Source organism: Callithrix jacchus, chromosome 1, assembly GCF_049354715.1.
Source record: "Callithrix jacchus isolate 240 chromosome 1, calJac240_pri, whole genome shotgun sequence".
In the NCBI taxonomy this organism is placed as follows: domain Eukaryota; kingdom Metazoa; phylum Chordata; class Mammalia; order Primates; family Cebidae; genus Callithrix; species Callithrix jacchus.
Window position 1 is genome coordinate 152,510,847 of NC_133502.1, and position 72,089 is coordinate 152,582,935.

At 37.2% G+C, this 72,089-nt stretch overlaps 1 protein-coding gene across 1 annotated transcript; it reads left to right on the forward strand.

Moving 5' to 3' along the window:
- The first annotated feature begins 22,048 nt into the window (after positions 1 to 22,048).
- Positions 22,049 to 24,195, forward strand: LOC100399250 (uncharacterized). Its single transcript, XM_009000578.3, is given in 3 exon segments — positions 22,049 to 23,938; positions 23,940 to 24,104; positions 24,106 to 24,195. Coding segments are annotated over 3 exon segments (2,145 nt in total).
- Positions 24,196 to 72,089: the final 47,894 nt, after the last annotated feature.

The window sequence follows — 72,089 nt, forward strand, 5'->3', positions numbered from 1 at the left end:
AAATGGGTGAATGTTTGGCTAGAACCTTTTATAATTTGTGATTTTATAATAAAGGAAGGATGTTATTCTGTTGTCAACATTTGCCTTAATGGTAAAGAAGCACTTAGGGCATAAATTCAAGGTGTAGGATTTCTTTAAAGTAATATTTGTATATTTACATATTGAAAAACTATAGACATTAGGTTTTGACATTAGAATATGTATATATTTTAAAATATTAAAACATAATAAATATTTATTAAATACGATTTTTTAGATTAAAATTGGACATCAGATCCTTAGGCAATTACATTTAGATTGGTATTTATTATTAAAAGAACCCCTTTCCCAATGCACTATAATCATTATTTTATATATCTAATGGTGGTGGCAGGGAGCATGTTGACAGTTACTGGGGACCTTGGGAGGTTGAGTCATAGGATAGATATAAGGACAAATATTCTTTCAAGCATCCCAGTCCTCTAAGGTGAAATAGAGTTGGACACTTTGAGTAAGCCATTAGAGGTCACAGAAAGTTTGGAAATCTGTTCTGCGTGGTTCCATTAGGACTGAGTAGGAAGACAGGTTTGTAGATATACTTCTGAGACTATTGCTGTGGGATTCATGTGACGGTAACACCTAAAGGTGCTACATAGCAAACCTTGGATATACTTTATGATGAGAGATTTCATTTCAGCACTGGCTACAAGCTGGAAATTGCTCTTCCTGCTTCAAAGTACTTAAAGCCATCTCCCCATTATACATGAGAAAGGACTGCTATGCCAGAGATGACCAGTAGTTAGGACAATGGTTGATGGCCTCTACAGAACATGTTGGAGGAAAGCAAATCTCTTTAACAGTCAACTTGTAAATGCTCAGAATGAAAGAAAACAATATAAAAAACAAGAAAACACTACTGTAAGCAAGAACACAGGAACAAGACTAAGACTAAGAACTCACTTTTATGGGCTTAGAAACAACGCAAATTATATTGAACAAAGTAAGTTATTGATTCCTCATATACTGTATTCAACACAAAACAAATTAGTGAAAGTATCTCTTTTATTTTGCATTTATATCAACTGCATTGGTCACCGTTATTTTAGACTGCAGTTTTTGTCTTGCTTTTATGTTGGAATTTGGATCTGTGTCATCTTACATTTGTATCATTAATATACCAATTAAAATATGTAATATGAGGACTTTTAAGAAATTGTTTGGTTTTGCTTTCTTGTTTCAATAATTTGCAATAGAAAATAAACAGTGTTCACCAACCCCAGTAACTGTACCACTAGTTCAGAAGTTCTCTCTGCTTAGCTAACAGCTATCAACTTTTTAGAGTTAATCCTAAATTAAAATTTTCCTATAATCAGAGTCTATTACTAGTATCTTTTTGAAAAATAAAACAAATGGAGATAAGAAATATAAAAATAATTTTTATTTTTTAATAATTTATTTTGTTTATAGATTCAAGGGTTTATTTGCCCAGGATTGTTACATGGATTTATCGAATAATGGTGAGGTTTGGACTTCATTCTACCAAAAAGGTAATTTTTCAACCCTCAGCAGCACTTCCTACCCTCCTCACTTTTGGAATCTCCAGTGTCTGTTATTTCCCTCTGTATTTCTGTGTGTCCATTTTTTAGCTCTCACTTATAAATAAGAACATGTGGCATTTGATTTTTTGGCTCTGAGTTATTTCACTATGGGTAATGGCCTCTGCTTCCATACATGTTGCTGCAAAAGACATGATTTCATTGTTTTTCATGGCTATGTAGTATTTCACTGTGTGTGTGTGTGTGTGTGTGTGTGTGTGTGTGTGTATCTATCTATATATATACCAATTTCTTTATCTGATCGTACATTGATGGACACTTAGGTGGATTCCATGTCTTTGCAATTGTGAACGGTGTAGTGATATACATATGAATGCAGTGTATTTTTGATATAATGGCTTTTTTGAGTAGATACCCAGTAGTGTAGTAGAACTGCTAGATTAGATGGTAGATCTACTTTTAGTTCTTTGAGAAATTTCCATAATGTTCTCCATAGAGGTTATACTAATTTACATTCCCTCCGGCAATGTGTACGCATTCCTTTTCTCCTCATTCTCACCAACACATCTGTTATTTTTTGACTTTTTAATAATAGCTGTTCTGCCTGGTGTGAGATGGCATCTCATTGTGGTTTTAATTTGCATCTCTGATGATTAGTGTTGAGTATTTTTTAATGTTTGTTGGCTGCTTGTATATCTTCTTTTAAGACGTGTCTGTTCATATCTTTTGCCCACTTTCTACTGGAATCATTGTTTGTTCTTATTGTTTTAGTTTCATGTAGATTCTGGATATTATTTCTTTGTTGGATGCATAGTTTGCAAACATTTTCTCTCATTTTGTACATTGTGTGTTTACTCTTGATTATTTTTTTTTTTCTGTGCTGAAGCTCTTTAGTTTAATTAAGTCCCATTTGCTTATTTTTGTTTTGATCGCATTTGATTTTGAGGACTTGGTCCTAAATTCTTTGCCTAGACCAATGTCTAGAAGAGTTTTTCTTAGGTTTCTTTCTGGTACTTTTATAGTTTCAGGTCTTGTATTTAATCCTTTATTCAATCTTGAGTTAATCTTTTTCTATGGCGAGAGATAGAGGTCTAGCTTCATTCTTCTGCATATGGCTATCCAATTTTCCCAGCATTCTTTATTAAATAGGGTGTCCTTCCTCCATGTTATATTTTTGTCAACTTGTTGAAGATCAGTTGGCTGTAGGCATGTGGCTTTATTTCTAGTCTCTATTCTGTTCCATTGATCTATGTATCTATTTCTGTACCAGTACCATGCTGTTTTGGTTACTATAGCCTCAGAGTTTGAAGTCAAACGTGATGCCTCCAGCTTTGTTCTTTTTACTCTAAAATTGCTTTGGCTATTCAGGGCCCCTTTTTTTCATTCTATGTAAATTTTAGGAAGTTTTTTCTAATTCTGTGAAAACTCACATTGGTAATTTAATCGGTATTTCATCGAATCTGTATATTGCTTTGTGCAGTATGGTCATTTTTACAATATTGAGTTTTCAAATCCATGAACATGGAATTTGTTTGTGCTATCAATGACTTCTTTTTTTAGTGTTTTGTAGGTTTTCCTTGTAAAGATCTTTTACCTCCTTGGTTAACTGTATTCTTAGATATTTTATTCTTTGTGGTTATTGTAAATGCCATTGAATTCTTGATTTGGCTGTCAACTTGAAGAAAGTCATTTTCTTAATGGCAAAATTATTAAGTATTTTCAAAGAAGATTCATAGCACTTACTTTTTTAAAAAGTCAGAATACTTTCTCTATTTCATGATCCAATAATGGCTTTTTTTAAAATTGAGTTTCACTGGGTCACCCAGGCTGGAGTGCAGTGGTGAAATCTTGGCTCACTGCAACCTACACCTCCTGGGTTCAAGTGATTCTCCTGCCTCAGCCTCCCAAGTAGCTGGGATTACAGGCACCCACCACCACGGCCAGCTAATTTTGTAGTTTTAGTAGAGATGGGGTTTCACCATATTGGCCAGGCTGGTCTCAAACTTCTGACCTTAAGTGATCCACCCGCCTTGGCCTCCAAAGTGCTGAGATTACAGGCATGAGCCACCAAGCCCAGCCCAACAATGGCATTTTTAAGAAACCTTCCATTATTAAAAATCACAGAAAAGAAACCTGATTCAGTAGAAGTTTAGAACTAGAAGCTTTCAGAATTACAATTGCCAGTAGCTTCAGAATAATGCAAGTAACAAAAATTTGATTCCTTAATTATATAATTAATGTTATAGCTTATTTGAGCTATGAAAACTTGCAGGAGAAATTCCTATACTTCAAAAAGCATCTGGCCACTCTTCCTTCTCATTCCCTTGCATTCCCATTTCTTTGATGGACAGCTAATGAAGGTTGCCCAGACCCATCCTTTTAAAAAGAACAGAATATACTGTACTCAAGATATCAGCAACATTCTAGATGTTACATACATATGAAACATTTTACTTTCTTGCCTCTGTGAGCTAAGGCAGGACTAAAAATAATAAGACAATTTGTATTTGAAACAGCAAAGTTTTCGGTTTAAGCTTTACATCTGTCCATATCAGAATCCAGGCCTGTCTTTGTTTAGACTAATAGGGCAGCCCACCAAGAGTCTATTTGCATAGGGACCAGAAGGTGCTAGGGTGCAGTAATCAGTTAGGAGAATGAATAACATGGAATACATTCAAGCAATGGATTATAATTCCAGTTAAAATAAACAATATGTATCAATGTGGATACATCTCAGAAGTTCAACACTGAGCATAAAAATGGTATGAAATTCTAACACTCTTCTTCAACTCATTTTTAGCTCATATAAGTGGTTTTTTCCCTCAGGTTCTGTTTGTTGTGGCCTGATGCTAGTGTTTTCTTAAAGGTGCAAAGGAAATGTTTTCTTTCAACATAATATTCTGTGCATTGCATAAGGTCTTTTATTTTACCTTTTGGTAACTGGCCTAACAGATTTTACATATTATTGAAATAATTCCTACGCCATTATTATTAAGTTTTGGGTTTAGGAAAAAAATGAGATTAAAAATATTTTTAAATTAAGGCTATTACATCTGTATATTTTTCTGTATGTGCTTTTAAAGTTCATGTGACACTGAGTTACAGGGCTTTGACTCCCGGGTCTAAAAGGGACACCAAGTCCTGCTACATCTTAAACACTGAGAGCAATTAAAGCCTCATCTTCAGGCTCCATAGAAGATGCCAATCAAAATAAACTGTGTTCCTGAGACAGGGCCAGAAATTAAAGGTATTTAACTCCTCAAGGCCCAGGGACTATTGTGGAAGAAGTGAGCGCGTGAGATTGTAGAATCAATTTTGAGAGATAAAATAAATTCAGTTTCTCTATAAATTAACCATTAATGTCAAAGGCACACGATGCATGGCCAGCATATGGGCCCCTGTGTCAGGTTAACAAGGTTTTCTTGAAGCATTAACTGACTCCTTAATAAAGGTTATAAAGGTTATAAAAGGCTTATGAAAATTATTTCTTATGTCAAGGTTAAAAATGTATGGCCTAAAATTTTGAAAAACATTTAATTGGCTTCATGCTGTTTTTATGAGGGCTTATTGGAAAATTAAGTCTTCTCTTTCAAAGAATGAAGGATTTTACCCTTTTTTTTTTTGTAATCTTTGAGTTATCACTTTGGCTAAATGAATGACTTATTTTACAATGACCTGTGATCCTATTTTGTGATATCAAGTGTTTTAAACCTTTGATATCCAACAAACTTTCCAAAATCAAATGATAAATTATGTCTTTTTCTGACTCAATTAATCCTTTAAGATATTAGGTCCCTAACGTCCAAAAATGACATATTTGACTCATTTGGTATAAAAATTACACAGTAAGCATTGTCAAATATGAAATAGTGTTTGGTATTCATTGGGCTATATTTGCATAAATATATTAATGGTATGTGTTCCAAAATTATGGGAAAGTCCTATAACTTTGATATGACTTAGTGTACATTATCAGTAATATTTATAATTGTTATGTTAAATTATTGTGTGCCATAGGAGTAACAAATTTCCTTGTCAATTGTGTCTTTGACTATGGCTGCTCTAAAACTTTTTGTCATTCACAGACAATTGTCTTGTTTTGGTCCTCTTTAGAAGATGGTTTTATAATCAGCTATAAAACACTAATAGGTACTCTTGAATGCAGGTTTCTGATAACTCTGAAGATTGTGACATCAGAAGAGAGGAAAAACATTTCAGGACTCATAGAGAACTAAAATGGTCATGAATATTATACAGAACAGGAATTAACTACATGGACTGAACTAGTAGAAAACTGAAGTAATGTTTTTGACATTTTGCTTAAAATGTTGCTGATCTTTAGTTTTTCAGAGTTAAGGAAAAACAAGCTATTGACAGCTTTTAACAATTAAGTAAAGTAGACTCCTATTGAGCTATTGACATTAACAATTAAGTAAAGTATACTCCTATGAACAACATTTGGGGCATATTTATTTCTCTGTATCTGATTTCTTCAGACTTTGGAAGCTATTTGTGGGTATTCCTAACTTATGCCCATATAGTTATTTGCATAAGTGCTATAAGAATCTGTTTTCATTTGTAACAGGACGCAATTGGAGAAACTGGTTGTTTTAACAGGGCTTTGACTGGAATGGCATGCTTTCCTTTAAGGAATCAAACTTGACTTACAGAGCCAATAAAAGTCCCTGGGGGAAACTGGCCTCATACCTTGTTTACACAGTCCCCATGCAGGGTTTTTGACCCTTGGTAAGTAAAGAATGTCACTTTCTGACATGTCTGGGAGCCCCAAGTTATCTTGGGACCTCGAGAGGAGAAAAATTTACTCAATTCAAAGGTATTTGATGATATAAATCGCTGCCTGGTCTCAGCTTTAAAATAAGTCTTATACGAGATTCCTTCTATGGAACAAACTTCTATCAAAGCCAATTTTAAAAGCCTATGTGAAAAGTAATTATGCTTGCTGCAGGTTTTACAAATAATCTGGCCAAGTACAATAAAGCAAACCAGTCCTGCCATGAATTGTCTTTAGTAAAAATGGGACACTGAAGACAGAAAAATTATTTCAAAAACTGTAAAACACATGTTGTTAGAGTCTAGTCTCACCTAATGTTTTCCAATTTTTATTATTTTCTACAGTTTGGGCTGCATTCTAATTGTTTCCTGGCTACAAGTCTCCAAAATAATGGTTTCCATTTTTTTCTTTCTTCCCCCATTTTTTTTTTTATTTAAAATCACTGAAAACTGAGCTGTGCCTTCTTAAAGCCCTATAGACTGAAACTAGACAATTTATAATTCAGAAGAAAATAACAGCAACCTGTTTACATACATAAGCCACTCTCATGCTTGCCTATTGATGTAAGAAATTCAGAGTAATGTGGCCTATATCAATTCTTCAGGATTATTCCTTTGTTTTTGTTTTTCTCCCTTCCTCCCCTATTTTCTTGACACAGGACATGAGACTTCACAACCTGCTAAAAATGAGCTTTCCTAATAACTCGGTACCTACTCATCCAGGAATAAACCATTCTAGCCATGAGATATCAGACAAAACCTGAGACGCATTTTCTCCTAAAATCCTTTCTCCAAAAGATTTTAAAAAGAAAAGTGAGGAAATGTGAAAGGAAAATAAAGCTTGGGACCCCAAAATCACTAAGTTAAAGGAAAAACTGCTTAGTGCAAACCTGCCTCCCATTCTATTCAAAGTCATGCCTCTGCTCACTGAAATAAATGCATATACAATTGCTTCCTTTGGAAGGGCTAATCAGAGAATCTCAAAAGAATGCAACTATTTCTCTCTCACCTACCTGTGACTTGGAAGCCCCCTCCCTGCTTCATATTGTCCTGCCTTCCCAGAGGGAACCAATGTACATCTCATATATATTTATTGATGTCTCATGTCTCCCTAAAATGTGTAAAACCAAGCTGTGCCCCGGCCACCTTAGGTACATGTCACCAGGACCTTCTGAGGCTGTTTCATGGGTGCATGTCCTCAATCTTGGCAAAATAAACTTTGTAAATTAACTGAGACCTGTCTCAGATAGTCTGGGTTCATCCTTCTCTGTGACAGGATCTGATGGGGAAACTGAAATATCATAAGCTCCAGAAATGTATACATATGTGCTGCTGGGCATGGTGGCTCATGCCTGTAATCCCAGCACTTTGGGAGGCTGCAGCAGGCAGATCATGAGGTCAGGAGTTTGAGACCAGCCTGGCCAACAAAGTGAAACCCCGCTTCTACTAAAAATACTAAAATTAGCCGGGCATGGTGGCACATGCCTGTAGCCCCAGCTACTTGGGAGGCTGAGGCAGGAGAATTGCTTGAACTTGGGAGGTGAAGGTTGCAGTAAACTGAGATTGTGCCACTGTACTTCAGCTTGGGCAACAGAGTGAGACTTTGTCAAAAAAAAAAAAAAAAATCTAGAACAATTCCCATGAGACCTTTACTCAACTCCCCCGCCAACTTGCTCCTCCAGTTTTCATCCCAATGTTCTACTTCGGTCCTTTTTTATAACCTGGACATCGTACCACCAGAATAGTTAACATTTTATATCGAATCTATTTCTTTAAAAATGTGCCTTCCACACTAAATTGGGAAAATCTCAAGGGGAAAGATGATTATTTATTTGCCAGTGTATCTGAGTGCCTGCCGCAATACCTAACCCATATCAGACACACAATACATATATTTTTAATTAGTCCGCATTTGTTCACTTTATTTTTTCATCAAAACAAACTCCCTGAAAAATAATCCTTTCATATTGTCTGTTATATATTTTACACCCACTAAAGGCATTACATTAGGAACTGTCATGGATGGAGTTCAGAGAGTCTGCAAGATCCCTGGTAATACACTCAAAATGTTATGTAAAAAGGAAAAACATCTTTTTCAGCAATGCCCCCTCATGAATAAAGCATTCTGATCCTCTCTTACTCCACTGTTGGTGGGAATGTTACACATATCCTTAGACACTTTCAGCAAGATGAAGGTTCAATCTCACATGAATCAGAATAAAAGATGGTACCAGTGAATTTTCGAGAAGCAATTGGATGTCTTAATCATGTCACTCTTGAATGACCACAGTTACTTTTTCTATAATGAAATGTCTAATTGCTTTGGGTTCCAGTCACCATTTTCAAGCTGGTCTGGGGCATTAGTGTCTGCCTCCATTAGCCTTTGCTGGAAGTTATTTGTATGATACTTTTGGTGCCAGCTGCATTACAAAAATGTTGATGGCCAGTATTTTGGCCCGTGATAATTGCATGCTTTCAATGTTAGAACTGCCAAGCTATTAATTAGCTTGATGTAAGGACTACATATCCACTTTTAAATTCTCATTTTGATCTCCCAGCATTACTTCTTCCTAAGTAGATCTCTGCAAAAGTGTTTTTGAAAAGTGCTTGTTTTCACAAAATAGTCATGCTATATTACTGAGTTATGAACAGATGCCTGTTAAGAGAGCTGATTTAGTCCATTACTCAAAGCATGAACCAAAACATCATTAGTGCACAGAGAGTGTATGGGAAATCCACTTTTGCCACGCTCTGACAACAGCACAGCAAATCAAGGTAGTACTCTGGGACTAACACAATTTCACTATTTGTAGAACATTGATATCTGATGGTTTCTTGATTAGCAGACAAAAGCTATACATATCAAAAATCAAGTCTAATAGAGAAAAGGAAGCTAAGTTGCTTATGACCACACTGCAGACTTAATGATTTTTCTTTTGTTTCCATTTGTCTATTCTAAGATGTCGATATTGCTAGGTAAAAGTTTGACCATACAGCCCTGTCTCACATGGGATTAGGATTTCTAATGCATGTTCCTGCTTTTATCACTCATTTTACTGATAGACTTTAAGATCTTGGACTGAGTTTGCCAAGTTGGCTGCTAGGCAAATAATTATTAAAATTGAAAATGACACTGACTAAAGAGTCCTTGAGCACATTTGAAACTCAGGGATAGCTGGAGCTGCCATATGGTGTGATAGTCTATCTTCTGAAGGAGACAATCTATACACATCATGCTTAGAATAGGTAAGAATGAATGCCATATGTTATATTTTATCATATAATCCTCATCAATGATAATGAAAATAAAAATGTCAATGATAATACGGTGGTTGATAAAAAAGAGAGTATAATGCCTGATTCTCAGATTTAATTATTGTTAGATTATCACGGCAGAGAGTGTTGTACAGTGTATTGAAATAGGTGTGGACATAAAGGATGTCAGTAGTCTTGAGTTCTAGACCTGTTTATCACACTGATTTCTATGGCCATAAGAAAGTCAAATAATTTCTCTGGGTGTCAGTTTTGTCAATCACAAAACAGGGATAAGAATGAGGATTAACTAACTGGACACAAGCTCTAAAAGTGAATTGTGGTCATCGTTGTGTTTGGTCCGTTTGCTAAACTTTATTAAATTATACCCAGCAGAAGACAAGAAATTACTAAGATCAGAGCTGAGCTGAAGGAGATTGAGACACGAAAAACCCTTCAAAAAATCGATAAATCCAAGAGCTGGTTTTTTGAAAAGATCAACAAAATAGACAGACCACTAGCCAGATTGATTAAAAATAAAAGAGAGAACAACCAAATAGATGCAATAAAAAATGATAAAGGGGAAATCACCACAGATTCCACAGAAATTCAAACCATCATCAGAGAATATTACAAACAACTCTATGCACATAAACTAGTAAACCTGGAAGAAATGGATAAATTCCTGGACTCCTGTGTCCTCCCAAGCCTAAACCAGGAGGAAGCTGAAACTATGAATAGACCAATAACAAAGTCTGAAGTTGAGGCAGCAATTAAGAGCCTACCTCACAAAAAAAGCCCAGGTCCAGACGGGTTCACAGCCGAATTCTACCAGACACACAAGGAGGAGCTGGTACCATTCCTTCTAAAACTATTTCAAACAATCCAAAAAGAGGGAATCCTTCCCAAATCATTTTATGAGACCAACATCATCCTGATACCAAAACCCGGCAGAGACCCAACGAGAAAAGAAAACTTCAGGCCAATATCCATGATGAACATAGATGCAAAAATCTTCAATAAAATATTGGCAAGCCGATTGCAACAGCAAATCAAAAAACTTATTCATCATGATCAAGTAGGATTCATCCCAGGGATGCAAGGCTGGTTCAACATACGCAAGTCTATCAACGTAATTCACCACATAAACAGAACCAAAAACAAAAACCACATGATTATCTCAATTGACGCAGAGAAGGCATTTGACAAAATTCAACAGCCCTTTATGCTAAAAACCCTCAATAAACTCGGTATTGATGGAACGTATCTCAAAGTAATAAAAGCTATTTATGACAAACCAACAGCCAATATCATACTGAATGGGCAAAAACTGGAAGCATTCCCTTTGAAATCTGGTACTAGACAAGGATGCCCTCTCTCACCACTCCTATTCAATATAGTACTGGAAGTTCTAGCCAGAGCAATCAGGCAAGAAAAAGAAATAAAGGGTATTCAAATAGGAAAGGTGGAAGCCAAATTGTCTCTATTTGCAGACGACATGATAGTATACCTAGAAATCCCCATTGCCTCAGCCCAAAAACTCCTGAAACTGATAAACAACTTCAGCAAAGTCTCAGGATATAAAATCAATGTGCAAAAATCACAAGCATTCGTCTACACCAATAACAGACTTAAAGAAAGCCAAATCAAGAGCGAACTGCCATTCGCAATTGCTACAAAAAGAATAAAATACCTTGGAATACAACTCACAAGGAACGTAAGGGACCTCTTCAAGGAGAACTACAAACCACTGCTCAACGAAATCAGAGAGGACACAAACAGATGGAGAAACATTCCATGTTCATGGTTAGGAAGAATTAATATTGTGAAAATGGCTATACTGCCCAAAGTAATTTACAGAATCAACGCTAACCCCATCAAGCTACCATTGACTTTCTTCACAGAACTGGAAAAAACCACCATGAACTTCATATGGAACCAAAAGAGAGCCCGCATAGCCAAGTCAATTCTAAGCAAAAAGAACACAGCGGGGGGCATCACACTACCGGATTTCAAACTATACTACAAGGCTACAGTAATCAAAACAGCATGGTACTGGTACCAAAACAGAGATATAGACCAATGGAACAAAACAGAGGCACCGGAGGCAACACAACATACATACAACTATACAATCTTTGATAAACCTGACAAAAACAAGCAATGGGGCAAGGATTCCATGTTTAACAAATGGTGTTGGGAAAACTGGCTAGCAATGTGCAGAAAGCAGAAACTGGACCCCTTCCTGACACCTTACACTAAAATTAACTCCAGATGGATTAAAGACTTAAACATAAGACCTGGCACCATAAAAACCCTAGAAGGAAATCTAGGCAAAACTATCCAGGACATAGGAGTAGGCAAGGACTTCATGAACAAAACACCAAGAGCATTGGCAACAAAAGCCAAAATAGACAAATGGGACCTAATCAAACTCCACAGCTTCTGCACGGCAAAAGAAACAGTCACTAGAGTGGATCGGCAACCAACAGAATGGGAAAAAATTTTCGCAGTCTACCCATCTGACAAAGGGCTGATATCCAGAATTTACAAACAACTCAAGCAGATTTACAGGAAAAAAACAAACAAGCCCATTCAAAAGTGGGCAAAGGATATGAACAGATACTTTACGAAAGAAGACATATATGAGGCCAACAATCATATGAAAAAATGCTCATCGTCACTGGTCATCAGAGAGATGCAAATCAAAACCACATTGAGATACCATCTCACGCCAGTTAGAATGGCGATCATTAAAAAATCTGGAGACAACAGATGCTGGAGAGGATGTGGAGAAAAAGGAACACTTTTACACTGTTGGTGGGAGTGTAAATTAGTTCAACCATTGTGGAAGACAGTGTGGCGATTCCTCAAGGCCTTAGAAATAGAAATTCCATTTGACCCAGCAATCCAATTACTGGGTATATATCCAAAAGACTATAAATCGTTCTACTATAAGGACACATGTACACGAATGTTTATTGCAGCACTGTTTACAATAGCAAAGACCTGGAATCAACCCAAATGCCCATTGATAATAGACTGGATTGGAAAAATGTGGCACATATACACCATGGAATATTATGCAGCAATCAGAAATGATGAGTTCGTGTCGTTTGTAGGGACATGGATGAATCTGGAAAACATCATCCTCAGCAAACTGACACAAGAGCAGAAAATGAAACACCGCATATTCTCACTCATAGGTGGGTGATGAAAAATGAGAACACATGGACACAGAAAGGGGAGTACTAAACACTGGGGTCTATTGGGGGGAAAAGGGGAGGGCCAGTGGGAGGGGGAGGTGGGGAGGGATAGCCTGGGGAGAAATGCCAAATGTGGGTGAAGGGGAGAAGAAAAGCAAAGCACACTGCCATGTGTGTACCTACGCAACTGTCTTGCATGCTCTGCTCATGTACCCCAAAACCTATAATCCAATAAAAAATTAAAAAAAAAATTAATAAATAAATTATACACTTCAATGGGTAAATTTTATGGAATGTAAATTATCTCAGTGAATTTGTTAAAAAGATGAAGGTGATTTTCATTTTTTCAACAAATAAACGACATACTATTTTCAAAAGCTCACAATCTAAATAGGAGATAAACAAATAAATTTGAGTTATTCTTAAATAAATACATTTGCAATTATTTCTTACCTCATAAAATAACATTTACTTGGTACCAGGCACATTTCTTTGTTTGGCCAACTCTTCATTCTAAGTATATATTTCTATTTCCTTTGAAAGTCCTTTCCTGAACATTTGAGGTTGTTGCCTCACTTTCCTCTGTAACTATCATAACACCTTGTGGTTTTATGCATATTACCATTGAGAAGCCTCTGATTGATTATCTGCCCATCTGATTCCTCTCCTATGAGAAGGAGAATAGATCATCAGAGATCACACATCCATTAAGTGGTGGAGCTGAGATTCAGACTCAGGCCTTTTTGGCTCCAAAGTATGTGTCTTTGTAGCCAGTACCCCAGAGGCTTTTCATTTATTAATCGTTTTATACAATCTCTGCTTTATCAATTCACCTCTAACTTTCTGGTTCCTATTTCAGGATCATTTGCTTTTAGTTTTACTTCACCTTTGTTTCTGCATTTTTGTTGTGCATTTTTTTTACATTCTTAAGTTTAAAAAATATTAATTTCTTAATTTGCTTTTTTTCTGATTTGGCAATTAAAGCTTTAATGCAATTTGCTTATCTTTCAGAGTAGTTTGACCACACGTTTAAGTTTGGATATAGAGTTCATTGTGATTAGTTTGATGGGGAGTATCCACAGTGAGATATAAACATACATTTTTTTATGTAATTCTTGATTGTAGTCACAACTCCTCCCTTTTCTATCTTTTATTGGCATCATGAACAGATTTCATATTATTTTGTATTATTAAAATTCAGTCCAGTTTTTTATATATATTAGGTCTTTCTAATGAAAACTCCATAAAAAGAGTCAAATATATCAACTCAAATAACAATTTTTGGAAAGTGTCAGGACATATCAACATAAGAAGAACCTTTCATAGGAAAAAGGCATGCAAAACTATTAAAAATAAATCGTGTGTAGTATGTTCTAGCTGTATGAAATTGATAGGAGTAGCCACAAAAGAGAAGATTTTCTTGAGGAAAAACATGCAAGTTATTCAAAATAAATAAATTCTGATCACATTCTAGATCAATGTTCTGCAGATGTTTTCTGTACAGGGTCAGATTGTGAATATTTTCAACTTTGTGAGCCATATGGTCTCTGCAGCAGCTACTCAGCTCTGCCCTTGCAGCAGGAAAGCATCTATAGAAAACAGGCAAACAAACAGATGTGGCTGTGTTCCAATATAACATTATTTACCCTAACAGGGAATAAGATTTGACCTGAAGGCATAGTTTGCTAGCCTTGTTCTAGATTATTATATAAGCAAGTGACATGAATCTTAACAAAGAAAAGAATATTTGGGGGAGGGGAAACACGCAAAATTATTCCAAATAAGTGAGTGCTGATTCTGTTCAATTCATTTCCCTTTGAATTGATGGGACTCTAGGACCTTGAATCCACTGACATTGAAAGATTTGCTTCCCACTTAACTCTCTGACCATAAAGAATACCAGCAATGTCATTTGCATCTTTAGTGAAGCCTGAAAAATTTATGACATTGGGAAGAAAGTACATTCCTTAGAAAAAATGGGGCAAACTCAGCTTTGAGCAGAGTTAGTACTGACCATTCTGAGTGGAACACAGAACCTAAGAAGGGAAAGCAGCAAATATCATCTGTATTGAAACTAATAACTGGATGTACAGACAATAGTTGGTTAGTTAGAAGGAAGAAGATTCAAGGATATGAACCCTGCCTCTCTTGTTTCTGTACTTCTAACCTAATATGGCTTAATATGGCTTCTGTTTCATCAACTGCATGGTGAAGTGCCCACTCCCAAGTAAGCAGGTGCTTTTAAAATGTTTGGATATTATCTAAGATATACTAAATTCATATAGACACCAAGGTGGCCATATGAGGGTGGAGTTCACTGACCCCCATATTTCATATGAGTCTCTCTCTCCTCTTCCATCTATTTTCTTAACAATATATCCCGACACTATTTATGATGCTGCAGAAGTGTAGCCTGATTAAAATGTGCGTCCATGTTTGGTTTGAAGTCACTGTTAGTACACTCAGCAAGTGTGATAAATAGGTTTTGTGTTTCTTTAGGTGCCTCTCCATGTAAATTGATGACTGCTGCCCAAGGGAATGATCTAGGCCTGAAAACACAAAGAGAGATTAGTTTAACTGTGACAAGGCCATAATCTGCAACAAGGACCATCTATCATCGTCACAAAAGAGAACCACAGTGCCAGGAAGACCCTCTCTGCTTGGAAAAGGCCACTTGCTCTGTGGCTGACAGTTCAGGTCTCCTTAGCTCAACTCCGCTTGTTCCCTCCAAAAAAACTCTCTTTTATTCAAATTTGACAAAATAATTACTGTTACCATTTGGCTTTGAATGACTCAATTATGGCTGCAGTCACGTGGTTTAGGAATTACTAAAATTATGGTTTGGGCTTAAAGCCAGTTTTGTCTTCCCTCCCTTCCCCATGGAAGCAGGGAGAGGCATTTTTATAGGGAAACAGATCGTTATTCAGGAGCCAGGTTGTAACAGTTCATTTTAAATGACCTCAGTCTATGGGAAGATAAAACTGAACAGCCTGGTTGAGGAAAGGGCTACATTTTTTTTCTTGCTCTTTAAGAAACCTGGCACCCTGATACTGTATGCTTAATTTTCATGGATAATACCAGTCTTTGCAAAGAAGCAAAAGGTATATTTTTCCTTTTTGCTTTTGCTCTTATGCTAACCATATTCGAATTTGTTATTCACTGGCTATTATTTAATCTATGGTGTTTTGGTTTAACAAAAGCAAAAATTCTGGGTTCTTCACACGTTCCTAATTTGGATTTGGAGAGGAAAAATCTTGGGGAAGCATGTAGATTTTAGAAATTATGAGGGCATAGTTTTATGTGGTTTGGAAGCTTTATCAGAGTTTTATCGCTGAGTTTGCTGAGGATTTGATAGATAATGTTTTGTCATGTAAAGAACACTCACAAGTTTCAAATTCTTGCTGTCATTTTTATTGTATGTAACATTGGTTACATCTCTTTAATAATCTTGGTTTCTTTATCTCTAAATGGAAACCAATCCAAGATATTTCCCTCATAGAGTGTTTACAAGACTCAGATGAAGTACCAAAAAGTTAATTAATTAAATGAAATAAGCAAAAAAACAAATGCAATCAATAGAAAACAGTTAAAAACATAACTATTAATCCAACTATATCAATAATTACTTGAAATGTGAAGGGTCTAAATATGCCAATAAAAGACAGAGACTATCAGACTAGTTAAAAAATGAGACCCATTTTACAAGAAACCCAATTTAAATACAAAGATTTAGACTAAAAGGATGGAGAATGATATACCATGCTAACACTAATTAAAGATAGCTAAAGTAGCTATATTAAATTTAAACAATCCAGATTACAGAATGAGAAAAATTATCAGAGATAAAAGGGATATTATATAATGATAAGGGGTAAACTCTTCAATAAGACAAGTATTTAACAACAGAGCATCAAAACACATGAAGTAAAAACATATAGAACTGCAAGGAGAAAAAGAAAAATGCACTATTATAGTTGAAAACTTCAATACCACTTTTCTTTCAGTAATTGATAGATCAGACAAGCAGAAAATCAGTAAGGTTATGGCTGACCTAAGCCACACTATCAACCAATTTGATCTAATTGATATTTATAGATGCTGCATCCAATAACAGCAGGTTGTATATTCTTCTCAAGCTCACACGGAACATTCAACAAGAGAAACCATACTCTGACCCATAAAACACATCTTAACAAATTTAAAAGTATAGAGATCAAAGAATGCATGCTCTCAGACCACAATGCACTTGAACTAGAAATCAATAGCAATAAGATAACTCATTTTCCAAATATGTGGAAAATGAGGAATCACAAGGAACACAGAACAGGAACAAAGCATTCACCCAGGAAGTTGTAGTTCCTGTTTTCTTTTGTGTGTTGGTAAAGGGGCACCTTGGGGAGAGAAGCCATATTCTGTTGTTAGATAAAAAGAAGAAAATACCTAGTTAGGGTTGAAGTTTCATTACTCTCCCTGATAATTAAGTTAGTAAGAATTTTTTTTTTGTATCTTTTTGCAGAAACTGACTTTGTCCACGAATATAGTTAATCCTTATTATTTGTGGGGATTCTGTATTTATAATCTGCCCACATCCTTGAATTTATTTGTAACCTCCAAATCAATGATTGTGACATTTTCATGGTCATCTATGGGCATGTGCAGAGTGGCAAAAAATTGGACTCACCAGGGTACATATTCACAGCTGAGGTAGAACAAGGTGACATTCTGCCTTCTTGTTTCAGCTATTATACTGTAAACAAGTGTTCTTTCCATGGTCTATTCATGCAGTGTGACAGGTCCCCCACCGGGTCATTTAAGGGCATATGTCTGCTGCCTTATCCCTGAAAGCTGGGCAGTGAGCCAAGACCATGGTGCCCAGCCAAGAAGCAGGTGTTTCTGAGAACCCAACATCCCAGAGAGTATCTGAGAACCTATTGAGAAAGACAGTTTCCTCACTCAAACACAGCAGGCAAAGAGCCAGAAAATTAGCTTGAAAGAAGTTTGGAGATGGGTGGGGCCACAGATCTCTAGAGCTGTCCTGCCACCATCCAGGAGTGCCCTGTATGTAACTCATCTATTCACCAAGCTGGACTTACCCAACTTACACTTTGGTCTCTGAGCTCCTTTCAAGTTTGGGGGGAGGAGAGGAAGTTAATTCCCATGTTTTTCTCATAACAAGTTAGTGCCATGTATTGTTTGCATATTTATGCTTTTTTGTTAAAGATTTTGCTCTTTCAAATGACCTCCAAATATAGTTCTGAAATGCTGTCTGGTTTTCCTAAGGGCAAGAGAAACCACAATGTGCCTTCAGAGAAAACACGTATGTTTGATGAAGTTAGTTCAGGTATAAGTTATAGTGCTACTGGCTGTGAGTTCAATGTTAATGAATCAACAACATATATAAAACAAAATTTCTTGAAACAGACACAGATAAAACAAGGTATATATTGTTCTATTGATCCAAATGTTACCCAAGGCCCAAGGGAACCTAACCCCATATTTCTCCTAGGAGCAATGGTTCAGTAGTTGCTTAATTCAGTGTTTGTGGTGACATTATAGGACATAACTACTGTGAATAATAAGAACCAACAGAAAGTACAGTTATTGATTCCTGCTAGGTACTAGACATGGACTTTGTGCTACTTATAGAAAAATTATTAAATAAGTACATATGAGACCTTCCTACATGCCTGACTTATTCTAAGCAATGGGGACACAGTGGTGTATAAACCAAAGACTCTATCCTTCTTTCCTCATGAAGCTTATATTCTAGTAAAGGCAGAGAAAAATTAGATATATAATTGGTGGTGATAAGTGCAATGAAGGAAAATTCCATGTTCTGGTACATAGATTAAGTAAATAAAATACAGAGAAGTTAACCAAGTTTCCTATGAAAAATAAATACAAATGAATGATGTCAAAATCCAAGGTTAATATACATATTTAATTGTGTCTAAATTTAATACATATTTTAAGCTGTCTTCATAATAAAACAAAAACTTTAAAATGTTTTTAGTTCAATTACTCACCTTCCAGGTTTTATTTTTTTTTAATTAGTGCTTTATTTTCATTTTACTCCCACTATATAGACATTTACAATATTGTCTTACACGTTTTGCTTAGACTGACCCATATCTTTACCATTTTTGTTTACCATTTTGTTTTCTACCTCATACATTCCTTCTGTAGTCATTTTTGAATAATTTCCTTCTGAACTACATCTTTCACATGTTCTTTTAAGAAGAGTTCGTTGGTCTTTAACGTTTCGGGGGCTTAGTTTCTCACAAATGCCTTTCTCTCAAAATTCAAATTTTGACCTAATCCTTGAAAGGAACTTTCATTGAATATGTATTTCCAGGATGACAAGTTTGCTTTAATCAGTACTTTGAAGATATATGCTTTTTGGTTTGATTTATATAATTACAACCAGGCAGTCACTTTATCTTTGGTGTACACCAGTTCTACTTTGATCTGTTTTAAAGGGTATTTCTTTTTAGTTATTATACTTGGAATTTATCATAATTCTGAAACAGATGATTTTGCATCAGAGCAAGAGGGCTATGGGAAAGGGCCCTTTCTCAGGGGATGTAGCTTTTTTTAACGATCTGGGACACATGGGGGATTTGCTAAAATGAGCCTCAGAAGGAAAATTGGTTTTCTAACCTGTGACTTTTTGACATGAATTATTTCTTTGTCTTTATTTTTCAAGGAAACTATGTGTATTAAAGTACCTAGATTTGTTTGATAATCAACAAATCTTTCCTTTAAATGAATATATTCTGAATGCGGTTTCTGTCTTAGAGGCCAGGAGGACCCAGTTTACTTTCATATTTTTCTTATAAGAGGGCTTATTTATTTTAAATAAAGAGTAATTATTACAATATATATATATATACATTTATATACATATGTATATTTGCATATATATACATAATTAAATATTTTACACATTCTGGAAAGTTGCTAAATATATCTGTTTGAATATCACCTTTCCTTCATTTTTTCTATTATTTCCTAAAAATCTTAAACAATCTCACTTAAGTTTTTCTTTAAATTATCTTCCAAATTTCTATCTCTTTTTCTCTCTGTGCTACATTCTCTGAATTCTTTCAGATCTCCATCTTAATGCACTAATAATGCTCTTCATCTGTTTTATTTTATCCATTTATTTTGAAATTTTAATATTTATATTTTTATTTCTTGAAATCCTATCTGGTTATGTTTAAAATCTCTTTTGTCATATTTTATAGACTCTTTTATTGGTAATACTTTCAAAACACCTTTAATTGATTGAATATATTCAGTGTATCATTTTCTAATTCTTTTCAGAGCCAAATTTTCTGTTATTTCTGGGGACATAAACATATGATGACCAATTTTTGGTTTGTTGATGATTTTTGATTGTGAACTAATTTATAGGAAATGTGTCATGAGACTTGGGTTTAAGTCGCATTCCTCCAAAGAAAATTTGGGTTCGCCTCTACCAGTTGCCTGGGATCAGTATGGAACTCAATGTAAATTATCCTGTTGAGATTTTTAAGAAAACTGATTGTTTAAACTTAGTCTGCTAACACAATTACTTGTTTGTAGTAATAGCTCTTCTAATATTTCTTGTTGACTCTTTTGTGGGTTTTTTTTCTAATTCACATTTTGGGAGGCTGTAAACAGCTGGACACACAGATTTAGAGAGAAGTTTTCTATTAACTATTTAACCTCCAACAGAATGTATTCTTTGTCTCTGATCATCTGCAGCTATCAGTTCTATCAAAATTAAAGCTCAAGAACACCAGATATGGGTAATTAGCAGTATTAGAACTCACTTCGTCTACTGGATTTCTATTTATCTCTAGTTCCTTTTTTTTTTTTTTTTGAGATGGAGTCTTGCACTGTTGCCCAGGCTGTAGTGCAGTGGTGCAATCTCCACCTCCTGGGTTCAAGCAATTCTCCTGTCTCAGCCTCCCAAGTAGCTGAGACTACAAGTGTGCACTACGACACCCGCTAATTTTTTTGTATTTTTAGTAGAGATGGGGTTTCACCTTGTTGGCCAGGATGATCTCGATCTCCTGACCTTGTGATCTGCCCCCCTCAGCCTCCCAAAGTGCTGGGATTACAGGTGTGAGCCACTCTAGTTCTTTAACATCTGGCAATTTTGCTTATTTCCTCTCAACTTAGCATACACATACGTGCACACACACACACTCACACACATGTATGTGTGTGTATATATACATATGTATATCTGTGTGTGTATATATATACATATGTATATTTGTGTATATATACATAAGTATTGCTAGCATTATTTTGTTATTCCTAATGGGAAAATTTTTCAGGTTTGTAGTTCCCAATACTAACAGAAATAAATGTTTACTGTCTAACAGTTTATGACAGTCTTTCATACTTTATATAAAGTTTTCATTTTTAAATGTATTCCTCAATCTTCTTGTATTAACATGTACTTTGCCTCATGTTTTAAATGGCTGATATATTAAATATTGTGAATGAAAATATCATTTATTTAACAAGTCCCCTACTGATGGATATTTATTTTCAGTTTCTTGTTATTACAAAAAAAAAGTCAACCTATATATGTGTGTGCGTGTGTGCATATATATATGGAACTTTTATATATATATATACACACATATGTGTGGGTATAAAAATTCCATATATATGTGTGTGTGTATATATATATATATAAAAGTTCCATACACACACACACACACACACACACATATAGGGTACATATATATATGGAACATACAGATGGACATATATATGGAATTTTTATATATATACACACACATGCACACACATATACATGGAACTTTAATATATATACACACATATATGGAACTTTTATACACACACATACATGGAACTTTTATACACACACATACACACAGGTTCTAACACCTAGATTAAATTTATAGAATTAGAATTGCCAAGTCAAAGAAATAGTACTTAAATTTTGATGTTTATTTCTAATTTACTTTTCAGAGTTTGCAACAACTAATTTGAGAGAACAAAAAGAAACTCTGTGCCTATATCCCCATTGCCTTATCTACATTGGGTTTTATGAGCACATTATTATTAATTTGAGCAACAGTTTCTTAACTTTATTCTAGCATTTATTCCATGGAGATAAAACATATTTTGGAAACAAATGAAGTGCCTTTAAAAGACTTTTGTTTATGGCAAGTGAGGAACTGATTTGAGCCAATTTTTCTCATATTCAACTGTGAAATATAATCTAATATTATGGCAATGTCATTAGATCTCTCATCTGACTGTGAGTGTCCTAATTGTTTGGAGGGGACTCAGAATGAGTCTGATTGGAATCCCTGTTCCAACAAGAGTGGTAATGGCTCTTTATATTCAAGATCAAGGAAGAAATCTACGCTTTCTTGTAGCGTGCAGAGCTTTCCTTCTCAGTGTTGTCCCATCAAGCCAGAGAGTGATAACAAAGAAGACTCAGCAGTTCTTCCCTCAGACGAAGAAAGGTATGTGGGGTCTTCTGAAAACAATAATCTCGTTCTGAGCCTTGAGGATATCAAAAGGAAACTCAAGCCATTGAGAGAATGGACTATCCAAGAGTTACTGAGGGAGTTTGGGGATAGTGGGAGGTTCCAACCAAACTCCATGTCCCTGGGCTACTTTAGAGATCAGGTCGTTTTAAAGTTCAGAAGAGCTCTGTATTATTCTGGAATTTGGGTGATGTATGTTCAAGGCTACAAACCTCAACAGCACTTTACAGCTAATTACTTTAAAAGAAATCCTGGTTGCCTACACCGGCTGGTTCCCTGGCTGAAACAGGAACTAACAGCTGTTTATGGAGATTATGGCCACACAGTAAAGAATATCCTAACCACCATCCTCCATCACATGACACAATATGACTTGGACAGTGAGTCTTTTATTCACTTCCTAGAACCTTATCTCTTACAATACACCCACCATTTCCTACATGAGTTTATTAGTTTTGTTCATTCACCTTACAACGTGGAGACCTATGACCAGCGAGCCATCTATCAATGTTCTGCTGCTTCACCATGTGTAAAAGAGAAGCCCACTGCATCAGCTTCTATTTCCCCTTTGCCTAAGGATCACACTGTACTGATATCTCAACATAATCTAAAGCAGCCTAAAAACACCCAGGGTCAATGGAATAAAGAGGAGAGGCCCCTGTCAGGCTTGAAACAGTTTTCAAATAGTACCTCTTTCTTGAAGAAATCTGAAATCCCACCAGTCTATGATAAAATAGTAAGCAAAATCTATGTTGGAATCAAAGATGAAGCCGAATCAGGCAACCACAAAAGCATCGTTTCTACAAATAATATACTCCAGAAATGGGCTACTCCAAGGGAAAGGTACCCAGGCTTACTGAATTGCAAAAAAAAAGTTCAAGATAAAAAGACGGAAGGAATAAAGTTGTTTCCTGATCATGTTCATGATCTGGTAAAGAGTGACACAACTGCACACCCCTTCAGTACCCCAGCAATTTCTAATCAGGTGCAACCACAGAAATACAGTTTAAGGGAAAGAAAGGGTTCGAGCATTGGACAGAAGATAAACTTTCAGAAAAAAGAAGAAAATAGCAAATACTCAGATTCTTCACCAAAGACCTTGCAAAGATTGTCCAGAGAAAGATTCTTGAAAAGTTGCAAATCCAGAGAGAGAGACCCCTCTTGGAGTAGCATTTCAGAAAATGCCTTTTCTCCTAAGACAGATGGCGGGAAAGTGAGTTCTTTGAGAAAAAACTGATTGAAGTGTACACAATCTTCCCAGTTTGTAGAAATTAGTTCACACCCCCATAGAAGAATCCAAAGACTATCAAGGTCCACTACTCACAGATCCAAATCCTGGTGTGTTGGATCTAGAAAGAGATCTGTAAGCAGAGAATCGAGTAATCTCTCTCTGAGAGGAAGTCACAGAAGTGAATACTTCCCCCAGCATATATGCTGCAAGCCCTCAAAAGAAAAACATGCACATGGCAATGAATCAAACTATGGGAGCCCATCTTCAACTACAATGCAATACGTGAAGCTTTCTTCAACTGCTACAAAGAGAACCAAGTGTCCTTCTAAAAGTGAAGGTGCTCCCCAAGCAGGAAGACACTGTAACAGTCCCACATGCCTACAGCTCCAGGAACACAGACCCCCCAAGTAAACAGGAGATAAAGCAAGAAAATACATTTCCTAGAGCTAGAAGAACTAGAGCAGTTAGGCACAGAAAAACCAAATGCCATTATTCAGACATACACACCACAGAGGACATCAGTGATGAACTGAGCAATGTGGATGATATAAGACAAATGAGTGGAGTGTCTGAATATGCACCATCCTGCAGGAGGCAAATCCACCAAAACAGCATTTGAATCTTTAGAATGTTCACTGGGTCAAGAAAGAATATAAAGGAGACATAGTATCAGAAACATAGGTGCAAATTGTTTTAAAAGGCAAATCAGTCTACTAAACTAGCACTAATGTGGTTTAGATTATATTCATACTTTTAAACAGTGTATCAGTCTATTAAACTAGCTACTAAGCTAGTTTATATTATATTCATATTTTCAAAGAATATGAATATAATCTAAAAATATTACTAAAAAGATTTATCACATCACTTGGTAACTGAAAGTAAAAGCCTGGTTATTAAATTCAAAGTTCATTTTGGAGACAAATGCAAATCATTAAATTGGTTATATATGTAAACATTTCTGCTTTTTTTCTTATGAACCAAATTATTAAAATATTTGACTTATTTGTTTCTAGATTTAACTGTAAAGATTGACTATTCAAAGTTCCAAACACCCTGAAGTCTATGCTAACAATAGAAGTATGAGTTTCCTAACACAAGTTATGCATAAGTATGTTACTAAACATATGTGTTATTGTATTAGTTCATTCTCACATTGCTATAAAGAACTACCTGAGACTGGATATTTATAAAGGAAAGCAGTTGAATTGATCACAATTCAGCACAGCTCAGGAGGCCTCAGGAAACTTACAATGATGGCAGAAGGGGAAGCAAACACATTCTTCTTCACATGGTGGCAGGAGAGAGAAGTGCAGAGCCAAGGCGGGGACTGCCCCTTATAAAACTATCAGATCTCATGAGAATTCACTATCATGAGAACAGCATGTGGACACTGCCCCCATGATCTAATCACCTCCCACAAGGTCCCTCCCACAACATGTGGAAATTACAATTTAAGATGAAATTTGGGTGGGGACACAGAGTCAGACCATATCAGTTATTTTTAAAATAATAATATATATTGAGGTCTGTTACATTTTAGACCTAATGCATTTTTAGTCTCTGAAAAATAAAGGCAAGGTCACTGTCTTAAGGTATAGGCATTGCCTCAGAGTATTTCGCAGCCTAGTTACCAAAGCAGATGTAAGTAAATGGGTAAAAATGAGCATCTGTGGAATTTTTGGCACCCCTTTTACTATGACCCTCTCTCAAAAACTGTACCTCCATATGCTCTGACAAGATATCTTCATTAGATGCTGCCTTTTTTTTTTTTTAAATAACTCTGATTCTCCATCTATAGTACCATGGCTTAACAATGGTGGCTATCTAAGCCAAGCTAATCATAGTATTTTGCCCCTCTGGCCATACAATATAGTATTTCCCTGGTATTTTTCAAACTGGTTCTGAGCAACAGGGTCATTCTTTTTCCCTGTTAGCACATGGTGAGAAATTTGAAGTTTAGATATTAAGTTGTTGCAAAAGTAATTGCAGTTTTGCCATTAAAAGTAATGACAAAAATTACTTTTGCATCAACCTAATACTATCAAGAGCTGGATTTCTCAATATGAAAAAGTCAATTTGAGGTAAGACAGGAGAAAACTAACAGAGTAAAGTGAGACAAGTTAGGCGAATAGATTCCTGGAAGTGGGACTTGAATCTTCTTGAACCCAAGCTGTCATTCTATCTTTTATGTAGTTGTATTATTTTAACCCTCCCTAAGTATTGTGTCTTTTTTTTTTTTTTTTAGAGATGGGGTTTCCCTATGTTGGCCAGGCTGGTCTCTAACTCTTTCTTTTTTCTTTTTTTTTTTAATTTTTGGAAAGAAAGAAAAAAAAAGGAGTGAGGGAGAGGAAGAAAGAAGAAGAAAAAAAGGGAGCGAGAATGGGAATGTAGCCTTATTCTAAAAATGGGTATTAATAATGGCCGATCAATATTTTGTGTATTTAAGGTGGAGAATGTATATTTGGTGTATTTAAAATGGAGAGCTCTATAAATATTTATTGAGTTTACTTGTTCCAGATCTGAGTTCAAGTCCTGGATATCCTTATTAATTTTCTGTCTCATTGAGTCTAAATCTCTTGGTGGGTCTTATGTATCTGGGCGTTAGGATTGTTAACTCTTATTGTTGCATTGATCCTTTTACCACTATATCTTTGTTGCTTTGAAATCTATTTTATCAGATGCAAGAATTGCAACTCCTGCTTTTCATTTATTTATTTATTTTTGCTCTCCATTTGGTTGGTAAATCTTTCTCCATCCCTTTGTTTTTGAGTCTTTGTGTATCTTTGGATGTGAAATGGGTCTGGATGTAGCATACCATTAGGTTTTGGCTGTATCTTTTGATTGGGGGATTTAGTCAACTTAAATTTAGGGTTATTGCCATTTGATGTTAACTGGCTATTTTAGCCATTCGTTGATGTAAAATCTTCATTGATGTTGATGCTCTTTACTTTTTGGTATATTTTTAGAAAGGCTAATACTGGTTGCTCCTTTCTATGTATAATGCTTCTTTCAGAAGCTCTTGTAAAGCAGGCCTGGTGGTAATAAAATCTCTGAGTACTTGCTTGTTCATAAAAGATTTTACTTTTCCTTCAATTGTGAAGCTTAGTGTGGCAGGATATGAAATTCTGGTCTGAAAGTTCTGTTCTTTAAGGATGTTGAATATTGGCCCCCACTCTCTTCTGGCTTGTAGGGTTTCTGCCGAGAGATCTGCTGTAAGTCTTACAGGCTTCCCTTTGTGGGTAACCTGACCTTTCTCTCTGGCTGCCCTTAGTATTTTCTCCTTCGTTTCAACCTTGGTGAATTTAACAATTATGTGCCTTGGGGTTGCTCTTCTTGAGGAATACCTTTGTGGTGTTCTCTGTATTACCTGGGGTTGAATATTGTCCTGCTTTGCTAGATGGGGAAAGTTTTCCTGAATAATATCCTGAAGAGTATTTTCCAGCTTGAATTCATTCTCTTCGTCGTATTCAGGTACACCTATCAAACGTAGATTAGGTCTTTTCACATAGTCCCATATTTCTTGGAGACTTTGCTCATTCCTTTTTATCCTTTTTTCTCTATTCTTGTCAATGCATTTCCTGTTTGCCTTCTTTGTTAAATCAGGATTTCCATTTACTTTCAATCAAGCAAGTCACCAGGAATTAGCAGAATGGAAGTCTGCTGGAGAATGAACAGGGAGCAATAATTGCCTTAGGGAAGTTTCTGAAGGCTTTTTGGAAGTCATATATGGGTATAGTCCTGAATGGTGAGTAGGAGTTTACCAGGTAAATTTATTGGCAAGGGCTATCAAGAAAAAGGAAGATTTGAAGAAAAGTAAGAAAAATGACATTTTCTAAAACTCCACTTCTAGTGTAGCTGGAAAATCCTGAGAGATATGTTAAGAAGGGAGGCTGATGCCAAGCTGTAAACAGGCATGAAATGAGGCTGAGTCCACACCAGTCACAAAGCATCTAAAATTAGCACAGGACTTAAAATTCCAATTTCTTATTTTTAAATAGTATTTTGTTTACTTTCCTAACTCTTTTGAAAAAGAATAAAGACATGTTCCTAAAGAAATCTTAGAAAACCCATGTAACAGATATTTGTGTTCCAGTAAATTTAGTTGTAAATACTGCCATATTCCCTTTTTTTTGTATGTATACTTTATCAGGTTAGGTGAGCTTTCTACTATCAACCATTAGCTAAACCTTCCATGGTAGAGATTTATGGAAATACATGCAAAGTCCTGAAATTAAAAACAGGAAATCAATTATAGTAGTTCAGAACACCACAATTTAGCAGCAGTTTGTAAAAAAGAAAGTACAACTCTTATTGTGGTCAAAAGTATACTTATGAGCCAGTAATGCTAGGTTGCATTCAAAGATGTAGAGAATTTCTCCTGGTAGAGAAAAGCAAAGTAGACATGTCAGTGTCTTCAAATACGCAAACGAATGTTCTCTAGGAGATGTATTTTTCTAAATAATTTGTAAAGCAAATCTGGCTTCTTTTAAGGGTAAAGTTTCAGGAAGGTGATTTCTGCTTAATCAAAGAAAGCCTTTTTTATTAGACTAGTCATATGGTTTCTTTAAGAATGGGCAAGAGGCCAGTGGAGAAAAGAAATTCTCATCCTTAGAAGTGTTCATGCTTGGCTGGATTCCGATAATGTAAAAAATTTGACTGGATGCTTTCTAAATTCCAGTGTAACTCAAAGATTCCAAGACTCATTAAAGAGTCGAATAAATGTTCTAATGAATCAAAACTATCATACCCTTAAATATGGAAACAGCATTTCATGGATGGGAAAAATATACTTAATAACAAATACTGAGAGTTTACTATCTGTGATATACACACACACACACACACACACACACGCAGATGCAAATTCAATGAGGCAGTACTTTAATTCACACTTTATCAATGAGGCAAGCTAGTAAATGTTGTGGTTTGAACTCAAACCTAGATGGCCCCAACTCGAGTAAATGATCTTAAACCACAACCTGGTACTACCTACTTTTTAGTTGTTGTTGCCATTTTTATTTATGTATCTTTCACATCCTCTGGTAAACACATTCACAAACACTATGTCATTTTACTACTACAAAAAGAGAGTAAGGTTGGTTTAATTACACTTATCTTTTCCACAAGGAAAATGAGTTTGAAAGAGATTGTATCATAACAAACAGCAGAGCTGAGAGTAAAACTGTAGTTCTAACTGCCCATGCTTTGCGTTTTTATAGCTTATTCTGGTTGACTGAACTTTTCAAATCTAACTCAGAAATAATTACAACCGTTGATCACCTGGTCCTCTCTGCTACTGAGAGTACTTTTTCATTCAAAATCCAGAATACTAACATCATCATACAGGATGAAGTGCCAAGGAGGCACTTCTATTTATTTATAAGAATAAAAACTAATTCCTCTTTCCCAAGTTCACCCTGAATTGTCCTTCTGATGCCAGTGGGGTTCATCTCAGCCAGCTGGGAGGAGGCAGGTGACTGATTTTCAATACATATGCCTGAGTTCACACAATATCTTCTATGGCATGTGGGTCAGCTGAAACCTTGGAGGTCTGGGGCCAGTTTTTATCTCTGTCCTTGACTTCCTAGTGCTCTTTGGAATGATACTCTTTAAGGTATATTTTATGTGTCTAATAAAAAGCAGGTAAGGAGAAATGAGATGTCTGAAGATACTTGAAAGTCATTGTCAGGAGTGAATATAAAAAAAATAAATTATTAATAATTATAGCTTTCCATTGTGCATCTTTTAACTAATGAGAATGTATCAATCCCCACAGATACATCTTAGAAAAGGCCTTCCACCTGTGCACATTGGAATGCTTACAGTATCCGCCTAACTTCTTTCTCTGACTCTGGGCTCTCTTTCTCCAGGTAATCATCAACACTGCTCCTGTCATTCTAATATTATACATTTATTTATGTAATTTGCCTGCCTAAAATTCTTCATTGGTTCCCTGTTGCATCAAGAACCCTTTAGCTTCAATCCATTCCTCTGTCCATTTGTCCTGGTAGGCAAACAGGCAAACACAGACATGCCTACATATATATGATGCATAAGAACACAGATTATCTGTGCACATCATTTCTTATCAATAAAATAGGTCATAACTTCCTTGTCTTAGACAAAATGCATTTCCGTCACAATGCTTACTCCAGTGTCTTCCATATTGTTCAATAAACATATTTTTCTCTAATTGGTTTGGTATTATTGAACTGTATGATACTGGATAAGCTCACTTCTCTACAATGCAGTTATTGCCTCAGTTAAATGTAATTGGTTCAGTCCCTTTTTGAGCCACTGATCTGATGTTCTGTAAAACAACGCCACTGCCTCGCGTCTGAGCCTTCCTCACCCTTCTCTGAGCCAGTGGCTTTGACTAGGCTAACTTTCACACTCATTTGGACTTTTATTTATCATATTATCGAGGTCTATAGTGGATTTTAAGCAGTTTACCAGCCTGTAATACAATTTGGAAACACTCTGCTAGAGGATCTCTAGATTTCTTTCCATTTCCAGTATGCTATAAATCTTCGATCTTTCATTTAATTAAGTTAGTCACATCAAAGTGACTATTGCTACTGGGAGCACTTTACAACTGAGAACTGATAAAAAATTTTGTCACATTATTAAGTGCTCCAAAGTAAAATTGAACATTGTATGGAAATACTGTCACGTGCAGTTTCATCTAATGGGCATATAGTTTATTAATGTAAATTATAAAGTATCTGAATATAGATAGCTTCAACAGTTTCAGTTATGCTCAAAGTGTAAATAAAGCTGCATAGTGGGTTGACAGGTATACTTTATATTAGGCTTCATAACAAATATGTTATAAATGTTATTTTGTGTATGAAATATTACATTAAAACATGTTTTGAAATATGAGGATTAGGCATATATACTTATTATTTAAATATACTTATAACTCAGAAGAATAGGAACATACATGCAGGGCAGTGATTAATCACTCCCGTGCTTAACCCCTCAATACTTTCCCAGTCTCTACTACAGTAGATCCTTTGCTTTTTTTTTTTTTTAATTCCAAATTCAACCATACCAGTAGCAAGTCAGTTTCTGAATCAGGCCAGGCCATTGCCCACCTTCATGCTAACTTCTTAGCTTAGAAAGTTGTTTCTCCACTGTTGTTTAGAGAACACTTTCAGAATCCATTTAAGGGACACCGTCTTTCTGAAGTTTTCATATTTTCTCAACTGTCAAGCTGTTAGAAGTGAACAATCACTTTCTTTGTGCCCTTACACTTCTTTTCCTTTCTTTCTTTCTTTTTTAAATTGAGACATGGTCTCATTCTGTCATCCAGGCCGGAGTGTAGTGATATGAGCACAGTTCACTGCAGCCTCGACCTCCTGGGCTTAAGTGATTTTCCTGCCTCAGCCTCCCAAGTAGCTGGAACTATAGGAATATGCCACAACACCTAGCTAATTTTTGTGGTTTTGGATTTTTGGGTTTGTTTCTTTTTGTAGCGATGGGGTTTAGCCTGTCGCCCAGGCTAGTCTTGAACTTCTGGGCTCAAATAATTTGTCTGCTTCAGCTTCCCAAAGTGCTGGGATTTCAGACATGAGTCACCATGTCCAGCCTGTGCCCTCAAGCTTCTATTGTAAAACCAAAATACTTATTTTGTCATTTTATCTTACATGTCTGAGTTCACTCTCCTTATGCCTCTCCCTTAAGAATGAGAACTTCTTCAAGGAAAGGACCAGCCGAGCATGCAGTAAGTGCTTAGTTAAGGCTGACCAGAAAAATGGATGGTGAAGAATACAGAACAAAACTTTGGATGTGAATTGAATAGGATCAGTGATTGTGGGAGACATCATGAGGAAACAGTGACTCAAGAAGGAGCCTTGATCCATTTCAATCACTCTTCTGTATTAGAACCTAAAAGTCAATCAACTGTGCCCAGGCAAAGTAAAGCCCAAGGAGATCCTAAGAATGCCAATAGATAGATGTTCACTTATATGTTAACATGAAAGCCTTTCTGTACTATATCAAAAGATACTTGTTACTTGATAGAAATTCAGAATCATGGGCCCCAACACAAACCAGAAATTGAATTTTAATATTATCCCCTGGTGATTTATATGCAGAATATTTTGAGAAGCACTTCTTTAAAAGAACAGTTTTAGGACTGAACGCCAGCCATAAATTATTATTCTACCAAAATCTTTGAATACAAGTTTGTTATCATGTCATAGGCGACAATGGTGACTATAATAAATAAGATTTGAGGTCAAACAAAAATTTGAGGTTGACAGTAGTATAAATAGAATCTAATTAATGAATATAAATAGTTGTTCCTTATTTATTATTCCTTGAATGAGTTTATTTTTAGAAGAAAACATACATACACTATATAACTTTTACATTATATGTGTAAAAATGGATGGACTAGTCCATACGTGAAACACACATGAATGCATATGCCAAGGCAGAAATGCACTGGTAGAGTATGTTTATGAAGTCCCTTAAGATTTTGTAAAGTATTTAGGGAAGCAGAATAGCATAGTGGCTAAAAGCATAGACTCCAGTGATAAACTGCCCAGAGTTAAATCTTTACACTGTGCTTATTAACCAGATGACCTCGGTCAAGTTTTGGAACCTCCATTGCTCAATTTCCTCACCTATAGAATGGAGGTAACATTCCAAAGCATGGTTATGAGGGTTCAGTAAAATGTAAAATTCTTCAAACACTTCCTGGCACGTAGTGGTAGATATATATATATATATACACACATGTAAATACATTTATATGTTGGGGGGAGGAGGGACAGAGAGAAAGAGCATAAGTAAGCTATTATTACTAAGTCATTATTAAAGATTTAGTGTATAAGAGAACACAGGTTGGTCTGAACACAAGAATCAGCTCACCACAAATTAAGTGTATTAATTGAGTGTATTAATCAGAATTCTCCAGACAAGAAAAATACAGTAGGATATACATGAATATATCTGAGGAAATATATTGTGGGAGTTAGCTCATAGAATTTTGAAGTCTGACAAGTCTCACATTGTGCCATTTGCAAGTGGGAAACCCAGGAAAGTCAGTAGTATAGTTCAGTCCAACTTCAAAGGCCTGAGAACCAGATGATGGTATAACTCCCCATCCCAAGCCAAAAGCCTGAGAATGGGGGAGTGGGTACTGGTGTAAGTCTTAGAGTCCAAAGGCCCAAGAACCAGGACATCCCATGGCCAAGGGCAAGAGATGATGGATGTCCCAGGCCAAGGAGGGGAGAGAATTTTCCCTTTCTCTGCCTTTTTGTTGTGTTGCAGCCTCAACAGTCGGATGCTGCCTGCTCACACTGGTGAAGTGAGTCTTCTTTACTCAGTCTATCAAGTCAAATGTTAATCTCTTCTTTTGGTCCCCACCCAGCCCCCAGAAATCAGCCATCTGGGCATCCCTTAGATTATTCAAGGTGACACTACGATTTACCATCACAAAGAGTCAGAGAAAAGAGAAGGGCAAATGGGAAATTGTGAAGTAATGAGCATGACTGGAGCTCAGAGCATGAACAAGGAAATGAAAGACATTCAGGAGAGTCAGGCTACCTTAAAGGACACAGATGCAAAGAGGAAGAAACCGGCAAATAGGAGCCTATACCATGTATCAGGAACAGTGACATCAGCCTTTATATATATTAGCTGATTTACTCTTCAACTCACTGATGAGATCTGTATTGTTTACTTCATATGTTAAATGTGAAAACTCAGATGCACAAAAATTAAATGAAATATCTGAGATACAAAAACTGTGTGCTGGGCACTGTGGCTCAGGCCTGTCATTCTAGGACTTTGGGAGGCCAGGGTGGGTGAATCACTTGAGTCCAGGAGTTCAAGACTAGCCTGGACAATACAGGGAAACCCCATCTTTACGAAAAATTCAAAAACTAGCTGTGTGTGGTTGCACATACCTGTAAGTCCCAACTACTATCGAGGCTGAGGTGGGAGGAGGATTGCTTGAGCTTGGGAGGTCAAGGCTGCAGTGAACCATGAGCATGCCACTGCACTCCAGCCGGGGTGACTGTGCAAGACCTTGACTCCCAATTCCCTAAAAATGAAAGGTGACAGAGCTTGACTTAAACATAGGACTGATTAGATTTTACAGTCTTATACCTCACACTTATCTAAGTAAATCCTTTTTTGTAACGAGCCAGTGGGTAATGGATTAATCCTTTCAGACATGACTAACCTCTTTTAGTAAAATGAAGGTGATAAGGATGAGGAGGAAGATCAAGGTGATAATGGTGAGCAACACTGCTGTAGTGCTTATTGTGTGCCCAGCACTATTCTGAACATACTGCTTGTGTTACCTCTTTTAATCCTACCAAGAACTCTATAAGGTGGGTATACTATTATGATCGTAATTCCTATTTTATAGATAAAAATTTGAAGGCACGAAGGACTTAAGAAATATGCCCTAGGTAACATGGATAATAATGGAGGAAAAAAGAAAGAGAAGGAAACCAGCAATGAATGAGAATATACAATGTGCCAGGAACAGTGACATCAGCCTTTGAATATATTAGCTGGTTTAATCTCCTTGGCTCTGACCCCAAGCAGAATACAGCCAGTTCCCTGCTCTTTACCATCACTCTGTTATATTTCATTGTAAAACAACAACAATAACAAAATGTTGGTGGAAAGGCAATGAATTCATGCTTTTGAGGATCTATTGTGTATTAGAGCACAGCCCCCCATATTTAATTCTAATCACTAAAACGTGAAGTGAGAGGTTTTGATGTAAGACTTTAGACAACTGGGAAACAAAATGGGTCATACGAATGGGAGAAATAGAAGGCCCTGAAAATATCCATGTTTCAGTTGAATTTGAATTAAGAAAAAATGAAACTCTTTACCAGGAGTCACCAAAATGGTTCTGTAAAGGGCCAGATAATAAATATTTTAAGCTTTGGGAAAATGCACTTCTGTCACAACTTGCCACCTCTGATGTAGCATGAAAACGGCCAGAGATGATACATAACTGAAAGGATCTGGCCTAATACTAATAAAATTTTATCTATAAAACAGGCAAATAGTTTTCAGAACCCTGTTCCTAATCTTCAGGTAATCAAAAGTACATGACGCTTTTCTTTGATGGTTACAAGGCAGTAGGATTCATGAAAAAGGAAATACAGTGTTTATTTAGGATTCTGTTTATTAAGAGTTGAAGTCACACTGATGAAACCTGAAGAGTTGCTGAAATATGTAAGAGTAGAGCTACAAAGGGCTGACTCTGCCAGTGATCTATTTTTGGAAAGGCAAAATAGTTTAAGGGATGCAGATGCTTTGCTTTATGCCCGAAGTTACAGGTAAAGCATGAATCATTCCACCAGCAATAAACCCTGGAGATCTTAGAATTATGAAAACAAGGTAAAGGTTATTTTCTTCAAAAATAGCTTCTAAAGTGAGGTGTCAAAATGAGATCACAAATTGTATCCTCCACTTTTTTCTTCTCTGCTTGTCATCCTATCACCAGGGATGTATGCTACCTCCATGATGAAAAATTATGGTCATTTTGTCTTGAAAGATATATTGCATCCACATGTGGGCCAAGTGATTTAATCTTGATTAGTGCTGTCTGAAGGCTTGTCAGATGGGTTAGCGATTGGTCATGTATTTCACAGCAGTGCTATTAAATCTACTGGGAATTAACATGTTAAATTTATAATCATGCTTTATTGCCTGTATAATCCTTGGTTAACTGAGAAAGAAGTTGATTCATTTTTCACATGTTCACCAAAGTGAAGTCATATTTTTCCCTTAACTAGTAATTAACCTTTATGGCTTTATTAACTGCTTTATTAAATTTAAATGAAATGTTTATTGGAAAGAGTTCATGGGAAGTGTAAACCACAATGACACTGTGGCCCTGGTGATGTCCTGTTTCCTGGAACTTCTCTATTAAAATGTTCATATTACAAGTAGCCCATTTTTTAATCGCAAGGTACCAGTGCTTGTAACTTAATAGGCAGTGTCGTATAACAAAAACGGCAGTGGCTTTGGAGTCAGACAGACGTGGATTCAAACTTGTATCTAACCACTTATAAGCTGTATGACCTTAGGCAAGTTACCTATTATCTCTGCACCTCAGTTTCCTTATATGTCACTTAGGAACAATAATAGCTAAGTCAGACCATTGGTAATAAAAGGTGAATGAATTAGTAGGGAAGATTAGAGAGATAGTTATCTTACAAGAGGTAATTTATAGCAGTTTAGTTTTGGTTGAAACAAGATTTTTCTATTGCACTCATATAGAAGAGAGAGAAAACTCGAGGCCGTAGAATAGTATCTGTTTTTAAAAGCTCCGCAATTTTCCTCAGCCCTGTGGGCTAGACGTGAACCCTGTGTAGAGAGAATCTGTGATATAGACTGCTAATATATTTTATTAAGAGTCTTCAGAATTGCCACTAGTCTAGACAGTCCCCTTGTACAAGTGAAACAAAGTTGCCCCTTGGGGCAGAGATAACCCTGTGGACACATGGCTTGACGAGCAGATGAGGCTTTGCATAAAGATGATGGGCTGGGGCTCATACCTTGGTAAGCAGAGCACGGGTTTGGTATGACCTGCCCTAGGCTCTCAGCAGACTCTTACTTAGATCCCAGAACACATCTCCACAATGGTACGCTGAACCCCAAAGTTTTAACTTAGCATTTGATTGTCCAGTTGAGACAAATTGCACACTTTCTGTCCCAATAGGTGCGGTTATGTGAATTAGTTACAGGTAGTAGGATGTACTTCACAGAAGTGAAGTCTATAATAGCTTCCAGTTATCCCCTTAAGCAAAGTCTCCCTTTTTCTTCCGTCTGGGAAATGGTAACAAGGTAGCCATTTTGGATACAAAGATAAAAGCCATATTTTGAGGATGGCAGGAGCTAATTCATTAAACTAGGTGAGACAGAACAACTAATATCAGCCCCAGGCTTCTCACTTCTAGAAAATACATTGACAGAAATAAACTTTTATCATGCTGAAGTCACGATGTGTTGGAATCTTTTTGTTGTATCATTCTAGCTTGTAGTCTACCTAATATGGGGCTTTTAGACCTGAGTTGAAGGAGTATTTTTATGAGGGACTGATTTCCAGTGACACAGTAATGTTGCTTTGGGTGCCAGGTGAAAAGGTATGGCAAAGTATAGAAGGGAGCATGTACAATGCTTTGGCACCAGTGGCAGTGCCTAGAAAAACTGGAGCAGAGCAGTGACTGTGAGTATAATACACTATAGGAGATGACCGATACCCAAGAAACTGGGCATTGCAGTGAGTCTGTCCAGCTGAACTGACACGCAGGAGATCTTCCTATGGACTCCCTATTATGCTTAGTGAGAACAATGTCACAGGTGCCTAATATCTGTACAGCAGATGATGGCAAAAAGCAGACATTTTGGGCCATTAGTGTAACTCTGACCCCACCTATACTCATAGGCTGACAGGACCTTGAGACAATCAGGGATCAATCAGGAAAGTAGAAATCATATTATTTATTTCAAGCAGAGATACTTTGATAGAAGATACTTGTTTCAAAAGTTTGAAGTGTTGAGGAAGATCAAGGAAAGGTGGAGTAATACAGTGACTGCAAACTACAGAAAGTTCTTGGGATTGTGGACAAAACAGAGGAAATGACATTAACAAACCCAGGTGAGTACTCACTACTGATGATGGTGGTGGAGACCACTGCAGTCATGGCAGCTGCTTCTCCTAGAACTATTGACTCCTCTGGGGCTTATAAATCCTAGCAGACATTACCAGGTGACCCATTATTACTTCTGTTAGAAATTACAAATGCCACTGGAATCAAAGCTTCCTGATGCTACAAATTAGGGAGAGGAGAGGAAAGAGAGAGGGGGGAGGGAGAGAGAGAGAGAGTGAGAGAGAGAGAGAGAGAGAGAGAGACACTAACTTTTTTTTCAGATGAGTAGTTTGCAAATATTTTCTCCCATTCAACATGTAGTCTCTTCACTCTGTTGATTGTTTCCTTTGCTTTCATGGCCTGTGCTTTTGTATTCTTAGCCATAAAATCGTTGCTGGACCAATATCCTGAAGCTGTTTCACTCAATTTTTTTTTTTCTAGTAGTTTTATAGTTTGGGGTATCACATTTAAGTCTTCACTCTATTTTGAGTTGATTTTTGTACATGGTGATAAATAGGGCCAACAACTCAAACAATTTAAAAGCAAATATATATATTTATATCCCATTAAAAAGTAGGCAAAGGGGCCAGGTGTGGTGGCTCACGCCTGTAATCCCAGCACTTTGGGAGGCTGAGGCAGGCAGATCACCTGAGGTCAGGAGTTCAAGACCAGCATGACCAACATGGAGAAACCCTTATCTTTACTAAAACCACAAAATTATCTGGGCATGGTGGCACATGCCTGTAATCCCAGCTCCTTGGGAGGCTGAGGCAAGAGACTCGCTTGAACCCAGGAGGCAGAGGTTGTGGTGAGCCGAGATCGTATTGTTGCACTCCAGCCTGGGTAACAAGAATAAAACTCCATCTCAAAAAAAAAAAAAAGAGTAGGCAAATGATCCAAATAGACATTTCTCAAAAGAAGATGAGAGTAACACTTTTTAAATGCTGAACATTGCTAATTATCTGGGAAATGCAAATGAAAACCACAGTGAGGTATTATCTTGCCCCAGTTAGAATGTCTATAATCACAAAGACAAAAATAATAAATGCTGGTGAAGATGCAGAGAGAAGGGAACTCTTATACACTGTTCATGAGAATGTAAATTAGTATAGCCATTATGGAAAACAGTGTGGCAGTTCTCAAAAAACTAACACTAGAACCACTCTATGATCTGGCAATCCCACTACTGAATATTTACTCAAAGGAAAAAAAATCAGTTATCAAAGGAATGCCTGCACCCCATGTTTATTATGGCACTATTCACAATAGCCAAAATATCAAATCAACCTAAGTGTCCATCGACAAATGAATGTATACAGAAAATGTGGTATATATGCACAATGGAATAACATTAAGGCATAAAAGTAATGAAATTCTGTTATTTGCAGTAACATGGATGAAACTGGAGGCCATTATGTTAAGTGAAATGATCCAGGCATGGAAAGATAAATATTGTATGTTCTCACTCATATATGCAAGCAAAACAGGTTGATCTCTTAAAGGGAGAGAGTAGAATGATGGTTCCCAAAGGCTGGAAGGGTGGAAGAGGGTGGAGGAGGAGAGGTTGGTTAATGCATAAAAACATACAGTTAGAAGGAATAAATTCTAGTGTTGAATAGCACAGTAGAGTGACTACAGTTTAACAAAAAATTATTGTATATTTCAAAATAACCAGAAGAGAAGGGTTGAAATGTTCCTAACACAACGAAATAATCAATATTTGAGGTGATGAATGTCCTAAATACCCTGAGTTAATGGTTATATGCATGCAGCAAAATAGCACATGTACTCCACAAATATGTAAAATTATGTATTGCTAAAAATAAAGCTAAGGTTGGAATATGTATTCATTTTATAAAGGGAATTCTCACATTAATGGGGAGAAATTAGAGTCCAGAGAGGCCAGAAGCAGGGAAACCAGACAGGAGGTTGTGCTGTCCCAGAAGTGTCTAAAACAATGCAGAGCAGGTGATGAAACTCCAATTTGTATATGGTGATTAGGAAATTAAATATAAACCTTTCTGTTTCTTTAGCATCTAAGATTAAGTTCTATCTTCCTTTTAAATACACAAGAGTAAGTTCATGGCACATAAACAATTCTTCAAGCAGGGAATAATATCATACTGTACTTGACATATACTCCCACATATACTCCCATTGCTTCACATTTTATAAATTTTTCATAGCATGAAGTTTATTTCATAGCAAATTATGAAACACTGAATTAAACATAAACCTGAATGCTGAAGGAATAACAGCAGCATGTCAAAATTTCCTCTGCTCTTGGTTAAATTTTAATAAAATTTGCTGGCCTTCAGACATAGGCACTTAAGGCTCATCACTGAATAATCCTAATAAATGAATGATATGCATATTTAAAGAAATACTTTTAAATGTACTAATTTTGTGGAAATATTGATGCCCATTTACTATACTGTGCAATTCCTTATGTTTTTGTTCTCAAATGGTCATTCTATCTCAGGTTTCGATACTTTCGGTACACAAATTTTATCTCCATTCTTTCCATGGACTGGTACCTTCAATGCCTAGCTCATACGAAGAGTAAGGAACCCTGCCTATTGGGATTGTAATGACTATTTAACTTTGTCAGAGCAGGCCCATAAGATCTGACCCTATTTCTATCTGCTTATGATGGAGATTCATTTATCACATCATTTCAAAATGATGCCTTTTACACCTGACTGGTTTTCCTTGGGTCAATATTACTGACAAATGACTATCTCCTTCAATACCAACCGGTGATAACTCTTAATGTGTCTTATACTTGTTAAGGATTAATTTAAACTCTCAGTGTACTTGAAAGCCAGGAGAAGTCACACCAAAGAGTATTTCTAAGGTTCTTGAATGCCCGACACTGTGCTACATACGAAATATACAAACGACGTAAGATAATCATTACCACTCTTTGACTGTCTGACAATCAGCTGAGTATTTTACCCACATTATTTCAGTTTGTCCTCTCAATCATGCTGAGAGATGAGGTAAGTATTTTCATGTCTGTTTTATAAAGAAGGAGACAGAAAGTTAGTGACTGTAAGAAATTTTCCAGGGATTACAGAAATAGTGAACAGTAGAGCTGGGATTCAAACTTACCTCTGACTAAACCCAACACACATATCACTTACCACTGGCATAATCTGACAATATCACCGTCTTTTATGGTTTATCATCTCCTTTAGGGCATTAAAAAAATGACCCACATGGCCATTTTATTACCGAAATCTTCTCATCTGCCTCTATCTACACACACAAATTTTCATGGACATATCTTGCCCAAGCAAATAAACAATCAGCAAAGCATTGGCCTTTCTCTGCACTGATGAGTCTGCCACTTGCAGTATTTCCATGTCTGTCTATCTCATCCAGGGCTTTTTCCTCATATGTGTGAGTGTCCTCTAGACCCTTCCCCTGCATATCTTGTGACATTAGATCATTCTTCACTACAACAGGGGATCAGGCAATGGGGCTCCAGGCCCCTTGAGCCTTCTCTGTCCCAGATTGATACCTTGAGCCCCTTGTTTTCCTTACTCTACAAACCCCAAGATTCTCAGATTTCCTTCTTTTTGTCTAGTACACTTCTAGGACTGCCTCGCCCAACACAGTAAGAGTCAGTTTGCCAAGCCCCCTCTTTTCACACTACCCACAAGCATAAACCATCAGGCCTTTGGTGTGTGTGCATTTCAGAGTTTTTAACCCTTAATAAAAACAGGTAGGGAAAGAAAAATAAACAAGGAAAAGAGACAGAAGTGCAAAAGCATATTATTGCTTCTGACTTTATTATAAAGTTGGGGAGCATTCATCTACAAACCCCTGATTATGCTCAACCCTACCTAAATAACTGATGACTCTTATGCGTCAACATGAAACTTCAAACTCCTTATTAGGGTTTTTAATGCCTCATACAATGTGTTGCCTGCTCTGCTGTCCAGTACCAACTCTTATGACCCTTACCTGTTTATCTCACACACCAGACCCAGAACACTGCAGCCCATGCTCCTTTACCCTTACCTCCTGTGCACCTGCTACTGCCCCTGCCAGAGTGACTTCTTCCTTACCCAGACCAGGAAAATGCCATTGTCCTGCAAATATCAGCTTCTGTTTCATTTCCCCATGAAACCTTCCCTGATTCCCTCAGGCATCATGAATGGCACTTTGCATTCTGTTCACCTGACAGTATTTTGTGTCTGACTCTTTTTTTCCAGGGCCTTGTCTCACTGCATTATAATCATGGTTATATGCCTGTGTCTCCTGCTTGAATGAGATTTTATTAATGGCAGAGACTATGTTTTGTTGACCCCTGAGTCCCTTAGCACTTCCTGAAGTGCCTGGATTTTTGCCCCCCACATTTTCTGAATACATAAATGAATAAGTATATGGATAAATGAATCAATATGCTTGAGACAAGGGCAAGTGATTATCATAACCATGTGCCACACGTCCCAAGGCTAGAAAGGTGAATGACAGTTACAAAAACAGCTGTATTTATAATGTCCCTATTCACATCATATTGCTACCGGAGTTTAGCATTTTGTACCAGTTTTTTCTACCTAAGAATGTGGAAGAATTGCTCTTTCCCATCAAGGAGAGGCAGTGTGTCAGTGTGATGTGTGTCCTGTGGCCGAGCAGTATCCTCCACGAAGTGATTGCATGTCAGCTGGTGACATATTATGGCAGGCGTCACAGCAAGCAGCTCCCTTTGGCACAGAGGAGAGTTAATGAAGGGATAGGAGAACGCTTTGAAAGATTCAGGCGGCTTGGTTGAGCACTGGGATGTGAGGGAAACAGGTTTTCCTCTCAAGCACATGGAACGGGGTCCATTTGTGGTCTTGGAGGGGAGCAAGCTTATCAGAGAAGCCCTTGTGTCTCCACCTTCTCAAGTTGCTACAGGCACTTCTATTTTTCCTGAGAAAATGTTCTCTCTCCTTCTACTTTCTAATTTTCAGATAATATGATATCTCATATGTGGAAAATAAAGTGCTCCACTGATGAGAACACTTATATCTCTATTTAGTATTATTCAAGATTAAGATATGTGTCCAGCTCTCAAGAAGAAACAGGGAGAAACATGAGCTAATCAATGAAGACCCCATGACAAGCATGCTTTACAGAACACAAAGGAACAGGGCACTATAAGGATATGCTAGGGGACTTCAAATCATACTCTTCATGGTTAAATAAAAGCATCCAATGGGAGGCAGGACCTGAGCTATGAAAAATCATCAGGAGTTTAATAGATTGAAAAGAGTAAACAAGGCTTTCAGGTCAAATGAGCAACATAGGTGAAGGTAGGGAGCAGCATGTCCCTTTTGGGAATTATAACCTGACATGACTAACATACACATTGGGAAGTGGAGAATGGAAAAAAATGAGGCCAGAGAGTTCAGTTCAGGCAAGGGTGTGATAGGCTTTCTGAGCAATGTCGAAAATCTGAGATTTTATATTAAGGTATCAGGGGAGCAGCTGAGGGCCACATTCCAAGAGTCCGAATCAATTAAGATGTGGCCATAAAGAACCTAGTAGACAGAGCTGTTTTTTTCCATCAGACCCCCAGGGTAGAATGCAAGGAGTTGGGTTTCCTTGGGCTCTGACAGCAGAAATCAGCAGCCTATACACTGTGAGAACAAGAGCCTCAAGTAACCAGATGTACAGCTACTAGGGGTTTGGACAGGATAGAGCTAATTGCTTACACTTATCTTTTTCTTTCTTTCTTTGTTTTGAGACAGAGTCTTACTCTGTCACCTAGGCTGGAGTGCAGTGGCATGATCTCAGCTCACTGCAACCTCCACCCCCCAGGTTCAAGTGATCCTCCTGCCTCAGCCTCCCAAGTAGCTGGGATTATAGGTGCATGCCACCATGCTCAGCTAATTTTTGTATTTTTACTAGAGGCAGGGTTTCACCATGTTGGTTAGGCTGGTCTCGAACTCCTGACCTTGTGATCTGCCTGCCTCAGCCTCCCAAAGTGTTGGGATTACAGGTGTGAGCCACCACACCCAGCCTTTCTTAGGCTTTTCATCGAATCACTTCATTCCCATTAGCCACCACTTTTCTTTTTTTTAAACCTGCAATGTGGATATACCAATGTCGTTTCCACAGCCTTTTCTGAGTATTAAGTAAAACAACACATCGTAACAGCAAAAAGTGCCTAACAGAACATCTAACACATACTTGGTGCTCAACAAATTGGTTAAATTTATATTGTGACATATTTAGAACTTTACACCAACAATCACCAACAGAACTTTCTGTGATGATGGATATATTTTATATTTGTGCTGTATTGTAGGATTGTATAGCATTGTAGCCACTAGCAACATGTGACTATCAAGCACTTGAAATGTGGCTACTGCAACTACAGAACTGAATTATTAATTTTATTTCATTTTAATTAGTTTAAATTTAAAGAACTACATGTGACAAAGCGCCAGCCTACTGGACAACACAGCTTTACTTTCTAAAAATTCTTTACATAAATAAAATATTTTGTTCTAAAAATATTTTTTAAGCCCATAAGTTTGGTGATTTCCAATTCTGATAACCTAAAAAATGTATGTCTGTACTTAGTATTCTACTCTATTTACCAACCTGAATTTTGAAATACCTTTGATAAATCTTTTTAAATCAGGAGAATAATTTTGATTTTGACATATCTACATACATATTATAAAATAGATGAATACTGGCTGGACATGATGGCTCATGCCTGTAACCCCAGCACTTTGGGAGTCTGAGGCAGGCAGATCACCTGAGGTCAGGAGTTCAAGATCAGCCTGGTTAACATGGCAAAACCTAGTCTCTACTAAAAATACAAAAATTAGCCAGGATGGTGGCGGGTGCCTATAATCCTGGTTCCTTGGGAGGCTGAGGCAGGTGCTTGAACCCAGGAGGTGGAGGTTACAGTGAGCTGAGATTGCACCATTTGCATTCCAGCCTGGGCAACAAGAGTGAAACTTTGTCTCAAAACATAAAATAAAATAAATAAAAAATAAAAATAGATGAACACCATAATTAATTTTAAAAAGATTATATAACAGCATCTATAAAGTGATACCATTTTTTAAAACACATGAAAATTATAACACTTTATCACAGAAATACAATATTATATGTGATTTTTTAAAATCTCCTCTCTGTTTTGTATTTCCTGAATCTTTTTCAATGAATAGAAGTTAATTTTATAATTTGATCCTTTTTGCTTTTGTTTCAAAACTAAAAATGCATTAACTAAAAAGATTCTGGAAAACAGAATAAAACTGTATTCACAGAATGTTATGTCTCCATTTAAGGCACTTAGTCTTTTCTTTATATCATAAATAAAGGACTAGCCCATCTTGATTAAAGTTAAGGAAAAGCAAATTGAAGCAGCTTGTCTAAGATTCATTCACTTCCTTTATCAAGAACACGCTACTAAGAAAAGGCAAATAGTTCAGGTCACCCTGTCCAACTTTGTTAACATGATAATTAGACCTCTTGCCAAATAATCTAAAAATATTTGCTGAGATAAGTGTCTTTAACTATTGGGCATTCTTAACAAGATGTCTCTGGTTATATACTACAGAAATTAAACCCAGAATCTCTGGGTTAATGAGTATGACCCCACTCCTTGGAAAATGATATGTAAGCTGGGGTAAATAAAATATGAGGAAACTTTAAAAAGTTCATGGAAAAGATGAAATTAAAAGCTAAAAAATATATATAGCAACTTCATTCTTCAACATAAGCTCCATCAATAGTTTTGTAAACAATGAAACCAGCCACTTACCACATTCCTAAAGGATTGAGAGTCCTGTGAACATAACCAAGTCAATGCAATCTTCTTTACATTATTAACTAAAGAAAACCAAGTGCCTCTTAAAGATTTTTTAAGGTTGGGAAACTGAAAGTCAGAGGACCCAAATCAAGACTGTAAGGCAGATGCCTAATGATTTCCCATTGAAACTCTTGCAAAATTGTCCTTGTTTGATGAAAGGAATAAGCAGGAACATTGTCGTAGTGGAGAGGGACTCTGGTGAATCTTTCTCAGGGGTTTCCTGCTAAAGCTTTGACTAACTTTCTCAACATCCTCTCATTACAAGCAGATGTTATTGTTCTTTTGCCCTCCACGTCAACAAGCAAATGCCTTAAGCAACCCCAAAAAACTGTTGCCACAGCCTTTTGACTAGTTGCTTTTGCTTTGACTGGACCACATCAATCACCTCTTAGTAGCCACTGCTTTAATTGTGCTTTGTCTTCAGGATTGTACTAAGAAAGCCATGTTTCATCTCCTGGTACAGTTCTTTGAAGAAATCCTTCATGATCTCGATCTCCCTGTTTAAGATTTCCCTGGAGGTCATTATGCTAAATGAAGTAACTCAGAAATGGAAAATCAAATATCATATATTCTCACTTATAAGTGAGAGCTAAGCTATGAGCATGCAAGGGCAAACAGAGTGACAGAATAATGAATTAGGAATACTCAGAAAGGGGAGGATTGGGATAGCAGGAGGAAAAAAAACTACATATTGGGTACAATGTATACTACTTGGGTGAATGGCATACTGAAATCTCAAACTTCATGTAATTTGGTTATGATTCATTCAGGTGGCCAAAAACCATTTTCTCTAAAAGCTATTGAAATATAAATATATACATATTTTTTAAAAGAAAGATCCACTGTCATCTGCAGCTCATCTGGACACAACGGTTTTGGGACTCGTGTTTTGGAAAATTTGGTCAACTTTAATTTCTCAGTCAGAATTTGGTAAGCTGAACCATTTAGATGTCTATGGTGTTGACTTTCTTTTGCTGTTAATTCTAGATCCTCTTCAATTAGGCCATGAACACAATGAATCTTTTTCTTAAAAATTGATGTGGATGGTCAGGTCAACAGATGAAATCCGCTCCAGGTTTCGTCTTTGATATCATCTCATCTCTTCTTAAAATGAATTACCCACTTGTAAACTGCTGATTCCTTTGGGGCATTGTCCCCATAAACCCTTCATAAAGCATTCATGATTTCACCATTCTTCCACCCAAGCTTCACCATAATTTCAATGTTTATTCTTCCTTCGATTTTAGCTCTGATAGTGGCTCTTTCCAGACTGATGTCTCATTTTTCTCAGAGCCTCAAATGAGATCTTATTCAGATATGTCATAAAAATACTAATTTATTATGGTACAAAAAAATTTTAGCAATCAATGCATAGATTTTTCATAATACACATTTCCCAATAACTTTTTTGGAGACACTTCATAGAATGTTTTGTAAACAATAATGGCTTCCCACTGTGAGATTCAGTAACCTATGTATCTTACTTACTTGTCTACTCTGAGCCAGAGACTGTGTCCAGTGCAGGAGGAAGACCTGGGCATAGCCCTCAGAGTCCCAGACCTCTCTCAGTTTTCTCTTAGCCACTTGAATGCCCATATTCTTAAAATTATTAGTAATGTTTGATAATCTGAAAAATCTATGATTTATGTGAGTCTGACAATCAAATTCTTTGCATTGACTCACAGCTTATACAAACCTCATTTATTGTCAGCTCCAGTGAATTCTATTTCCTGCATGGAAGAGAGACATATGCAAAAAGAGCAAAGATCTCCACTTTTTTCACAAGTTCTTCTCTTCCTTTTTAGTAGCCTTCCTGGGGCACAGTTATAGTAACAACAAGAGCTATAAAACAATAGATTCTTTTGTTCAAACTCTGACTTAACAAGAAGAACTTGAGATGCCTACCTTAACTGTGTACATTTCACATTTAATTAACTAATTAATATGTGGTTTTCTCATCACAGTATGAGTTCCTCAAGGCCAAGGGAGTGTGCTCATTTTAGATCCTCAGCAGGTATGCAAAACAAACCTTTTTGCTTGCCAGTGTGTTTGTTTCTCTTTATTAAACTTAACCAGGTATATCCAACCATTTCCAGATTTTCTTAGATTTTTTGAGTAAATACAGAATTTTAACCCAATACATTTAGAATTTTAGTTCAGATAATTCAATGTTTATACTCCGACTCTCTTTCTGTGTGCCAGCCCCAACGCAGTGGGTTTACATGCATCAGTGCAAAGGGAAAAGGAAGTAGTCTATTGCCATTCTGTGTCCTTTACTTCTTAAACTGAGGTGTCTTCCCTAATCTTTTTGCATCGCTCCTGCACCTTCCATGTTGGAGTCTGCTAAATAATTTTGGATTTTCCTCACATTTATTCACTGAGTCTAATGCATCCTCACACCAGCCCTAGTAATACTTGCTAAATACTTGCCCTCTTTCAGACATTTCTGTTCCCCTCTGAGAAGTACAGAAAACTTTTGAATGTTTGCCCAATTGCCATACACAGATGTTTAATATTCCTTGAAACTGCCCTCAGACCTCTACATTTAAGTAGCTGACTCAGTTGATATTCCATCTTTCAGCACCTTATGAAGCTTCTCCATGAGATCAGAATTTTGCCCCCATTTGAAAGGTGAAACACACACTTGGGCTTTTTTTCTCAGGTTGCTAGTTCTCTCATTCATGCTAGATGCAGGAATTATAGTAAAACATAGGACTTCACTTCTCATGGAACCATACCAGCATCTATTTGTATTGCTTTTCTGTATCAGTTTCCTCAGTCATAATATCTCCTTAGTTAAACTTCACCTCCTTCCATGTGAGGGAAATAGCTCTTACATTACAAAGCATAGTAGTAGCAATCATCTCGTCTTTTACCATCAAAATTCCAAGCCAAGTTTTTGAAACACATGTCAAGAAAGCCTGAAATCTCGCAAAAAGACAAGGTCCTATAATTCAAAGTTATATCAGACTTCAAGTCCATATCTTGGCCCTGACTTTGAAAAAAAAAATCATACCTTAAAAATAAACCTAAATATATATATGTGTGTGTGTGTGCATATATATATATATATTTGCTTTCCCTGGAATTTTTATTTTCCTTTTCTAAGGTGAAATAAAGAACAAAGCAATGAGACAATAAGGATCATGGAGTGAATGGAATAAATGGGTATACTATTTTTACAGCAACAAAAAAATAATTTCCCTTCACATTGCTAAGCTGTGTCTCATCTTACATCTTTAGAGCTCAGAACAGTTTAATATATAGAAGATAAATAGTAAATATTTGCAAGACCATTTAGTACCTAAAACAATCGTCTGAGTTAGCCAAGGAAGAGAATATTATCACTGTTACTTTACAGGTGTATAGCTAGAAGCTGAAAGTCACTGCAGAACCAAAATTGAAGCATAGATGTTCACACCAAGTCCAGTACTCATTCCTTCATACCATAGCTGCTCTTGAGTCTTCTCATTTCAAATATTCCATTTCCTTTATAATGTTGACATACAAAGTTTTTACTATGACTCTTACTAACAAATACATTTTACATTGTAATAAAGTACCCACATACTTGTATGCATGTAAGCACATATAACTGAGACTAGTTTTATGAAACAAGAATTATTCTTAGATCTGCTATGCACTTCTATATTCTCTCTTTTTTTTTCTCCTGTTCTGTTTTACTTCATTTAAAGCAATACTGGTCATGACATAGTAAAGTGACTTCATGATCTTCGAATGGAAGGTAGAAAACACTGTACTAAAACATTACCTTTTCCCTGTCTCCCATCCCCCACAAAAGAGCTCCAAGGCCAATTTTACTATAGAAAAATACCAAAAACCCAGGCTGAGACTTGATTTACGTATTTTATCTCAATACCCAAGATTTTATAATCCCAAACAAAATTTCATAAAAAATTCTGTAACACTGCATTCTGAGGCTTGAATCATGGAGAGGGAATTTCTGGCATTTATCTTGGAATTTGGTATTGTGGTTTGAGTGGACACAACTATACCTTGCTCCCTGCTGGGAGTCATATTTAAGATGCAATGATCACACTAAATTAAAGATTCTCAACTTTGCCCGAACATTAGAATCACCTAGAGAGCCTTTAAAAAAAAAAAAAAAATCTGGGCTCTGTGCCAGATCAGTTAAATCAGAATCTCTGGGAGGTGAGAACCAGGAATGGGTTCTATTGCAAAAACCCCAGGTAATTTTTAAGTGCTGTCAAAGTTGCCATCTCATGCTTTATAAGAATCAAATATTGTGGTTTCTGCGGTACAATCTCACATTTTAACAACTATCATGAGGTAGGAAATTCTTCTAAAAACAATCTCTGCAGGATCTATTCTGATGTTAACATGGGTATGGTGACACTGTGTTCAAATTTTTCCAAGAAACGATTTTGAATATTTCATTCCATTGTTTCTCAAAGTATATTCATGCCTATCATACTACATGGCTTTAGGAAACTCTGGTTCAGACACTACTATATTCTCTATTCATGGTTTTCTTATTATATTATATATAAAAATGACCTGGAGAACTCATGAAAACACAGCTTCTCATGCTACCTCCTGTGACCCTGATCTAGTACACCTAAAGAAGGGTTTTTGGCTGGGCGTGGTGGCTCACGCCTGTAATCCCAGCACTTTGGGAGGCCGAGGCGGGCAGATCACGAGGTCAAGAGATCGAGACCACCCTGGCCATGGTGAAACCCTGTCTCTACTAAAAATACAAAAATTAGCTGGGCGTGGTGACACACACCTGTGGTCCCAGCTACTCGGGAGGCTAAGGTGGAAGAATTGCTTGAACCCAGGCGGAGGTTGCAATGAGCTGAGATTGCACCACTGCACTCCAGCCTGGCGACAGAGTAAGACTCTGTCTCAAAAAAAAAAAAATGGGTTTTTAAATTTGAATTTTGAACACACTTTCAGATATGCTTATGCAAATACTGGCTTGGCCATTACACTCTGTGACACTATCCCCAAGTCCTACTCTAAGCTTTGGGTTCTGCAAGACCAAACTTTAAACACACGTAGCACCTCATACCTAGGGCTACATGATTAGGCCCTGAATAAAAACCATGTGGAGGTACCACAACTGCTTTATGAGTTATTATAATTTTAATATATGAACAACCATGAAGGTGATCTGTGAGTTATCTGTGGACTAAACTAGCCTGTTCACAAAAGATATTTCAAGTACATAATAACCTGCCTGAAAACACATAGGTCACAGAACAGGGTCCTGGGAACAGGCATCTTCTAGTCCAGGGACACTGAAAAAACAGCCACTAATTCAGCAAGAAAGTGGCCCTTCCATAACATCATTCATTAGCAAGAGTTAATTGTGCTACCAGACTCTAGCAGGCACTATCCTTGATAACGATTACTCAGAGGTCAAGACACCATCTCCATCCTCAAACTTCTTACAATCTAAAATGGCTCACACAAATAAGTAATGCAGTGTTACCAATGCTAAGATATAGATCAACACAGGTGCTGTAATAGTGCAGACAGGAAAGAATAACAGAAGGTCTCTTTGAAGAGGTAGTGTCTTAAACTTAGCTTGGCAAAAGGCTGCTCAGCATTCTGGGGACCTCTGAAAAGACCTATAAGCCTGTTGAATCAGAAACTACATTTTATCAAGATTTCTGTGATTCCAATGCTCATTTAAGTGTGAGAGCATTGATTTAAATATATTCCAATTTTCCCAACTATAAAAATTAGATTTAATACTGGCCACATAGATTTTTGTAAAGAACAATTTATAAAGTGAAAGTAACATTGATAGGGTTTGGATCGGTGCCCCAGCCAAATCTCATGTTCAATTGTAATCCCCAATGTTCGAGATGAGGCTTGGTGGGAGGTGATTGGATCACGGGAGTGGTTTCTCATGAATGGTTTAGCACCGCCCCCCTCCTGCTGTTCTCCGGACAGAATTCTCACAGGATCTGGTTGTTAAAAAGTGTGTAGCACCTATCCTACCCCTCTTCCTCCAGCTGCAGCCATGTAAGACATGCCTGCTTCCCCTTCACCTTCTGCCATGATTGAAAGTTTCCTGAGGCCTCCCAGAAGCTGAGCAGATGCTAGCATCATGCTTCTGTAAAGACTGCAGAACCATAGCCAATTAAACCTCTTTTCTTTATAAATTACCCAGTCTCAGGTATTTATTTATAGCAGTGTAAGAATGAACGAATACGAATACCAATGTGCATTATCTCTTGAGCCTATTGTTCAATGCTGTAGAGTTGAAAGAATATAAAAAAGAAAAGAAAATACTACTTCTTGCATTATATCTTTCTCAAATCTTGAATTTTACAAGGTAAAACTGTCTCTTTTTTTTAATTTATTTTACTTTTCGTGCATACTATATCTGGCATTTCTCCCCAAGTTATCCCTTCCCATCCCCCCCACACCTCGTTGTCTCTCTCCTACCCCCCCAACTGTCCCCTGTGTGTGATGCTCCTCTCCCTGAGTCCACATGTTCTCATTGTTCAACACCCACCTATGAGTGAGAAATATGGTACTTGACTTTCTGTTCTTGGGTCAGTTTGCTGAGAATGATGGTTTCCAGATTCATCCAAGTCTCTACAAAGGACGTGAACTCATTGTTTTTTATGGCTGTGTAGTATTCCATGGCGTATATGTACCACATTTTCTTTGTCCAGTTTATCATTGATGGGCATTTGGGTTGGCTCCAGATCTTTACTATTGTACACAGGGCTGCAATGAACATACATGTGCATGTGTCTTTATAGCAGAACAATTTATAGTTCTTTGGGTATATACCCAATAGTGGGATTGCTGGGTCAAATGGAATTTCTATTTCTAGATCCTTGAGAAATTGCCACACTGTCTTCCACAATGGTTAAACTAATTTACACTCCCACCAACTGTGTAAGAGTGTTCCTATTTCTCCACATCCTCTCCAGCATCTGTTGTCTCCAGATTTTTTAATGATCGCCATTCTAACTGGCATAAGGTGATATCACAATGTGGTTTTCATTTGCATTTCTCTAATGACCAGTGATGATGAGCATTTTTTCATATGTTTGTTGGCCTCATATATGTCCTCTTTTGAAAAGTGTCTGTTCATGTCCTTTGCCCACTTTTGAATGGGCTTGTTTTTTTTTTTTTTTCTTGTATATCTGTTTTAGTTCTTATAGATTCTGGATATTAGCCCTCTGTCAGATGGGTAGATTGCAAACATTCCCATTCTGTTGGTTGCTGATTCACTCTAATGATGGTATCTTTTGCTGTACAGAAGCTCTGGAGTTTAATTAAATCCCATTTGTCTATCCTGGCTTTTGTTGCCATTGCTTTTGGTGTTTTAGTCATGAAGTCTTTGCCTATGCCTATGTCCTGGATGGTTTTGCCTACATTTTCTTCTAGTGTTTTTATGGTGTTAGGTTTTATGTTTAAATATTTGATCCATCTGGAGTTAATTTTAGTGTAAGGTGACAGGTAGGGGTCCAGTTTCTGCTTTCTGCACATGACTAGCCAGTTTTCCCACCACCATTTATTAAACATGGAGTCCTTTCCCCATTGCTTGTTTTTGCTGGGTTTGTCAAAGATCAGATGGCTGTAGATGTGTGGTGTTTCTCTTGGGGTCTCTGTTCTGTTCCATTGGCCTATGTCTCTGTTTTGGTACCAGTCCCATGCTGTTTTGATTACTATAGCCTTGTAGTATAGTTTGAAGCCTGGCAGTGTGATGCCTCTGGCTTTGTTCTTTTTGCTTAGGATTGTCTTGGCTATGCAGGGTCTTTTGTGATTCCATATGAAGTTTAAAGTGGTTTTTTCCAGTTCTGTGAAGAAGGTCATTGGTAGCTTGATGGGGTAGCATTGAATCTATAGATTACTTTGGGCAGTATGGCCATTTTCACAATATTGATTCTTCCTAACCATGAGCATAGAATGTTTCTCTATCTGTTTGTGTCCTCTCTTATTACATTAGGCAGTGGTTTGTAGTTCTCCTTGAAGAGGTCCTTTACATCCTTTGTTAGTTGTATTCCTAGGTATTTTATTCTCTTTGTAGCAATTGTGAATGGGAGTTCACTCTTGATTTGGCTCTCTATTTGTCTGTTATTGGTGTATAGGAATACCTGTGATTTTTGCACATTGATTTTATATCCTGAGACTTTGCTAAAGTTGCTTATCAGTTTGAGAAGATTTTGGGCTGAGACAATGGGGTCTTCTAAGTACACAATCATGTCATCTACAAATAGAGACAGTTTGACTTCCTCCTTTCCTAATTGAATACCACTTATTTATTTTTCTTGCCTGATTGCTCTGGCTAGAACTTCCAATACTATGTTGAATAGGAGTGGTGAGGTGAAACTGTCTTAAGAAATAGACAAGAGGGGGGCAGTGCTCAGATGGCCAACTAGAAGCCATCATGTTTGGAGATTTCCATAGAAAGGAACAAACATAACAACATAAAAAAACATAACCTTGTGAATCCTTCACCAGCAACCAAAGCATCCAGGTTCTCACAGCAAAATTGACTAGAAGGCTGGCATAACCTACAGAGAGAAGAAAGAGCAGTGTGGTGCAGCAGCCCACCTGAGAGCCACACAGGGATGGGGAACCTCCTCCCCACAGCCAAGGGAGGCAGAGAGTGAGCACACTACCTAGATGGAGAAACTGTGCTTTTTCCACAGAACTGTGAAATCCATAGATCAGAAGATCCCACTCATGAACCCATGCCACCAGGGCCTAGCGTACCAACTTCAGAACACGCATATTCTTATAGCCTCTCAGCTGGAATCTGTTTAAGCCTACCAAACTCATGTGGGTGTGGAGGGTAGGGAGCAGCCACACACCATACTGGCTGTGGCTGCCTGCTGTCTAAGCCTTTTGAGTTCCTGCAGAGAGGTCGCAGCCAGCACTAGGGGTCTAAATGACCTGTTAAGCATCCTGGGCAGGGGAAGGGAGGCACCAATTTCTATAGCTCCAGGCTGTGCTTTTCCCCTGCTGGGAACTAGGGAGGCTGGATGGCCTGGTCCCAAGACTTGTCCCCACAGTCCAATACTCCAGCTGTAGCCAGAGTGCCCCCTCAGGCTTAACCCCAACCCATCCTTCCTCAGTGGGGGGTTTCCCTGCAGGATTTCTAATAACTCCAGTCAGAGACTCAGGAACAGAATTTGGATCTCCCTGGGCCTGAGCCCCTAGTGGGAAGGGTCATCTCAGTCTCTGTGGAGCTCATCCTCTCCTCCTGGAAGTTTTGAGGAATCAAGGCAGACCACACATGTTGGTTTCCCACCAGTGAAACACATCCTTTCCACCAAGGGACAAAGTGCTTCATTAAACAAGTCCTGCTGCCCATGCCACCCAACTGGGTGAGACCCTCCAAAGGGGCCGTCAGACACCCTATAAAAGAGCAATCCTAGTGATGTCAGGTTGGTGCCCCTTGAAGTCAGAGGTCCCAGAAGAAGGATCAGGCAACCATCTTTGCTGCTCTCTAGCCTCCTTGAAAGACATTTCCAGGCATGGGAGTGAATCAGATGAAAAAGGTCTGATGTGAACCCCCAGCAAACTGCCACAGCCCTACAGAAGAGGGACTGGACAATTGAAAGAAAAACAAACAAGCAGAAAGTAACAACAAGAACAGAAAGGCCCTCACAAAAACCCCATCAAAGGGTCAGCAGCCTCAAAGACCGAACTAGACAAACTCACAAGATGAGAAAGAATCAACAACAAAAATGTTGAAAACTCAGAAGGCCAGAATGCCTCTTCTCCTCTAAATGATCATAACATCTCTCCATCAAGGGCACAGAACTGGATGGACAGAGGATCAGATTTATGAATTGACAGAAGTAGGCTTCAGAAGATTGGTAATAACAAAAACTATGATGAGCTAAAGGAGCATGTTCTAACCAATGCAAAGAAGCTGAGAACTTTTATAAAAGGTTAGAGCAATTGCTAATAGAATAACCAGTTTAGAGAGGACATAAACAACCCAATGGAGCTGAAAACAGCATAAGAACTTCATGAAGCATACACAAGTATAAAGAGCCAAATCAACCAAGAAGAATTCCTGATATCTGAAAGGATGTGAGAGTTTGAAGACCACCTTGCTCATCTAAGACATGTAGATAAAAATAGAGGATAAAGAAAGAAATGGAATGAACAAAGCCTCCAAGAAATATAGGACTTCATAAAAAGACTGAACCTATAATTGAATGAAATACCAGAAGGAGATGGGGAGAATGGAAAGAAGCTGGAAAACACACTTCAGGATATTATCCAGGAGAACTTCCCCAAACTACCAAGACAGGCCAACATGCAAATTTAGGAAATACAGAGAACACCATTAAGATACTTCATGAGAAGATCAATCCCAAGACATATAATAATCAGTTTCTCCAAACTTGAAATGAAGGAAAAATTGCTAAGGGCAGCCAGAGAAAAGGCCAGGTCACCAACAAAGGGAAGCCCATTAGCTAACAGCAGAACTCTCAGTAGAAACTCTACAAGCCAGAAGGTATTGGGGGCCAATATTTAAAATTCTTAAAGAAGAGAATTTTCAACCCATAATTTCATATCCAGCCAAACTAAGATTCATAAGTGAAGGAGAAACAAAATATTTTCCAGAGAAGCAAATGCTGAGGGATTTCATTACCACTAGGCCTGCTCTGCAAGACCTCCTGAAAGAAGCACTACATATGGAAAGGAAAAACTGGTACCAGCCCCTGCAAAAAAACATACCAAAATATAAAGAGCAAGGACACGATGAGGAAACTGCATCAACTAGCATGCAAAAGAACCAAATAGTATCATGATGACAGGATCAAATTTACACATAACAATACTAACCTTAAATGTAAATGGGCTAAATGCCCCAATTGAAAGACACAGAGTGGAAAATTGGATAAGGAGTCAAGACCCATCAGTGTGCTATATTCAGGAGACCCATATTACATGCAAAGACAAACACTGGCTCAAAGTAAAGGGATGAAGGAAAGTTTACCAAGGAAGTGGAAAGCAAAAAACAAAACAAAACAAAACAGGGGTTGCAATCCTAGTCTCTGACAAAACAGACTTTCAACCAACAAAATTCAAAAACGACAAAGAATAACATTATATAAATAGAAAGGGAACAATTCAACAAGAAGAGCTAACTATTCTAAATATATATGCACCCATTATAGGAGCGTACAGATTCATTAAACAAGTTGTCAGAGACCTACAAAGAGACTTAGATTCCCACACAATAACCATGGGAGATTTTAACATCCAACTTAGGCAGATCAACAAGACAGAAAATTAACAAGGATATTCAGGACCTGAACTCAGCTGCGGATCAAGTGGACCTAGTAGCTGTGTACAGAACTCTCTACTTCAAATCAACAGAATGTACATCCTTCTCAGTGCCACATGGCACTTATTCTAAAATCAACCACATAATGGGAAGTAAAATACTCTTCAGCAAATGCAAAATAAGAGAAATCATAACAAATGGTCTCTCAAACCACAGTGCAATCAAATTAGAACTAAGTATTAAGAAACTCACTCAAAATCACACAATTTCATGGAAGTTGAACAACAACCTGCTCCTGAATTCCTTCTGGACAAATAATAAAATTAAGGCAGAAATCAAGAAGTTCTTTGAAACCAAGAGAACAAAGAGACAATGTAGTACCAGAAATTCTGGGACACAGCTAAAGCAGTGTTAAGAGGGAAATTTTATACCACTAAATGCCCACATCAGAAAGCTAGAAAGATCTTAAATCAACGTTCTTAGCATCACAATTAAAAGACCTAGAAAGGCAAGAGCAAACTAATCTAAAAGCCAGCAGAAGACAAGAAATAACTAAGATCAGAGAAGAATTGAAAAAGACAGAGATACAAAAAACCCATCCAAAAATCAACAAATCCAGGAGCTGGTTTTTTGAAAAATTGACAAAATAGATAGACTATTAGCTAGACTAATAAAGAAGAAGAAGAGAGAAGAATCAAATAGACACAATAAAAATTGACAAAGGGGATATTACGACTGACCCCACAGAAATACAAACTACCATCAGAAAATACTATAAACACCTCTATGCAAATCTAGAAAATCTAGAAAAATGAATACATTTCTGGATGCATATGCCCTCCTAAGACTAAACCAGGAAGACATTGAATCCTTGAATAGAACAATAACAGGCTATGAAATTGAGGCAGTAATTAATAGCCTACCAACCAAAAAAAGCCCAGGACCAGATGGATTCACAGCTTTATTATACCCAAAATACAAAAAGGTGCTACCATTCCTTCTGAGACTATTCCAAACAATTGAAAAGGAGGGACTCCTCCCTAATTCATTTTATGAGGCCAGCATCATCCTGATATCAAAAATGGGAAGAAACACAATAAAAAAAAATTTCAGGCTAATATCCCTGACAAATATAAATGTGAAAATCCTCAATAAAATACTGGCTAATCGAATCCAGTAGCACATCAAAAAGTTTATCCACCATGATCATATTGACTTCATCCCTAGGAAGCAAGACTGGTTCAACATATGCAAATCAACAAATATAATCCATCATATAAACAGAATGATGGATTATAAAAGACAAAAACCAAATTATTATCTCAATAGATGCAGAAAAGGCCTTTGATGAATTTCAATATTCCTTTCTGTTAAAATCTTTAAATAAATTAGGTATTGATAAAACATATCTCAAAATAATAAAAGTTATTTAAGACAAACCCACAGCCAATGTCATATTGAATGGGCAAAAGCTGGAAGCATTCCCTTTGAAAACTAGTACAAGACAAGGATGCCCTCTCTCACCAGTTCTATTCAACATAGTATTATAAGTTCTGGCCAGGGCAATCAGGCAAGAGAAGGAAATAAAGTGCATTCAAATAGGAAGAGAGAAAGTCAAGTTGTCTCTGCAGATTACATGATTTTATATTTAGAAAACCCCATCATCTCAGCCCAAAACTTCTTGAGATGATAAGCAATATCAGCAAAGTCTCAGGAAACAAAATCAATGTGCAAAAATCACAAACATTTCTTTATGCCAACAATAGGCAAAGAGAGAGCCAATCATGAATAAACTCCCATTCACAATTGGTATGAAGAGAATAAAATACCTAGCAATACAGCTAACAAGGGATGTGAAGGACCTCTTCAAGGAGAACTACAAACCACTGCTCAAGGAAATAAAAAAGGACACAAACAAATGGAAAAAAAATTCATGCTTATAGATAGGAAGAATTAATGTCATGAAAATGGCCATATTGCCCAAAGTAATTTATAGATTCCACACTATTCCCATTAAAGTACCATTGACATTTTTCACAGAATTAAAAAAAACACTATTTTAAGTTTCATATGGAATCAAAGAAGATCCTGTACAACCAAGCCAATCCTAAGAAAAAAGAAAAAATCTGGAGGCATCATGCTACCTGACATCAAACTATACTACGAGGATACAGTAATCAAAACAGCATGGTACTGGTAGGAAAACAGACATTTAGACCAATGGAACAGAACAGAGACCTCATAAATAACACCACACATCTAGAACCATCTGATCTTTAACAAACCTAACAAAACAAGCAATTGGGAAAGGAGCTTCTATTTAGTAAAATTTGCTGGGAAAACTGACTAGCCATATGCAGAAAACTGGAACTGGAACTCTTTCTTATACCTTACACAAAAATTAACTCAAGATAGATTGGAGACTTAAATGTAAATCCAAAACCATAAAAACTCTAGAAGAAAACCTATGCAATACCATTCAGGACACAGGCACAGGCAAATACTTCATGACAAAAATGTCAAAAGCAATTGCAACAAAAGCCAAAATTGACATACGGGCTCTAATTAAACTAAAAAGCTTCTGTAGAGCAAAAGTAACTATCATAAGACTGAACAGGCAACCTACAGAATGGAAGAAAATGTTTGCAATCTACCCATTTGACAGAGTTCTAATATGCAGAATTTACAAGGAACTTAAACATATTTATAAGAAAAATCAACCTCATCAAAATGTGGGCAAAGGATATGAAAAGACACTTCTCAAAAGAAGATATTTATGCAACCAACAAACATGAAAAAAAGCTCAACATAACTGATCATCAGAAAAATGCAAATAAAAACCACAATGAGATACCATCTCATGCGAGTCAGAATGGTGATTATTAAAAAGTTAGAGAACAACAGATGCTGGTGAGGCTGTGGAGAAAAAGGAATGCTTTTACACTTTGGGGGGAATGTAAATTAGTTCAACCATTGTGGAAGACAGTATGGTGATTCCTCAAGGATCTAGAACTAGAAAAACCCTCTGATCCAGTAATCCCATTGCAGGGTATCTACCCAAAGGACTATAAATCATTCTCCTATAAAGAAACGTGCATATATATGTTTATTGCTGCACTGTTTACAATTGCAAAGACATGGAACCAACCCAAATGCCCATCAATAACAGACTGGATAAAGAAAATATGGTACATATATTTTCTTTGGAACATATATGTACCATATATTCCAATATATGTATCATGGAACACTATGTGCCATGGAATATATATACCATGGAATACTATGCTGCCATAAAAAGGAATGAGATCATGTCCTTTACAGGGACATGGATGAAGCTGGAAGCCATTATCCTCAGCAAACTAACACAGGAACAGAAAACCTAACACTGCATGTTCTCACTCGGAAGTGGGAGTTGAACACTGAGAACACATGGACAAAGAGAGGAGAACAACACACACCATGGACTGTTGGGGAGTGGGGGTAAGTAGAGGGAACTTAGAGGATCGGTCAGCAAACCACCACTGCACACATATACCTATGTAACAACTTGCACAGTCTGCACATCCATCCTGGATTTTTTGTTTTGTTTTGTTTTGTTTTGTTTTGTTTTAGAAGAAATAAAGAAAAAAATAGGAAATAGACAATGAATGCTTTCTGCTTTTTGGTGAAATCTGTCAATATTCCCCAAGTGATTGGAATCAATTCTCTCAGGTTCCAGGAGAAGACACGTGAACCATTTGAGAAACTCCAGGGTGAAGCCTCTTGTAAGTGTGAGTAAATCTAGTAAACTTATGTACATGGATGGAATGACAACTACTCATTAGGTGTAGAAAATTGTTCCTTGTTGCCTTATAACTGATGATATTTCTGACCACTCACACGCTAATACACCCATGTGTGTATGTGTGTGCCTACCCAACCTTCTGTGTTAGAGTTCATTATTCATCCATTTCAGATTCATCCAAATCTTATTTATTGAGTAGCTACTCTGTGCCTGGCATTGTGCTTAGCTAAAAGAACAATGATGTGATATCTTGATATGGTCCTCAACACAGTCATCTAACTGCTGACACCTGTAGCGAACTTCACTGACCAATGTAATATTTCCCCTTACAGACTACAATCTACAATTGATCAAACACTTCCAATACCAATTCAGTATTACTTATGTAATTCACTCATTCATTAATTCATCATTTACACAAATACTTGCTGAACACAAATTATTTGTTAAGCACCATCTAGAAGCAAGCCACAGACTGTAATTTGACAAACTTAGAACTAAAAAATTCGACATTTTCTAGTTACAACAACCTTCCATTAGGATTTGTTTTAAAAATAAATTATCTGAGGAGTGTGACTATTATTCAACAGTGTGAATAATATTTTGCTCAGTAATTGAATGGAGAGTTTTTATTTGAAGCCTTTGCAGCTTTCCTACAATTATCCTATTTGAATTTCCAAGTCCTTGCCCTTTTTCCTTTTCTACTTTGATTTCTTCACAAGATTATATGCCAGTGAGGTGGATATAAATGTTCACTTGTACTTTCCATTAAAAGTGCCAGGTTATCTCAGAGTTAAATAGCATTAGGTATCTGTGGAATATAGAGATCTAAAAGCCCTTTATGTTACTGTTCTCATAAATTACACTAATATGTTGATGAGAGACCAATTCAACCAAGTTAAAACATCAATTATTTATCATTACTTTTATTTTATGAAAAAAATCGGGAGTAAGTTTCAACTCAACCAAGGCCACATAGTACCCAAAGACAGAAGCATGACAGATGCAGAATGAGGTGACAATCCCAGGCTTAGAAGGGAGGGAAGGAAGGAAGAACGAACCTTGGAAAATAGTGACAAAAATATTGAAAATAGAAAGAACGTAGCTTCTGAATCCTCCTTAGCAAATCCAAAAAGAGCAGATAATTTCTGCATGTGAAATAGAAAAGTATAATAAAGCTTGTAAATATTAGAATTGAATTCTTTTGTAATACTGCAATACGACAAGTGGTTTAAATAATACTTTGCAAATATAATTTCATATGGATAGGAAAAGGGCTTTAAAGAAATATTCCACAATGTTATCTTAATAACAAACCCAAGAAAATGAGATCACTAGTCCCCTTTCTGAGTTCTGTATTGTCCACAATGTGCAAGTTTTGTTCTAATAAGAAAAAAAAAATCGATACTCATTTTAAAATGAAATGCTCTCTTCTTTTCCTGTCTTCAGAAATAATCACTTTCCAGTTTTGAGTGGGACTAAGTTTATTGCAAAGGAAGATTTTTTAGTGTTAAGTGAGCTTGTAACTGAAATCATGTCTTCCATTTCATTTTCTCTCCTAAAAATGAAATGTGGAGATGTTTGATTTGGAAAATGTATTTGTAAGCTATTATCAAGACTAAGCACTTTCTGGTGCCCCTCCCTTTTTAACTACAAAATACTATTAACACTTCCCTACAGCCCGTTCTTATCAAGGATTAATTGGCTTTCCCTCTGCTACCGCCAGTTCCTGGTAAACAGAAAAATAAGTAAATAAATAAATATAGCAATAATTTCCCAGTAAACAGAAAATGAAGTAAATAAATAAAAACAGCAATAATTCAGATAGGTAAATGCCGCCCACCTCCACTACAGGATGTGCTGTGGGTGATAGGATGATTTTGAAGCCTGTAAAAATGCAGAGGATATAGCTAAGAAAGTATTTCATGTAAAAAACATTGAAAAGGTTCAAGGGTCTCAATGGACTAGAGCAACTGTTACCCAGGCTGTGGCAGTCTGCTCCCTAAATCTCTTCATACTAAGATAACCATACAAAAACCTCTGGAGGTAAGCACATTAGCCTGCATCAAGTTGCCTGCCAGGTCCCACGGGAAGCATCCTGCTCGCTCTTCAGTATCATGACCATGGGTGCTGATCCTCTTGACAACCCGCCCTGACTCTGCTGTCAATTACCCTCCCTGCTGTATTACTTCTGTGCCTTATCCAAGCTTCTGTTGCTGGTTTTACTCATAATCATTTCTTTATGTGACAATCTCTCTATCCAGCTGTAAGCACCCCACATTGAAGAAAATATATTTCCTGTGTCTCTGTCCTTAGGGACCAGCTCCGGAACTGCGACCTAATGATAATCAGTACACATTCATACAATTGAGCTAAAATTCCTGAGGACTATTTCTGGCCTGCAGGCCTACAGGCTACCACTTATTTAATAAGCTGTTGTACTGAACAGATGGATTTCAAACCCCAGAAATCCAATTCTAGAGTATTCACTTTTAACCACTAGGCTAGCCCACCTCAAGATTTCCCTTCTTAGGAAAAATAAGTAGAAGGCTTTGAAACATAACCTTTTAAGCTACACACCTAGGACTCCTTAGGTCACATTCTCTTACTCGAGATACCTTTATATTTTGAAGGATTTATCCAATTCATGCTGCTATTGATATCACTGAATTGTAATTACTAATGTCTGCATTTAAATCTTGACTATTAGCTCACCTTCCTATGAACCCTCTACAAGCTACTCACTCTGTGAGCCCCCTGCCTTAGTCTCACAACACGAATCCTTAAGCGATCCTTGTTAAGTATTATACTTACAACAAAACTGCAACAGTCCAGTCACTGTAATATTCACACAGTAAGAAGCTCAGAACGTAGCCATAAAGGGCTGACTGTTTAATACTTTCCCAAAGTGATGGCTCGCTCAGGACTGTGCAATATGATCTTTACTGCCTCATATTCCAGCCACAGCTGAAGACTTCAGGGTGGTACATGAATTAATGTTCCTTCCAAAATCCTATTAAAATGTTAGTAAATAGAGTATAATCCATATATAGCCCCATTCTCAGATTGGGGCTATATATGGATTATTATAGCCCCAGAGATCAGAGTGATCAGAGATATTAAGGAATTTCTATAATATGGAAAGCAGAATGGATTATTTTATTTGACAAAACCAGAACAGAGAAAGCCAAAAGCCCAGAACATATAAAGGAATCCATAGGGGAAGAGGAAGCTGTGGACAAAGACTCCCAAATCGGTCATGATGCCGAAGCCTAAGTAATTAAAGAACTGTTCAGAACAGCCAAACCAGTTATATTTCTACTACCCACTCTACCACAAACACACACACCACACACACACACCACACGCACCATACACACATACACCACACGCACCATACACACACACACCACACACACACACACCACACACACCACACACACACACCACACGCACCATACACACACACCACACACACACCACACACACACCACACACACACCACACATACACACACCACACACACACCACACACACACCACACACACCACACACACACCACACACATACCACACACACACACCACACGCACCATCACACACACACCACACACACACACCACACACACACACCACACACACACCACACACACACCACACATACACACACCACACACACACCACACACACACACCACACACACACCACACGCACCATACACACACACCACACACACACCACACACCACACACACCACACACACATACACACACCACACATACACCACACACACCACACACACACACCACACACACACCACACACACACACCACACACACACACCCCGATGTAGGCTGCAGTCTGCCTTCTCAAACAAAGGCATTCTGCCAAGGCAAAGGTAAAATCTCTAGTAATAGTGTTTCAGCCCCAGAGTTAAAGCTCTTTTTAAAGTATCCGGCCTGTGTTTTCCCATTCATACAAATTGGGACAGGTTGACAATCATGACCATGAACAAAGAGCTCAAGTCATTACCCTAAGCATTCTCACCTGGGAACATTTACGTTTGATGTTGCCTTGGCTTGGGATGTTCTTCACCTGATTTGCACAGGGCTTTCTTCTTTTTTCCTTTGGGCCTCTGCTCAAGCTCCCATCATACTAATAAAGCTTTCTATGACCAACCTATATAAAACAGTCACAAATCTTTCTCCATTCACAGCAGTATCTAGCCTCCTTACTCAGCTTTATTTTACTATCTGAATTATTATTTTTATTTATTTGTTTACTTGGTGTCTCCCTCTACTGAAACATAAGCTTCATAAGGGTAGGGAGTTGGTCTGTTCACTGCCGATTTTCTAATGTTTATGACAGTATCTGGCATTCAGTGGGTATTCAGCAAATAATGATGGACTATATGAATGAATGAACCTGAGAATATGACAAGAAAGCTCAAGATGCCAGCTGTTTTGTGGGTAAAGCAAAAGGTCTAAAAATTCACAGGCTCTGAGAATAACGTCTTCATGAAAAGTGGATTCTATTAAACCTAGAGCAACCAGAAACTCTTAATATTTTGAAGGTATATCGTTGTTATGCCCACCAAGAAAAAAAAAAGCATTTAGAATCTCCAGAAATAGAGATACATGCAAGAACATCACAGTCCAAATATAAACTAAAATGCTAAATGCATTTTAGTGTAAAATGCATCATAACTGTCAAATAAAGAGAGTGAAATGAAAGAGACTGACTTTTATGCTTAAAATATTCAGCCTCCAGTAGCACAGGTTTAGTGTCACAAAATTGTTGATTCTTATTTCCTTCTATGTATCCCAGCCCACCAAAGTAAGAAGAACCTTCTAAGTAATAGCTGAGCAGATTGCTTCATTCTCAGACCTGACTAGAGAGTTCCCAGTGCTGCAATCTTTATCTTTCCTAGTCCATGGCCTCTGCAGGAACTGCACTACCAGTATGTACTCTCTAGCCATGTTTGGCTATTTAATATTAGTGGAATTAAAATTATATAAAGTTAGTTCCCTTTCTAGTCACATTGGAGTGCAGTGATGCAATCTTGGCTCACGGCAACCTCCGCCTCCTAGGTTCAAGCGATTCTTGTGCTTCAGCTTCCCAAGTAGCTGAGATTACAGGCATGTGCCACCATGCCTGGCTCATTTTTTTGCTTTTGTAGTAGAGATGGGTTTCACCATGTTGGCCAGGCTGGTCTCAATCTCCTGACCTCAAATGATCCACCTGCCTCAGGCTCTCAAAGTGCTGAGATTACAGGTATGAGTCACTGTGCCTAGCCACTAGCCACATTTTGAGTACTCAATAGCCATAAGTGGCTCATGACTACCATTGAATAGACAGAGAGACAGATGATAGATAGATAGATAGATAGATAGATAGATAGATAGATAGATAGATGCATGCATACATACATACATATAATTGAACAGTGAAGAAATAGAACATTTCCATCATTGAAGAAACTCCTATTATTCCAACAAATGATGGAAAGCAGTAGGAAAAAATAAGTCAAAAAAGATATGCAACAATGCATCCTAGTATTTACACATAATTGAACAAGTAACATGTCTGCAGTTGCCAATACCTTCTTAGGCAGGGAAGCCTGGATTTTACATGTTTATACAAAATCACAAGCCCATCTCCCCTTTGTTTCACATCACTGAAATTCTTGCTTAGAATCTAGCTACATATTTGTGGTATTTGTGAGGCATTATAATATGGATGAGAAATAATATCGTTTCTGTTCTGTTTTGGGTAGTAACTCTTAATAATGCTAAGGCAGCAGAATGGCCTTCCAAGCATTTTGCAAAACAGGTTTCTGTGATCAAAACTATGTAAAAGTAGTGTTTATTTTCTATCTGTTGCTCCTGTTACATTGTGTTATCTTTTGAATTTTGGAAGAAGTATATTATCCTTCAGATTGATGGATTTAATTATTTCTAAAATACAATTGGAACTTGAAAATTAGAGTTTAACATTTCTTTCTCTATTAGGAATCACAATATTTTGTTCTCTACTGAATAACATTTGCATAATAATTTTGTAAATGCAGCTTATTAATCTTTTAAAAGCTAAACCATGGAAAAAGCACTGAAGGTAATTTTAATTATAGAAGGGAATTCAAAGTCAGGTTGGTAGCTTAAAATCAACCACAGAACTAGTAAAATGCTACACATCAGCCCTCTGCTTTCTTCACCACTGACTCAGTTCATCATCAAACCACGGGGCACAAAGCTCTGCACGTTTGTAATTATATGATTTAAACGGTAAATATCAAGGAATACCCTATATTATGACAAAGATAGAAACACAGATTTACATATATATTACTTTGAATAAGAAATAAAACCAATAGAAGAATTAAGTAATAATATAAACAACAAAAGTAGGAGGGAAGTAGTAACATAAGTCAACTAAATTCCTCATCTTTCATAGGCAAAGTTTACAGTTACTATGTAAAACCAATAAATTGGGAAAAGTAGATTTCATCATATCGTTTAGAATAATTGCATTAACAGAAGGTTTGGGGAAAGGAAGACAGAAGTCTATTTCTTTTCGTTTAATATTGCTGCACACTGAACTTTTATTACATGCATGTTATTTTAACAAATGTAAAATTTTCAAAATAAGACACAGAGTAATTACCATATTGACCTCATCCCACCGAACTTTCCATGTGAATACGTAAGTTTTGATTGATCTTAAACTGTTAAAGGCAAATAAAAGAACAAAAAATCTTTATTAGGTATATGCCATGTGTGCTGTTCTAGTAGTTTCTGTATTCATTAATTCTCAACTGTTAAACCCACTAATATCCCTGTGAAGCGATTATTATGGAAGAGTACTCTTGAAATTTGGCAACCTGCAAAGAGAAGGAGTACATTTGGGGCAGATTTTTATAAAGTCCCTACAATAATGGGGACTGTTGATGTTAACTGTTTATAAAACTGACTTTGTCGGTGATGTTAGATGTGGAACTACATTTCCCACTGAAAAGTCCTTCATTCTTGTTAAAGAATAAAGACTAAGATGTGACTAGAAGGAGAAAGTATATTATTGTTTGATCACACTTGCTTGGCCACAGGTGGGCAAGCAGATCGACCTGTCCATCCAAGCTGAGTAATTCTTCACTCCTTCACTTTTTGTTTATGACTTTATTTCTTCATCCTTGGCAAGAGCAGAAAGTAAATCATGGTATTTCTTGGCTGAAAGGCAGCGAAACAGCTGTGACCCTTGAGATATTGTTTACTTTACTGCCTCCCGATACACACTCAGTCACTTTTGTTGGACATGCTTGATGGCTTTCGTTCATACAGTTGGCTGTTCCGTCTGCTCCACCAATTGATGGAGAGGCAGAGAGTGGCTGCATTAAGCTACATTCATTAGTTCATTTATTAAAAATTTATGAGCACCTACCATCTGCCAGATACTGAGGCAGTTACAAATAGGAACAAATCAGGAACTTTACTCTTAAGGACCTAACAGTCTAGTAAGGGAAAACAGACATGTAAGTACTATCATTACCCAGTGAGAATGAGTGCTAAAATATGTATGCTAATAAAAAAAACAACAACAACAGAGAAAAAAATAAGTTGTATGGGAGAAAAGTGGAGAGAGGCAAGATACAGGAAAGTTTTACAAACACAGCGATATTTAATGTATACCTTTGGGATAAGCAATGGTCAGGCCTATTGGCTTCATGAAACAATGACCCTGAATCAGTAACTGTGGCACAGTCATGGGCCAATAAAAGGTAGTAGGTTGAGTGGACGTGCTGATGTCACCCAGATCACTACTTTAGAAGTAAAGCATTAATGCCAACTGCCAGTGGTGTGACCTGATGAAGACTCAAAGCTGAATCTTTTCTCTGGAAATTGCATTCTTCCAAAGCCCCACAGCCAAGAGTATGCTCCCATCCTCAGAGGTAACGTAATTCATCTGATTTATCAATTTAGGGATGCAAAAGCTTAACTTTCTTTCCTCAGTTGGGAGGTAATTATGACAGGCCATCTGATTTCCAGATTTCCAAAGCTACATATGTGGGAAGTTGAAAAATCACTCCCTAAAGATATTACATCCTAATCCCTGTAACATGTAAACGTTATTTTATATGGAAACTGGATCTTCACAGATACTGTTAAATTAAGGGTTTTGAGATTGGGAGATTATCTGGATTCTCAGTGTGGTACCTAACTGCAGTCCCATAAGGAGAAGTTGATTTGAGGAATAAAACAGAGAAGAGAGGACGTGTGCAGTGTCACGCCTGTAATCCCAGCACTTTGGGAGACCAAGGCAGGCAGATCACAAGGTCAAGAGATCGAGACCATCCTGGCCAACATGGTAAAACCCTGTCTCTACCAAAAATGCAAAAATTAGCTGGGCGTGGTGGTGCGTGCCTGTAATCCCAGCTACTTGGGAGGCTGAGGCAGGAGAATTGCTTGAATCTGGGAGGCGGAGGTTGCAGTGAGCTGAGATCACACCACTCCACTCCAGGCTGGCACCTGGCAATGAAACAAGACTCTGTCTCAAAAAAAAAAAAAAACCAGAGATGAGAGTGATACAGCCACAAGCCAAAGAATGCCAACCACCACCAGAAGAGGAAAGGAATGGGTTATCTCCCAGAGCCCTTACAGGGATAGCCCTAGTGATACCTCAATTGTGAGTCAGTGATACTGATTTCAGGCTTCTGGCTACTTGAACTTTGAGAGCAAAAAGTGTGTTGTTTGAAGTCATCCAGTGTGCAAGAATTTGTTACAACGGCCACAGGAAATGAATATACTCTGGGTTCAGCTGAGGCTTCCTTACACTTGCATTTCAGTTCAACTTCTCTTTCTGCCAATCCTGTGAAACAAACTAAGCCAAGTCTAAATTGTCATTCTCTTTGGCTCTCCTTCCTAGATCAGCTTTTTGTGGCTTAGGTCAAAACATTACGATATATAAGAATTGGTCAGGAAGAGGGATGTGATAGGTAAAGGTATGTATCAATTTGTCTGGGCCAATAAGGGATACTTGGATAGCTGGTAAAAAAATTATTTCTAGGTGAGTCAATGAGGGTGCTTCTAGAAGAGATTAGCATTTTAATCTGTAGACTGAAAAAGAAGATTGTGATCACCAAAACCAGTGGGTCTTATCCAGTCTGTTGAGGGCCCAAATGGCACAAAAAGGTAGAGGAAGAGCAAATTTTCTCTCTCTGTTGGAGCTGGGACATCTATATTCTTCTGCCCTCACACATCAGCATTCCTGAGTCTTAGGTGTTCAGTGCACACTGAGACAGCATCATCTCCTCTGAGTCTCAGGCCTTCCGTCTTAGACTGGAACAACACCCCTGGCCTTCCTGGTTTTCCAGCTTACAGACGGCAGATCTGGAGAACTCTTAGCTGCCATAATCAGGTGAGCCAACTCCTCATAATAAATATTTTTCTGTATACAATACCTATATATGTTCTATTGGTTCTGTTTCTTTGGTGAACCCTAGAGAAAGGGGAAATGGTCATGGAGGGAACAATGCGTAAAAGCAAGAGAGAACCCAGTGAATATGAAGCAGCTCTGGGTCGTTTTGGGCATAGATATTATGGTGAGCCTCACATGTTGAAGCTGCACTCAGGGTATTCTTATGGCCTAATTTCCTATTTTGTTTTTGACTTCTGTCAAGCCCAAACCTGACACTAGAACTGTGGGCCCACCTCATGCAAGTCTTTTCATTTTATGTTTGGATATTATTCCAAAAGCAGTGGGGTGAATACAGAGCAACTATTTTGCTGGAAGGTAGCAAGATCAGATTGAGGGTTTTAAGATCATTCATCTGCAGTGTGTAAATAGGAGTGAAGGAAAGCAGAGCAGAGGTAACAAGAGTACGATGAATGACAAGTGCAAAGGGGAACAAGGACATGTGAATTCAGTGTGTGTTTTGTGGACTTTGAAAGGAAACAAGGAAACAACTTCAGAAAACACCTATGATCAGTTACTGTTGACCTGGAACTCCATAACTAACATCTAGGGGCTAAAACTGTGAGAATAAAACAGTAGTTCTGAGGACAATGTACCTTTGCTTGTGGCTGGCAGAAAGTTGTAGGGATCTGGATCATTTGTCTGGCTTTGAATAAGATCTGCCACTTATTCATAAAATATGGTTAAGCAAGTTTTATAAACTATGTCTGCATTTTTCTTATCTACATCATAAAGATAGTGATGATACTTATGGTGTTTATTGTGGGAATTAAATGCATTAACATATGTAAAGCACTGAGAATACCTCACACATAGAAAATGTTTAATATTATTAGGTATCATTTTTCCAGTAGTTGCCTCAAATGTTTTATAGTAAGGAGAGCTGCTTTCCATTTATCAGAGCCTCAAAATTTCAGGAAATGGCAAGGAGAAAAGAATATGTTTAGTAAAGTTGCTGATTAAAGTTGGAAGAGATACATTGATACTAGAAACTTCACCTCCTGCCCAGCCCCCATTCTAACTTCCCTCTCCTCCTTCCACACTGAGGATGGTAAGAGAGGCAAGGAAATGTTAGATGCTTAGAACGAAATGGAGTATCCATTGTCATCTTGGCAAATCACTCATCCAAGGCTGAGTTTACACTATAGCCGGTCTCATCCTTTGGTTCCAGCATTGGACTTGAACATCTCCAGTAGTCAGAAATACAAACAGTCCTCATCCTCATAAATTCTAAGTCTAGTAGAGGGCACAGCCCAAAATGAACAATTATGTAGTTATATAACAGCATAATAAATGGCATAATAGAAGCTGACTTGAGAGTGAAGAGTAACAAAGAACTAATTCACCTTGGGGAGGCCAGCCAGGTTTCACCCACGCAATTTATCTGTGATGAATCTTACAAGATATAACTTTTCTTGTCAGGTGAAGAAGTTGGGATGGGCATATTTGATCAAAAAAGGAACAGCCAACAGAGTTACAGAGGCTGGAAGGAGCCCAGCTCGTTTGGAAAATGTTGGTAGCTGTAACATAGCTTGAGCAGTGCAAGGAAAGGTGGCAGCTTGGCAAAGAAAGTAGGCTGTGGATCCTACAAAGCAATGCCAAGCTCTTCACAACTATCCTGAAGTTAAAGAGAGAGTATGAAGATTCCTAAAAGAAGAGAAACATAATCAGATTGGGGTTAGTAAATTTCTGTGCTGGTACTATATGGATGGAAAAGAGCAAAACTATTTGCCAAGCCTCATGAACAGAATGAGGAAGTAAACTCTCTTTGAGACATGAAATTTAAAACCACAGCAATAGAGTCCAATATTATCTTAATATTTAAAATGCAAACCCCCCCAAAAAGGTAACTAAATGCTCTCCTTGGTATTCTGAATATAACTAAGTAATTTTTCAGTTGCCCAATGATTTTCTATTTATTTATATTTTCTTTATGTTTATTTCACTCTGAAGTACCATTGCATAGACACGCAAGTTCAGAAGCCAGGCTTGCCTTTTAGTCAAAACAACAGAGAAGTGAAAAGATCAAACCAAGAAAACTTGTCTTGTTTTGTTTTTAGTGTGAATGGCTAGAAAGGCAAAGTGTATATTGTCTTAAAAGAATTGCACTATCAATCTCTACAAATGTTTCTGTTCTTGTGAAAAATCAGTGCACATTACTCAACATATGTGCCCATCAATCTCTACCAGCTTGAGATAAGGGTAAGTCTGATAAAATTTCCCAAAAGAATAATATGCGCTAAAATGTCACTTCCTAAAACTGAGGATTTTAATTCACAAAGGTAAATTTAAAGCACAAATTTGGAATTAAACAAAACAAAAACAGAGTCAATATGCAATATATTTTGGAAGTAAGCTGTATTAACAGTGTTTCATAGATTTTTTTTTCCTGAAGTTATTAGGTATTCAAATAATGTTTAGTGCTTTTTTTGTTATAAGTGGATTGCATGCTTATAGTACAACACTCACAATTAAAGTATAAAGGAGAAAATAAAAACCTATTCATAAAGGCCAGACCCAGCAATATCCACCATAAATATTTTATATAATCCTTCCATTCAC